The sequence below is a fragment of the Capsicum annuum genome, chromosome 4 (assembly GCF_002878395.1).
Source record: "Capsicum annuum cultivar UCD-10X-F1 chromosome 4, UCD10Xv1.1, whole genome shotgun sequence".
NCBI classification, from domain to species: Eukaryota; Viridiplantae; Streptophyta; class Magnoliopsida; order Solanales; family Solanaceae; genus Capsicum; species Capsicum annuum.
The window spans coordinates 159,717,655-159,789,743 of record NC_061114.1 but is presented as its reverse complement, the minus strand read 5'-3'; the positions used below and the strand labels follow the sequence as shown (position 1 = coordinate 159,789,743).

The following is a 72,089-nucleotide window of genomic DNA, read 5'->3' as shown; positions in this document are numbered from 1 at the left end:
CAAAGACAAACCAGTAGGGCCAGAAGTTTAAGGTTAAGAAAAATTTTAATCCTAATGTGTCTTGTGATTATTGTGGTAGGTCAGGTCATGTAGATGATGATTGCTTTAGGTTATATGGTTTTCCTAAAGATTTTTAGTTCACCAACAAAGGAATCAGCCACAAGTCAGGGGAAACAATATGACAACAGTGGAAGAAAGTGAGAATGAAAACACAATTGACATGGACCTTATTAATCAACACATGACCAAGGAACAATTTAAGTAATTCATTCAGTTGGCAAAACAAAAATCCACTGAAGGAATAAGCATGAACAAATAATCTTAAAGTAATGTCAATGCAATGGCTGGTACTATTCTCAAATACGCAGGTTCTTATTTTTCAGTTCTTAATATTAGTACCTGGATAATAGATTCTGATGCTTCAGAGCACATGTATTTCAATTCTAACTCCTTTATTTCCATGACTTCTCTTAAAACTCCAATTAATATCAGTTTGCCTAATTCTTAGTCCATCCTTGTCACTCGCATAGGTAGTGTTCAAATTCCTTATGGTTTCACACTACATAATGTTCTCTATGTTCCTAGTTTCAAGTATAACCCATTCTCTGTTCATAAATTCACTATTCAATACAAAAGCACTTTGTCCTTTAAATTCAATGCTTGTTTGTTGCAGGGCCCTTTAATGAAGAGGCCACAAGCTTTTGGTGAAGTAAAGAGAGGTCTCTACATCCTCCAATTCATACTTAAGAAGTCTAGTGGTACCCAAGATGCTCACGAAGTTTCCCAAACACTTTTCAGTTTTAGTAGTTCTATGTTTAGTCTTGTTCCAGTTTCTTATCCTATGTGTTTCAATGTTATTTCTGATGTAAGGCTATGGCATGTAAGACTTGGGTATTTGCCTTATTCATTAATGAAAAATATCAGTTTTCTCAATATTCATTCTAATTGTGATTGTTATTGTGAAATCTGTCCTTTAGCTAGATAAGCTAGGCTGTTTTTTCCTCTCAGTCATATCAGTTCTAAATGCATCTTTGACTTGATTCACATAGATACATGGGGGCCTTATAAATCAGTTACTTATAATAATTATAAGTATTTTTTTACTATAGTGGATGATTATAGTATAGGGATTTGGACATACTTGTTAACCACCAAAGGCAATGCATTCTCAGTCATTCAATATTTTTTACATATGATTGAGAGACAATTTGGCAAGAATGTGAAGATTATCAGACCTGATAATGCCATGGAATTAGGGAAAAGCCTTGTTGCTTCTGATTTTTTTAGCTCTCGAGGAATTACACACCAAAATTCATGTATTGCAACCCCACAACAAAATGGAGTTGCCGAAAGAAAACATAGACACTTACTTGAAACTGCAAGAGCTCTAATATTTCAGTCCAAGGTTCCTACGATTTATTGGGATGAGTGTATCCTTACTGGCAACTACTTAATCAACAAATTACCTTCTAAGGTTCTTCTAGGTAAAACACCCTATGGAGTTTTGTTTGGAGAACCACCATCTTATCAGTTGTTAAAATGTTTTAGTTGTTTGTGCTTTGTAAATACCCTGTCACATGGGAGAGGAAAATTTGATCCTAGAGCCACTAGGTGTGTATTCTTAGCGTATCCCATTGATCAAAGGGGATAAAACTCATTGACCTATCTTCTAAGAAGTTCTTTGTGTCCAGAGATGTCCATTTCTTTGAAGATGTTTTTCCTTTTGCTGAAGATTGTTCACACGTCCCCTCTTCTGATTTTCTATTCCTACAGGGGAAGATTATTCCTTCATTCCCTCTCCTTCTAGTAATTTCACTTCATCACCTTCTAATTCTCAAGACCCATCCAGTTCTCCTGTTAGTTCATCATCTGATTCATCCACACCAACACCTTCTAGTTTTGAATCTACTGTTTTACAACCCTCACCACTTCCTAGGAGATCTCATAGGACAAACATTGGAAATTTACCTTCTCACTTAAGAGATTACATTTGCAACACTATTTATCCGAGTGATGTTACTGACTCGTGTTTTGCTATGCCTGGTGCCCCTATTTGTCAGCTCTCAATCAGGTTTTTCTCAAATCTATTCCCTTTACCCATACTGGTTGGGTACAAGAAATAAAGAATGATATTGATACCCTATTACTTAATCAAACCTGGGAAGTTGTTCATTTACCACAAGGTAGAGAAATACTACGTTGCAAATGGGTGTATAAAGTTAAACAACATGCAAATGGTACACTTGAGAGATTAAAGGCTAGATTGGTGATTCGAGGTGATATTCAAAAGGAAGGGGTTGATTTCAATGAAACCTCCCCCCAGTGGTCAAAATAACCACTATCAGATGTCTTTTAGCAATTGCAGCCAAGAAAATATGGAATATTTCCCAATTTGATATGAACAATGCCTTCTTGCAAGGAAATTTGCAAGAAGAGGTCTATATTAAGTTTCCACATGGTCTAGATCCACCTAAGCCTAACATAGTTTGTCGCCTCAAGAAGTTTCTTTATGAGTTGAAGCAATCTTCCAGGAAATGGTATGCCCGGTTTGCAGGGGCTTTGAATTTCAAAGGTTATATAGCTTCACTTAATGACTGCTCCTTATTCTTTAAACGCTCAAGGGATTCCATATCAATTGTTGCAGTATACGTTGATGACATCTTAATTACATGAGATGTTATTGACGAAATAAAAGAACTCAAAACTTTCCTTCAAACTAAGTTCAAGATTAAAAATCTAGGTCCTTTGCATTATTTTTTAGGAATAGAAGTTTTAAGAGGGGGCCAAGGAATTATTCTGAGCCAATGAAAGTATACCTTAGACTTGGTTAATGAGTTTAATGTTTCCCATCTTCCTCCAGCCTCCTCTCCGATGGATCCTACAGTGAAATTCCCTGCAAAATCAATCAATCTCATGTCAGATCCCAGTCTTTATAAACATCTCATTAGAAATATCAATTATTTAACTTATACAAGATCTGATCTATGCTTTGTTGTATTGACCCTTAGTCAGTATATGCAATAGCCTAGTCTTGACCATTACAAAGTAGGCCTGAGACTGCTCAGTTATTTGAGAACTTACCCAAATTAGGGGATATTCCTTAATGCTTCTTCATCCTTTTTCTCTTCATGCTTACTGCAATGCCTACTAGGCTACTTGCCGGACTACACGCCGATCAGTTAGTGGGTTTTTCATCAGCTTGGGTGGTTCACTAATTTCTTGGAAGTCGAAGAAGAAATCCTCTGTCTCTCTTTCATCTGCAGAAGCAAAATATCGCTCAATGGGACGATTGGTTTCTGAATTGACTTGGTTAACAAGATTACTGACTGATCTGGCAATTCCTCCACCAATTCCTATTCCAATTCACTCCGACAGTCAAGCAGCCTTACATATAGCTCGAAATTTGATTTTTCATGAGCGAACGAAGCATGTCGAACTTGACTTCCACTTTGTTCGTTAACAATATCTCTCAGGCTTGATATCTCTTTCTTTTATTCCATCTAAGGATCAACTCGCTGACATCTTCATCAAATCTCTTGCCGGACCTCCTCACCATCAGAATTTGTGCAAATTGGGTGTCACTTCTTTCCCCTCCAACTTGAGGGGGGTGTTAGATGAAATAAACATTTGGGCAGCAACAAACAAAACCATGGGCCAACTTAGAATTAGAATAGAAGGTTCTTTATTTTTTAGCTTAGAAGAGAAGTTTCTTTTATTTTAGTATATTTAGTCTTTGTTTAGCTTAGAGGAGAAGATTCTTTAGCTTGTATAAATAAAGATGATTGGCAAGAAATATATAGATGGAGAAAATTTTCATATACTGTATCTTATTTCCTAACATGTTTCGGTATTAAAATATCACGGTTGCTTAGAAATAAAGTCAGAATGACAAATTACTAGAGCATATATTATAAATTTTTGTATGTTATAAAATAAATGACATCTAATTTTTAATATTACACCCATTTTTATGTGGAGTTTCTTCGACGTGACCCAACAAAAATATCAATAACCAATGAGAAATCACATTGGTTGTTGCTGCGAGGCATCGTTTGATTTGATAAAAAAAGGTACTGCCACAATGAGAAACCTCAAAAACTAATGCGAAATCATATGTTACCTCCTACGATAATCGATATCAGGATACTTTTATCTAATTTGAATATATGAAAAAAAAATTAATAGTACACTTTTTATTTGAATTTAGGAGGCATCATTTGATTTGACCAAAAAAATTCTCTCTTTTATCAAATAAAACATGAAAATAGTCGTGTTAAAATAAAAGGTGGAAAACTTTTTGTTTACCAAATCAAACAATACCTCCTAACTTAAAAATTAAAATGAAATGAAGTAGCTACTTTCTTTTTATATGTCAAAGTCAAATACTGTATTCGAATATTTGTTATTGTGGAAGGTAACACATATCTAAAAAATAGACGTAAATCGACTTAGACATTATAATTATCCAAAAAGTAAAAGTAACAATAAGATCTAAACTATGAATTCAATTTAGTTGTAAGACTAGATCTGTGATAAGTCTAAAAATAGTTATTTTAAATTAGTTATCAAATTTATAAAATCAAAGAATCTTGTTATTTTTTTATCCTTAATATTAAATAAAATAATATTTAAATTTAAAATTTTAAAATATTATTAACAAGGTTTATTTAAGGGAAAAGGGTCAAATAAACTCCTTAACTTTGCGAAAAGGTTTAAATATACCCTCCGTTACAAGTTTGGTCCAAATATACTTTCGCTGTTAAAGTTTAGGAGCAAATATACCCTTAAACTTTGCGAAAAGATCCAAATATACCCTCCGTTACAACCCATAACCCAACCCATCAATTTGGACCAACCCATAAACCGACCCAAATTTTGTTTATCAAATTTTCAATCTCATAATGTTTTCGAAATATTCATCAGTTCAATGACTCTTCAAATATTATGTTAATGTTGCATTTTTCTTAGTATAAATAACATAAATAACAACCTTTTAAAAGTAATTACACCCTCTTCCACTTTTTAATTACTTTACTCTCTCTTCCTATTAATATACATAACATAGCCGACATATACATAGCATTCTGTGTATATGTGGGATTTTTGTAATATATTTAGGGAGTTGGGATTTTTTGTAATATTGAAAATATAAGTTGTGTATTTGTGTAATTTTTAGTTTTTCTTATTACCAGTGTGTTCTACTTCAAATATTTTTTTGTGTAATTTTTAGTTTTTCTTATTACCAGTGTGTTCTACTTCAAATATTGTGTGAATATTGCATTTTTCAAACTTTGATTTGTTTTCATGTTGTTTGATTTTATCGCGAAGGACTCTAATATACAGAAATATTTCAAAATAGTTGTAAAATATGGAAGAATCAAGGTCATGGTTTCTCCAGCTGTTTCAGCTCCTAAGAGAGAGACAGATCTCCAAAAAATGGATTGTCATATCTGAAATAGGCGTTGTTTCAATCTTTGAAAGTAATATCGATAATTTTTACAACAAACTTCTCGAGGGGCAGAGTAGAATCACTTGAATATACAAATTTGATACCTCAAGTTACACAGTTAGGTTCGCGGAACAGATTCATAATTTCTCTTCCGAAGGCTAGATAGACGGAAAGAATGATCCTCGTTTAGATGACTATTAAAAATATTGTCTTGTTGCTGGAAAAAGGGCCCTCAATGATGGAAAATAAAATTTTGGTCGGGTTATGGGTTGGTTCAAATTGGTGGGTCAGGATATAGATTGGTCCAAATTGGTTGGTCGGGTTATGGGTTAGTTCAAATTGATGGGTCGGGTTATGGATTGTAACGGAGGGTATATTTGGACCTTTTCACAAGGTTAAGGGGTATATTTGCTCTTAAACTTTAACAGTGAGGGAATATTTGGGCCAAACTTGTAACAGAGGGTATATTTGAACCTTTTCACAAAGTTTAGAGGTATATTTACTCCTAAACTTTAAAAGTAAGGGCATATTTGAACCAAACTTGTAACGGAGGATATATTTAAACCTTTTCATAAAGTTAAAGGGTATATTTGACCCTTTAACCTTTATTTAATAAAATACGTTGCTTATTAAATTTTCTTAGTAAAATGAATTGTATTGACTAGAAGGTAAAATCTTTAAATAGTACTGCTTTTGTTAGGTATTGGTGCTCTAATTAAAAGATAGTTATTTTAATTTAATTATTTAATTATGAAATTTAAAAAATTTATTATATTTTAAATATTATTTTTAAAATTAAATAATTACATAAAATATATAATATTTAAATTTATATTTTTTAAAAATAAAATAAATAAAATAAGTTTAATAAAATAAAATAATATTAAATAGTTTACTAAAAAGAGCATCAAGTTAAATAGTTAATAAGGGATTAAATAAAAAGTGGGCCCCATAATGTTTTGTCAACCTAAAAATGAAGATTTGGTCAAGCAATCCCCATATGTAACTCCACTTACGGGTGGACATTTAGTTTATTCAGTTTAATTATTGAATATTAATTTGATTTTTTAATTTTTGAATTGATAAAAATAAAATTATAATCAAATTAAAATTATTTTAATTTGGTTTAATTTTTATAAATTTGATTCGATTATTTTGAATTTTTATTTTGATTTTAAAAATTAAAGTAGTGAATATTTAAAATAAGTAATTTTTCTAGAAAAATATTCTTTTTTTCAAATCTATTTTTCATTTTCAAATATAATTAATTCAACAGGAATGAAATAACCATAAATATCGATCTCGCTGAGTCATTTTTGTTGACGTGATGGCAGTGACAAACTGAGCAAATGAACTAAGCAAACGACTGTCGTTGACGATGTTGAAATTTCAAATGAATTGACGAACTGAGGATGGTTGAGCGTCGCTGCAGCCTTCATGTTAATGTTAGGGTTTAAAGCAAAGCAGTATATTAGGATTTGGAGTTACTAAATTATTATAATTTATATATTTATATGTTATATCAGATTATATTATATTTTTAATATATTTATATATACATATATTAAATTATATTATAATATATTATTTATATAATTTTGATTTTTTAATTTATCCAAATTTATTTTTGTAAATCCAAAAATTAAATCTTTTAACTAAATTTTTAAAATTTAAAATCAAAATCAATCTAAAAAATCAAATCAAAATTAAATTTCAATTCAATTTTTTAATTTTTTAATTTAAATCTAAATATATCTAGCCCAGCGCCACTTCACTATGCTTTTTAACTCTCACTCCGGAACCAAATGCTTCTCCCTAATCACTATTTCCGCGTGCTTTCTCATTTACCGCTCCCATCCAAAACTCAATGCGTAAGCAGTGACAAAATCCTAGCCATCTTGGTTATCCGCACCACTTAATTTTTCTTACACGTGTCCACCCTCTTTATTTTCCATTTTATATTACTTCTTTTTTTCCCGTAACATTATCACCCACGTTTATTCTAGTACCCACCTTCTCCTCTAGCCACGTGTCCCTCTCACCCCCTATATATTCCCTTCTCCCTCCTGTGTTCTAGGTTTCAATTTTCAAAGCGCCTCCAATACACTTCACATCCTTACGTATATCAGAGCTATTCAAAACTGTTGCAAAAAGAAAATGGGAGCAGTGGAATTGCGATTGCCCGCCGGATTTCGATTTCACCCGACTGATGAAGAGCTTGTGACGCACTATTTATGTCGAAAATGCGCGTCACAGCCTATTGCTGTTCCTATTATAGCTGAAATTGACTTGTACAAGTTCAATCCATGGGATCTTCCTGGTAATTTTTATTCACTTTGACTTTTAATATAAAATTGAAGAATTTAAAAGCGTTGTGCAGAAATGCTCGGTAAAACTGCATATGATAGATGATAGATCTTTGTGATTTGGCATGTTGGGGGATCTTTGGTGCATCGTACTGTTATTCATTTTGATAAAATTGAAGAATTTTGGTCTCTGATATTAATTTGAATTTTGGTTTCAGATTTGGCGTTGTATGGGGAGAAAGAGTGGTATTTCTTTTCACCGCGAGATCGGAAGTATCCGAATGGTTCACGGCCGAATCGAGCTGCCGGAAATGGGTACTGGAAGGCGACGGGTGCCGATAAGGCAATTGGTCGTCCAAAGCCAATGGGAATTAAGAAAGCTTTGGTATTTTACGCAGGGAAAGCTCCCAAAGGAGAAAAAACCAATTGGATTATGCACGAGTATCGGCTTGCTCACGTTGATCGATCTGCTCGTAACAAGAACAATAGCTTAAGGGTGAGTAAATGAACCAGATTAGACTTATGATCGAGTGGATTTAACTTATGATAGGAAAAGATTGACGATTACTCTGCCTCTCATTTTATGTGATGTAGTGCAGTTTATTCCATAGAAAATGTGATCTTTATATTTTTGGAGTTCCTTTTTTACTTTTTTTGAACTACTAGTTTGCAGTCTCTTTTTTTTTTTTTTTGTCTTTATTTAACATCGTGACATCGTGTTAAGTCAATTGTTTTTAACTTAAAATGACTTTTTTCTCTGACATGGTGGCAAGTCAAATGGGTCATAAAATGGGATGGGATGAACGGAGTATTTAGATTGAAATTCTTCGACGGTTGTGATTTGATATGTTTAACTGATCGAACGGTTCTATTTTTCTTTTTTTTGGGCAGCTGGATGATTGGGTATTATGCCGAATATACAATAAGAAGAGTACAATTGAGAAGAGCCAATTGAATAGTCGAAAAATGAATGTTGCAATGTCACCCGTGGATATTAAACCAAAAATTATGGCATTTCCGGTATCGACAAGGCCATCGGTGACGTCTCAGCAAGTTAACAATGACTTCATCTACTTCGATTCATCGGATTCTCTCCCAAAACTTCATACTGATTCCAGCTGCTCCGAGCACGTGCTTTCACCGGAGTTCACGTGCGAGAGGGAAGTTCAGAGTGAGCCGAAAGTGAGTGAGTGGGAGAAAAACGCCCTTGATTTTCCTTTTAATTACAGTGATGATGCCACGACGACGATGGGGGAGTTGGAGAGCTGTTATGAGATGTCGCCGCTTCAAGATATATTCATGTATCTACAAAAGCCATTTTGAATTTTGATGAGAAAGAGTGGGTTGGTCCCTCTCATTCATATGTCCTGTCGCACGTGCAAAAGAGACTGACGTCAATGACTTGGCACGTGCTGATGTTTTTGAAGTAGCAGTATCTTTTGCTTTCACATTGGCAATTTCTTTACTGGAAAGAACAACAACAAATTGGCGTTCATACTGCTCCAAGTAGTTACTAGTAGTTAGTAGTGGGACGAAAATGGTAGCGGTAAAGAAGTTTTGGATGATACAGCCAGTTTTGTCAGTGTAGAAACTAGTAAGTGTGGTCTCATTGACTAACCGAGACTGGAGTAGCTACATAGTGTTCCTTTCCAGGGTAAACTAAATTTCTGTCCAGGGCAAACTACAACAGTTTACAGCTTTAGATCGGGTGCAATATAAAATTTCAACACAATTATTTTGTTGTGTATCTCAAATAATCAGTTGAGATTGTATATCCGTACACGCCCTATACAAGAAAAAAGAATGGTACATTCTTTTTTTTCTATTAAGCGTCCTTAGGATATTCATCTTCAAATATGTGTTGTTTTTTATTTTTTTATTGTTTAATGGTCAAATATGTTCAGTCGGATCTCACTATGTAGGAATAAACTAGTATAAACTGGTATGTTGTAATCTTCAAATATGTGTTGTTTTTTAATTTTTGACAGCCCATCATATGTCTGGCAGAGCGCTTCAGAAATGGCATCATCTACACTTTAGCTCATTTGCACCAGATTTTAGCTGATTTATTTTTCTTTTCTTTGGGTTCCTCCCCGATCACTAGTATCTACATTAAAATAATAAAAATAATTAAAAATAACAAAAGTTGCTTTAGATTTCACAATTATTCTAGGTTAAAGGCCTTAAATGTGTTCGTAATTATGCACACATCAATGGACAAGGGGAAAGAAGTGACTGAAGATGTAGATGAAGTAGGGGGATTAACTCGATCTGGAAGATGTTATGCTCTAGTAGAGTTAAGAAAGAATAAACAAGGCGGTGAAGAATGAATGATAGTCAAGAAGCCTATCACTGATGAAGAAGCTGAAGAATTCTTACAGAAAATGAAATTACCAGAAATTTTGTTGTAGAACAGTTGAGGAAGACCCCAGTATAGATTTCTTTGTTGTCTTTATTGATACATTCAGAGGAACATTGTAAGGCTATAATGAAGATTCTTAATGAAGCATATGTTCCCAGTGAGATCAGAGTGAATCAGCTGAAAAAAGTTATTGGAAGGATCCTTGAAGCAAATAAAATTACTTTCTTAGATGATGAATTTGCTATGGAAGGTACTGAGCATGACAAAGGTTTGTACATTTCTGTGAAATATGAATATTTCATCGTCACTCTAGTGTTAATTGATAGAGGATCAGGCGTTAACATTTGTCCTATGTCAACTTTTCAAAAGTTGAATGTTAATGTAGAAAGGATCCGACCTAATAATGTATGCGTCAAAGGTTTTGATGGATCAAAAACTGATGCCATTGGTGAAATAGAGTTCATATTGACAATTGGACCTGTGGAGTTTGCTATGGATTTTCAAGTGCTAAACATTGAAACTTCATATAATATGTTATGGGAAGGCCATGGATTCATAGGGCTAAAGCAGTCGCATCAACATTGCATCAAATGGTCAAATTTGAACACGACAGGCAAGAAATAATTATTCATGGTGAAGGAAATTTATCCATGTTTAAAGACTACTTCATTTTCTCCATCGAAGAAGATGCTGCAGATAATGTGTTAATTCATCAAACTTATGAGGTAGTGGCTGTTGAGCATATCCTCGATGGGAATCTCATCGCAAGACCACAATTTTCCTCTGCATCTGTTATGGTAGTGAATGAAATGTTGAAGCATGATTTTGAAACAGAAAAAGGTCTAGGGATGTTTTTGCAAGGCATAGTTCATTTGGTAAACCTATATGAGAACTTTTGTAGTTTTGGTTTAGGATACGAGCCTACTGCTGAAGATATAAGGAAGGCTAAAAAGTGTAAGAAAGAGTCATGGTCACTTACCAAGCCGATACCGCCACTTCACGAGTCTTTCATCAAATTCAGTGTTGTTGGATCCTCCAAGTTACCTTCTTCAGAATCAATGAATAATGATGATACAGAGTTGATTGGCTTTTTTCAGAATATATTCATTGAAGCTGATATGGTTGAAATTAGTGAAGGTACCAGCAATGAAGATGTGCAGTTTGGCGGCCCTGATATCCAGCTTATCAATTGGGAGGCCACTCCTCTCCCTATTATAAAGAAGTCTTGGTAGTTTGTTTGTTTTTCTTACAGTCTTAGTAGTTTCTTTGTTTTTACTCCTGTAATTTGAATCATTCTAGGATTGTAATTCAAAACTTTAAACTTGATATTTTAGGTTAAAAGTTCTTTCTATCTATGTTTTTAATAAAACGTAGTTTTCCTTTTTTTTTTTTTTTTTAATTTTGAGTCTGATTTTTATTTATTTATTTTCTATCATACAGGTCTTTTTGTGCCGATTCTAATAATATGACATGCATGAAGAATTGTCAACCTGATTTAAAAACCCAATCTAATTATGAAATAATGAATAAAGAAGTTGAATGTGATAAAGGAGAAATATTTGAGGATATAAGCAAAGATTTCAAACAGTTTGAGAATAAGACAAATCCCAATTTAGAAGAAATTGAGGCGATCAATTTAGGAGATCATGAAAATATTAAGGAGACTAAGATAAGTGTACATGCTCAACCGCAATAAAAGAAAGCTATAATTGAAGTTTTGCATAAGTATAAAGATATCTTTGCATGCTCTTATGATGATACGCCTGGTTTGAGCACCGATTTTATAGTTCACAAGTTGCCAATTGACCCTGCTTTTCCTCCTGTCAAGCAAAAACTAAGAAAGCTCAAAACCGATATGAGTGTAAAAATCAATGAGGAAATCATAAAGCAACTTTAGGCTAAAGTCATTCGAGCAGCCCAATATCCTACTTGGTTGGCAAATATTATCCCTATTCTAAAGAAGGATGTCAAAGTTCGAATGTGTGTTGATTATCGTGATCTAAATAAAGAAAGTCCAAAAGATAATTTTCCACTTTCCAATATTCATATTTTGTTAGATAATTGTGTCAAACATGATCTTGCATCTATTGTAGATTGTTATGCGGGGTATCACTAGATCATTATGGATCCAGAAGATGTGGAAAAGACATCATTTATTACTCCATGGGGGACATATTGTTATTGAGTCATGCCTTTTGGACTCTAGAAAGCTGGGGCAACTTATATGAGGGCAATAACTACAATGTTTCACAATATGATGCACAAAGAGATTGAAGTTTATGTGGACGATGTAATCATTAAATCAAAAGAGCAGTCTAACCATGTCAAAGATCTGAGGAAATTCTTTGAAAGGCTTCGAAGGTATGATCTCCAACTTAACTCAACAAAGTGTGTATTCGGAGTTCCATCAGAAAAACTTTTAGCTTTTATAGTTAGTCGACGTGGCATTGAGTTAGATCCTTAAAAAATAAAAGCTGTCCAAGATTTACCTCCACTAAAGAACAAAACGGAGGTGATGAGTTTACTTTGAAGGATGAATTATATTCGTAGATTCATTGCTGAACTTACGACAACCTGCAAACCGATATTAAATTTATTAAAGAAGAATGCTAAAGTTGAATGGACTGAGGAATGTCAAGAAACATTTGACAGAATCAAGAGGTACCTATCAAGTCCACCTATTTTGATTCCTCCAGAGCTAGGCAGACCTTTGATATTGTACATGTCTGTGTTAGACAATTCTTTTGGCTGTTTATTGGGTCAACATGATGTCACGGGCAGAAATAACAAGCCATATACTACCTCAGCAAAAAGTTTACCACTTATGAGGCTAAGTACACTCTTCTTGAGAAGATGTGCTGCGCCTTAACTTGGGTAGAACAAAAGCTGAAGCATTACTTGTCATCTTATACTACTTACCTCATCTCTCGTATGGATCCTTTAAAATACATTTTTCAGAATCCCATGCCCACAGAAAGACTCGCAAAATGGCAGATGTTGCTTACAGAGTTTGATATTGTCTATGTGACACGAACTGTAGTGAAAGCTCAAGTTTTAGCGGATCATTTGGCTGAAAATCCTATTGATGAGGAGTATGAGCCATTGAAGACTTATTTTCCAGATGAAGAAGTTTTGTGTGTTGATGAGATTATTTTTGAGAATTGCTATTCAGGCTGGAAGTTATTGTTTGATGGAGCTGCTAATGTAAAAGGAGTGGGGATAGGAGCGGTTCTTATTTCTTAATCAGGACAATATTATTCTATGACAACCAAACTTCGATTTTATTGTACCAATAATATGGCAAAAGACGAAGCTTGCATTTTGGGATTGAGATTAGCCATTGACATGGGGATTCAAGAACTGTTGGTATTGGGAGATTTGATTTATTAGTCCACCAAATCCAAGGAGATTGGGAGACTCGTGATTCGAAACTCCTACCGTATAGAGGTTGTTTACAAGATCTTTGTCAACAATTTGTATCAGTCAAGTTCAAACACATTACCAGAGCTCATAATGAGATTGCTGATGCTTTAGCGATCATATATTCGATGCTTCAATATCCCGACAAAACTTATATTGATCCTTTGCATATACAGATTTATGATCAACATGTATATTGCAATATTGTTGACGAAGAACTTGATGGAGAGCCATGGTTCCATGATATCAAAGAATATATTTAGACTGGGAAATATTTTATACATACCGATGGTAATCAAAAGAGAACTATTAGACGTTTGTCTAGTGGATTTTTCCTAAGTGGAGGAATCTTGTATAAGAGGACTCCTGATTTGGGACTTTTGAGATGTGTAGATGCTAAAGAAGCTTCAAAAATTATGACTGAAATACATTCTGGGATTTATGAACCACACATGAGTGGGTATGTTTTGGCAAAGAAAATACTCCGAGCAGGCTATTATTGGCTCACCATGGAGTGAGATTCCATCAGTTTCATTCGGAAATATCATGAATGCTAGGTACACAGAGACTTGATACATTCTCCTCCATTTGAGTTGCATACATTGACTGCTCCATGGCTTTTTGTGGCTTGGGGAATGGACGTAATTGGACCAATTGAACCGAAGGCCTTGAATGGACATAGGTTCATCTTGGTAGCCATTGATTATTTCACGAAGTGGGTGGAAGAAATGACTTTCAAGTCAGTGATCAACAAAGTGGTGGTTGATTTTATTCACTCCAACATAATTTGTCGGTTTGGCATTTTGAAAATAATTATCACCGATAATGCTGCAAATCTCAACAGTCATTTGATGCAAAAAGTTTGCCAACAATTTAAGATTATGCATCAAAATTCTACTCCTTATCGCCCAAAGGCAAATGGGGCTGTAGAAGCTGCCAACAAGAACTTAAAGAAAATACTTCGCAAGATGGTGCAGGGTTCCCGACAATCACATGAAAAGTTACCTTTTTCTTTATTGGGTTATCGTACTATAATTTGGACTTCAATTGGTGCAACTCCTTACTTATTAGTGTATGGAACTGAAGTAGTTATACCTACAGAGATTGAGATTCCATCTTTTCGAGTAGTTGTGGAAGCTGAAATTGATGACGACCAATGGGTCAAGATTTGTTTGGAGCAATTAAGCTTGATTGATGAAAAAATATTGATGTCAGTATGTCATAAACAACTATACCAGAAGAGAATGGCATGAGCATATAACAAAAAGGTGCATCACAGACATTTTGAAGTTGGTCAGTTGGTACTAAGACACATTCTACCTCATCTGATTGAAGCCAAAGGCAAATTTTCTTTTAATTGGCATGGGCCATTCATAGTGAAGAAAGTGTTACCTAATGGAGAGTTATATCTGACTGATGTAGAAGGAAAAATGGAAGGAATACCGGTCAATGCTGATGAGTTAAAAGATATTACGTATGATATTCATGTACAATTATGTTATGTATGTTTTGTACTTACATTTTTAAAGATTTGAAATGATGAAGACATTTTGTTCTACTATCTGAATAATATATCAACCTTTGCTTATCCCTTTGATCTTTTATTTTTTTTCACACCCCTCTTTTGGAATCAAATTGAAGTCAGAAAATTAAAAAAGAAGAAGAAAAAGAAATCAATCAAAATTTCAAAATCAAATAAAAGAATGATGTTGCATGAATTATGTTTGACCTGATTCCTTCTATGATAAGATACGTAGGCAACCCTACTCCGGGGTTTGGTCTAACCAGAAGATAATTCAAATTAGCCAGAATGAAATAAAACTGGGGCAAAAATTTATTTTCTTAAAAGAATCGATTCCAAAAGTTGTATGTTTCACCCAATGTTATATAAATTTTTGAGCTTCATGCCGAACTTTCTTTCTAACCCTATCCAAAAGCCAAGTTACAACCAAAGAAAGACCTTCGGATCAATCTTTGAGAATGTCAAGGCTAAACATGTTATGAGTGCATGATATTTCATATTTTGGGTGTTTATTTAAAAAAATGATGAAAAATGAAAATGAGAGAGTCTTATTGGTCAAAAACCCTTTCGGGCACCATAAGACAACTGTGAGCTGAGGCAGAAATAAAAAAGAAATAGGCTCGTTGGCAAAAACCCATTGAGGTGCCACTAGCCAAAGAAAGGTTGTTATCAAGAAGGAACAAGTTCAAGATTGACTTAATTTCAAACTCAATAAGTGGACAAAAGTTGTAATGATTGGTGTGGGTAGATCTGGTTGTTTGATTTAAAATGCATGTCATGATCACCAGAATCGGTTTCTATATTCAGATAAGTTTTCTCTTTGTTTTGAAAGACAAGATATCTATTGTCTTTTTTTTATTCAATTTTAATTTTTTGTGTCCTTGTCATCAAATGAAAATTTTTTATTGTCTTTTGAGTCAAACTCACGTCAGGTCGAGTGAGAAAGAACTCCAAAATCACTACCAACTCCTGTAAGGGTACAAAGCAAGACAAATGTTTGATGCACAGAGATAACGTTTCAAAGTAAAAGTAAGGTACTCAAGATGATTGTGACTTGACCATTTTAAACTCATGAAAATCTAAGGGATGTATTGGAAGCTAAACTCAGAAGCATCATACCACAGAAATATGATTTGAGTTGAGCATATCAGTAGTCAGAATTCTGAGTCTAAAGTATGACAATTCAATGAATATTATCATGGATTGGAAAAGAGTTGAGCATGGCAAGTGCGAGAGTGACCACTTCAAAAGCTAAACGCGACAAACCAACCACCACATGTTTTAAAACTCATAATTTTTCTTTGTTTGGAACAGAGATGAAATAATTGTTTTAAGATAAAAGATGCAATTTCACGCTTCTCTCAATGGAAGAAGCATGGTTACAACATCCGATGCTGGATCTAGGTCATGAACCCTCTTGAAGAATAGGACAGGACCCTCCTGAAGAATAGGAATTTATTTTATGTTTAGGCCCCTCCTGAAGAATGGAAATTTATTTTTATGGTCTGGACCCTTGTGAAGAATGAAAATTTATTTTATATCCAGGACCCTCCTGAAGAACGGGATTTTACTTTTCTGTTTCACTATTTGCTTTGAGTTTAGGAGCCCACCTGAAGAATAGGGTGAATAAGTTGGAAATCTAGGAGCCCGTCTGAAGAACAGGGTGAAGAAGTTGTAAGTCCAGGAGCCCGCCTAAAGAACAGGGTGAAGAAAAAGAAAGTCCAAGAGCCCGCCTGAAGAACAAGGTGAAAAAGTTGTAAGTCCAGGAGCCCGCCTGAAGAATAGAGTGAGAAGTTGTAAGTCTAGGAGCCCGCCTGAAGAACAGGGTAAAAAAGTTGTAAGTCCAGGAGCCCTCCTAAAGAACAGGGTGAAGAAGTTGTAAGTTCAGGAGCCCGCCTAAAGAACAGGGTGAAGAAAAAGAAAGTCCAGGAGCACGCCTGAATAATAGGGTGAATTTTCAAATTCAAGTCACGAAGGCTTGAATCAAGATTCTAGATATTGTAATTTTTACTTGTATTTTTCATTTTTGATTTTTATTAGTCAGTTGAATGTAAAGGCAGAAGTTTTTAACCAGAAATTCGATGGAATCTCACTCGACTTTAACTTTTTCTCTCACCAAATTACCTTTGAACTACTCGTGACCTGATTTCCTTATAACCCAGGATAGGTAGGATGTCCAAAAATAGGACTCAGTCATATTTTTATTTTTATTTTTACGTTTCAAATAATTGGAGGGTCAAAAATCATATCTTGTCTACTTCTTTGTATGAAAACTCTTCAAGATTTCACATAAAGAGGGGCAAAAATGTAGACACGTGATTTTTTATCCTCTCTAAATTTTAACTTGGCTATCAATATTAAGTATTTATATTTATATTTATATTTAATCATATATATATATATAAATATTTTTTTTTAAATTTTATATATAATATAAAATTTAAAAATACATGTTTTCTTTTATAAATTTTAATAAATAAATTAATAGTTTTAATATTATTTTATTATATTTGTTTTGTCTGTTTATAAATTGTTATTTTTTTTTGTTAAATATAAAATTAATTAATTATTGTTTTATTTATATTTATTATATTATTTATTGATTGGTTCATTATTAGTATTATATTTTATTAAAATAAATAAAAATAAATTAATTTGAATTTTAAATATCCCTCCCCCTTGTCTGTCTGTCGAGGGAGCTACTTAGGAAATAGAAGCAGACATCTGTACCAAGTGTCCTCACCTCTTCTCTACTGACTCAGATCAAGCTCAAGGTAACAGTTCTCCTTAAGCTTACCCAGTTTCATGTTCAGTGTTCGTCACAAACTTGATATTAAATACCATTTCATATTCAGTCATGCATTCATGTATCAGCTCAGTTATATAATTATGCATCAGTTATGCATTCTCATCGTGAGAAACTTAGTTCATCAGAACACCCAGTCATGCATTCATTAATCAGTTTCACATGTATCAAATATGCATGTTCAGTATGATATATTCAGTTATCAGTCATGTCAGTCATGAGATCATGTTTCAGTATTCATTTTTAGTATGTACGTTGGTTATCTTCTCTCTTCACTCTCAGTTTCATTCAAGGATGAATGTTCTCAAGGGAGAGATATTGAAATACCCCATACTTTTCCCTAGATTGAAATCGTCTCAACAATATTAGAAACTTAAACTTTGAAAGATGAATACACTTTTGTACATGTGGTGTTTTAAATATTTTCACTTTGTTTCATGTGGGAAATTGAATTATCTTTCCAACGATACCAATTTAATCAAAATCCGACATTGGAGGAGAAAGTTATAGCCAAAATACAAAAGGTAGTAAAAATTGCTAGGTGCGACGGTGAGGCCGACGGACCGTTGGACTAGCAACGGACCGTTGCCCACAATCATTTCAAGGGAAATAGTGAGGCCACCTTCTGGATAAGGTGCGATGGGCAAGGTGACGGACCATCGAACTTGCGATGGACCGTCACCCAGACCGTCGCTACTTAGGTAGTAATCCCTTTTCTTTGTCCACATATAATGGTGGAAATGAAGGACCGTTGCCCTTGCGATGGACCATCGCACGAGCCATTGCAGGTCCCGATTCAGCAAATTAAAGCTATTTTAAAAGGGTATTTTGGTCATTTACCATCCCCCTATATATATACCTAATTATATCCAATTTCAACCATGTGGTTCATTATTACTTCACAACCAATATTAGGGTTTCTTTGTAACATTAATCTCCAAGAACAAAATCCAATCTTCTTCAAGAACTAAGGGATTTCCAATTCTTCAAGTTCTAGAACATCAAGAATCTTACCGCAGGTATGCATAGTATTCATTCTTGGACTCCTTTCATCCATAAAGTCCAAGAATTCCTTTTCCAACTTCAAGTTATGGATTTTCTTTATGATTTCATGATTGGGCTATTTTTGTTCATGTTGATAAATGAGAAATTAAATTCTACTCCATGTTGGGTGATAATTTCTATGTAGGTTTAATTATTATAGATATAGATTCATGCAAACCTATGACTAAACCCTTGAATGATGAAATTAGAATTTGACCATGATGTTTAATTGTTGTACAATGATGTTTACATGTACTATGCCTACAATATGTTTGATTTAATGCCTAAATGAAGGAAAAGTTCCTAACTAGCATGTTGTCATGAAATCCCCATGTATGTACAAGCTTATGCCTATCACATGTTTGATGAAATGATTCAGTAAATGCATTATGGTGATTATTATGTATTCAAGCAAGTCATGCTTTGTGATTTTCCTTCTATCGAGTCCTGGGGGTACTTGTACCCAAAATATTAGCTGTGTGCCTAGAGCCATGTCATATTTTCATGATACTCTCAGTCAAGCTATGATCCTTAGACTTCAGACAGTCTTATGACTCAGGAAATCTCCATGATCTCATGAACTCAGTCAGTTGTTAGATATCAGTAGCATTCCGTCAGTCAATGGAAGTCAGTAACTCTGTCCATATTTAGTTTCAAAAAATCATATTCAGTGTCTATTCAGATAGGAGTAGAAATTAGCACTGAGCGAACCCAAGGGTTTATATGAGGGTGTGATTCTTAGATGCAATCCTTGCATTCTAGAACTATGTAGCAAGCATAGGTTGAGACATCATAGCCTTCTATATGAGGGTAGATAAGGTGGCTTAACCTACTTTATGAGGGTTCCCACCGTTCTTATTAGAGTTACCTTTTAAATTAGGGTCACTCACTTGTTGTCCTTACCAGTGGCGGGTATTAACACCCTTCCAATCAGGGCACAGATTGGACCCCAATTCAGCTATAATGCATTATTTGGGGCATGTTGGTTAGATGACTACTTTTCACAGTTTCAGTATCAGTATCAGTAAAGAACTCAGATAGTTCTTCAAATTTTAGAACTATCAGATACAGTCAATTTAGATACAACACCAAACTTAGCTAGTTCCATTAGATTCAAAATTGTTAGATACAGTCACTTATGTTATCAGTTATATTAGTTATTAGTATGTAATATTATCAATATTCAGATTTAGTAATCATGTAATCACGGTATCAGTGTCAGTTTTTATATCTCATGCATGTACTCTCATGCTTATGATAGTCATTCTGCTATTGTTATTGTTCATGCATATGCACCTATGTATTGAGCCTACCTCACATGCATACGAGTACATTCAAAGTACTGATTCATTTATGCTATGGTGTCTTATACTATAGGTTAAGAGATACGAGCTCTAGAGATATCAGTAGTTTCTAGATATCAGCAGTCAGAGGTAGCAGTGAGTCCTCATCCTTCGAGGACATAATTATTTCTCTATTATCTCATTAATTAGTTTATTAGTTGGAGTTAGTTGGGGACTCCCATCAACTCCTTATACAAATAGTCATGTTTAAAGGCTTTTCAGACTACAGTATGTTCAGATAGTTTATTTTAGTTTTGTTTTGGGTATTTCATACCCCATCCATATGTTATGATTTATCAGATCTTATGTTATAGGTTTGAACCTTATGGCCTTTCAGTTCATGTTTCTATATTATATAGTATATATATAATATACAGGTACATATATCAATTATGGGTTAGCTTATGGTCCTTCAGGGTCATGAGCACCGTGTAACATTCTAAGTACCAGATTCGGGGTGTTACAACTGATTAGATGGGTGTTGCTGCTATAATAATTTGACTTTGAAGTCAAATATATGAAGGGCTGTGAAAACCAAGTTGTGGATTATCTTTCTAGAATGGAAGGTGAGCAGGCATTTAGTGATGAAATGGAGATAAATGATGCATTTACTAATGAGAACATCTTAGCTTCTACTATACAAAAAATGCCTTGGTACGTTGATTTTGCAAATTATGTTGTGAGTGAAGTCATTCTAGAAAATCTTTCCTTCCATCAAAGAAAGAAATTCCTTCATGATGTAACACACTACTTTTGGGATGAGCCATATCTTTTTCGGTGATGTGCTGACAATATTATAAGGAGATATGTGCCAAAAGTTGATGTATTATGTATATTGGAAGTATGTCATGCTTCCCAGTTAGAGGTCACCATGCAGGTGACTGAACGGCTAGAAAGGTATTACAGAGTGGCTACTATTGGCCAACATTGTTCAAGGATACTCATGAGTTCGTGTTGAAGTGCGGCCAATGTCAGAGGGATGGGTCGATCACCAAAAGTCATAAGATGGCTTTGGCTAAGATGCTTGAAGTGGAATTATTTGACGTCTGGAGCATCGATTTCATGGGTCCTTTTATAAGCTCGTATGGGATAAAGTATATTCTAGTTTCTGTTGATTATGTCTCGAAATGGGTCAAAGCTGTTTCCTTGTCTGATAATGAAAGAAAGTGGGTTGTTTATTTTCTCAAGAAGAACATCTTCTCTCGCTTTGGAGTACCACGTACTATTATAAGCGATGGAGGATCTTATTTTTGCAACAAAGTGTTTTTATCTACCTTAGTGAAATATGGGGTGAAATAGCATAGAGTAGCCACTCCATATCACCCACAAACTAGTGGGCAAGTGAAGGTGTCAAATTGAGAGATTAAAGCCATCCTAGCTAAAACGGTGAACACTAGTCGGCAAGACTGGTCTCAAAACCTTGATAATGCCTTGTGGGCATATCGGACTACTTTCAAGACACCCATTGGCTTGTCAGCATTCCAGTTAGTCTATGGAAAAGTATTCCACTTACCAATAGAGATGGAGCACAAGGCTTTTGTGGGCACTCAAAAGGTTAAATTTGAATTGGAAGGAGGCAACAGAGCTAAGACTGGGGCAACTGAATGAGATGGATGAATTTCGTCTCAGGGCATATGAAAGAGCAGACCTATACAAAGAAAGGATGAAGAAGTATCATGATTGAAGGATAGAGAAATGAGATTTCTAAAAAGGTAACTTGGTGCTTTTGTTCAATTCTACACTCAAACTGTTCCTAGGTAAGCTTAAATCTAAGTGGTCAGGCCCATTTAGAGTTAGTCAAGTCTACTCATCTGGAGTAGTAGAACTTAAAAATGAAGATGGCAGCATCTTCAAACTTTATATCGGTCCAAAAGACTCAATGAAAAATATTGCTGCTATCTGTCTTGATGAAGTCTGAAGTAATCGAGATACCTTAGTATTGCCATGATGTTAAATTAGGTGCTATATGGGAGGCAGCATGATCCCCGTGCTTGATCTACTCTAGGTATACCCTAACCCTTAGTTCAATTTTTCTTTGATTTTAAGTTGAGGTTATAGGGTGAGTTGTTGTTGTAATATTTTGTAGTTGACTAGGAGAAATACAAGTACCTGAGGCAGTTAACATGGTTTTGTTATTTTGTGAACACCTCTCAAATGATCTAATTGTTTAACTGTGTGATTTGCATCTAATTGTGACCATTGTGCTTCTTGTTATGGTATTTGTTCTAATGACTTGATAATCATTGCTAAACAATTACATGAAGTGGATAAGTAGTAACTTGTGATACACTTGTGTGTGTGAGATCTTACTTAGTTCCCTTTGTATGTTAAATCCACAACTTGTCCTATTAGTCTTACCTAGGTTGAAGGATAGGGGTTAGGAAAGGATCATAGGCCGTTTTGATATTAGCCCACTTTTAGCCTAAATGACTTTCCCTGGATACATAGTATCCCTTGATCCCTATTTTGGGCCTGAATAGCTTATTCTTTTTGATACCTATCACCATCCTATTTATATCATAATGAACCTATTTTGGCCCTGGTCCTCCTTGGACACTGTGCACCTTGACTTAGGCAAATGGCCTAAGTTGAGGGTGGCTATCATAGGGGTGCGTGATGTAAAATAAGTATGGAGAAATGTAGAATAAAAAAAAAGAATAAAAAGTTGGGTGTGGTGGAAAAGAATAAGAAAAAATATTGTGAAAAAGAAAGTGATTGTAGAAAAGACCACACCCATCCTAAATATGTGAGATCAAGAAAAGAGAAGAATAGAAAAAGGTTAATAAGTGAGACCCCAGAAGCTAGTGTAGTGTCAAGGAGGCTTAGTCGCTTTAAATATCATCAAGTATCATACCAGCCCCTAGCCTACATTACAAGCTAAAGAGATGACCTATAGTGATCCTAGCTGACCTATCTGAAAATCTTGGTAATGAAAATAAGGGCAAGCCTATGGTATTTGGCATATATTGATTGGAACTTCATTCTAAGACTGGGCGTCTTTTGATTGCCCCAATGGTTACATATATGATGTCTGATATAAGGGATGTGGGACTTCTTTGTAGTGAGGGCACACTAGTTACGTTACTAGTTGCTAACTTGTTTGGATAGTGTAATCTTGGTACATGCATGGCTGTTGTTGCTGAATTGATGCCATATCTTGATTCCTATGTGTCACATTATTATTCTTCAATAATATGCAAAGTTGTTTTTTTAAATTAATTGACCTTAGAGATGGTGAAGATATTTTAAGATAATATGGATGGTTGTCTGCCGAATGTTCTTTGTATCCTATTGGTTGTGTTTTAGTTGCTTGAGGACAAACAATTATTTTAAGTTAAGGGTGTTGATCTGTGAGTAGATGCTAACACATTTGAGTTTTTTAACTGAGAATAATTGCAAAGTCTTAAACAGCTTTTATCGTTTTTTATTGTTTTCTCTTTGATATTGCAGCAAAAGTCAAGATACAAGAGAACCAACAATAATGAAAGTAAAAGAGTTAATTTTTGAGTAGTATTCAAGCGGAAGGTATGTGTTTTTCATCATACTTTTGTTTTCAAATTTATTTAAAGGAAAGATTGACTTCATTGCATTTTTTTCTAACTTAGTTAAAGGTTAGAGTCTAGTTGTTGGGGTGTAAATCATACTTGTACTGCCCTGCTCCATCATTTAGGGATAAATAATCCAAGTGGGGGAGAATTGGAATACCTTTGGTTTTGATCCCTAGAAATTTCTTGAGTTTTTGATTCTAGACATCATACGACTAGGGTGTATAATTCATATGAAATGGTACAGTTTGGTGGGTCTTGGTCGTATGTTAACGAATGTAGGCTGGTTGTTTTCTGTCAAGGTACGAATGGATCATACTAGTCATATGTTAGGGTACTAGTAGTATGATGCCAATCGTATGTTGCCCTATGTCTAAGCTAAAGGAGTCTATTCTGCCTAAGGTACGGATTTAGGGTATTAATCATATGGTTGGACACGAAATTGGCCTTGGTGGTCGTATGTTGGATAGTGTTGGGGTCTAAATAGAGGCCTAGAGTATGAGATAAGGGTACTACTTGTACCCTAGGGTATAGTTTTGGGGGGTAGTCGTACTCGACCGCGAGAGTTTTATACAGTTTATGTTGGGGGCAATCTGGATATTTCCCCTCTTAACCTCTTAAGGCCCCATGACTTATAGCACTTTTGGGACATCATTTACCCAATTAGTCTAAACTTAAAAACTTAGAAACTCTCTCAAGGATCTTGGGTCAAAGAAGGCTAGGGTTTCTTCAATAAGGTTAATTTAGGGCTTATAAGGGTGGTTTCTCTCTATCATCTTTGTAATCTAAGGCATGTTACTCCTCCCTCATTGATAGTTCCAACTAAAGGCATGTTTTAGGTATGGTTTTCATGGCATAATTGTGGTATGGTTTTGGGTTTTGAATATATATTGGGGGGTTTTGGTTATAAATGGTTTGGTTATGGTTTTTCCAAGTTTTGATTATAGTTGTCATGTTTTAATGGTGGTTTGAACATGTGGATGCATGACAATATTTAATTGGTACTTGGTTTTGATTTTGAAAACTATATGCCCTCAACATGTTTGATAAAATACCTATGAGAATATTTTTCCTATACTATTGTGTTTTTCCTATACTGTTGAACTTTCATTGAAAGCTTTGCATGGTATAAAAGTGGTAGTAAAATACTAACTGGTTTGGATGGTCTCTAATGGTTAAGTGGTAAGGTTTTGGTGGTCATGGTTATGGATTAATTGAATAGACTTGTGGGGTACATGGGAATCCCCCAAGCAAACTTAATAATGATCATCTTATGGGGTACATGGGAATCCCCCAAGCAACTTAATAATGTAATCTATAGCTACATGGGAATTCCCTTTTTAAAGAGGATGGATAAGGACATTGCTTTCAAGCTATGATCGGTATGAAGATACCACTACTTATAGCCTTGGTTAATAATAAATGAAATTGGTGGTTTGGTTGTGTACTAATGGTTTTAATTGGGCAATAATGACAGGGTGTGATAGCTAACCGTGAAGGTGTGAGTCCAATGGACAGACACTGGAAACTCATGTTTGCTGACATAAGGATTGGTCATGGTGACCATATATATAATACTTATGGGGTACACAGGAATCCCCTAAGTTATCATTCTATATTTGTATCATTGAAAGCAAAGGGTATGTGACAATCCTTTACTCCTATGGTATCTCCGGTTCGTACAGCTACTCACATCAGTGCCCGTTCAGGGGGTAACACTAGACCCATATATTCCGTGAGTGGTTCTATGATGGTTAAGCTACATATACCCAGGTTAATGGTTTTATGGTATGCTAAACCCGATTCCTTCTCCCGGCATGGATATATATATATATGCATGGTTGTGTATGCATATGGTTGTTTACTTGATTTTAAAGTTGGCATTATTTATCCTTATATCGAGTGCATGATAGCGTTCACCTGCTAAGCCGTCTTAGGCCGCTGTATCCCCACACAATGCAGGAATCGATCATTCTACTACTCCTGCTCAGTGATCGAATTTGGGATCAGCTTGTGTTGGATTGAAGTGGTGAGCTTCCATATTCCGAAAGGTTCCATTTCATGTCATGGATGTCCTTACATACTTTGGTCATTTCATAGACTATGGTTTTGGATATGGTTGGGGGCATGTCCCTACCAAAAATTGTTTTACTTTCGGTTAGACGCTTTGTGGGACTACTATGGGTTGGTATGGGCAGTATCGGTAATGGTGTCAGCCGTCGCATTGGCATTGGTATTGGGGCTGACATCGGTAGACTATATTTGATTTATGATTGTTTCATTTTGTTTTTGATTATATATATAATTACATTGGGTTATTATCTTGGTTTGGTTGGTTATTGGGTGGATTGACTTGGTTGGGTTGGTCTAGGAGATTGACTTATCCCAAAGTTAGTGTATCTACAAATACGCTATCTTGTTATATGTTCAAAATTCATCTGACTCAGGGTATGTGTTTGGAGGTTGGGTTGGTAATCAGGGGTGGTCCTCGTTCCTGGTTGAACTTGGGATGCCCATCACGAAAAGGCCCCAATTCGGGTCGTGCTAGTATATCATACATATTTACTATTCTTATTTTTTAAAATTTTTTCATAATTAATAGGTCACAAATATCTCTAGGCCCCTAAACTTGGAACGATTTTTTATTTTAGCACCTGTCCGCAATATATTTTGGTAGTGTTGAAAATTAACTACAAGAAAAAATAAATAATAAATTTTCTATTTATTTATATAAATCTTGTGAGTACAATTTCGTTGTTCTCTTAAATCTTCTCTCCTTAGCATTTTCCGTGATTCGAGGGCCTACCATAGCGTGTTTTATGAATATAGGATGATTTGAACCTCCTAGAAATGCGTTTGGATTTGCGGAATATCCAACAATAATTCATCTTATCGAGTTGATCTCCTGGAAGGACTCCGTTGACAACTCCTTTGAAGAACTATGTAGTTGATGTAGATGCTTTCTATAATGCTTGCAAAATAATCCCCCTAGAAAAATTATGTAACCCTCCTATTTATAGTTGTAGGTGGTGGCCTCGTCATGATTGATCACACTTGTTGACATCAAAAGTAGACTTGCAGATCAACATCACATGTGAAAACCACCATCAGAGAACTTCTATATTTTCTCAGGTATTTTTTTAAGTTATAGCCTAAATACTCCTTTTTTATCAGATTTACCATTTAATTTAATTTCTTTGGAAGGTTTTCAAACACAGAGTGTATAACTTCAGTACTTATGGTGAACTTCCTTGATCATACAACACCGCATTATCAACTTGAAATAGCAAACGATGAACGATACTCACCTGCTAGAGTCCTTACCTTGAAAGTTCACCCTCCGATAATCGGCACCTTCCCACTTGATAGAGGATCACCTGACATATTCCTTCATCTAGATAAATGGTTAACAAAAGAAGAAATTGATGTCCTTGACTTCAATCAGGTCGTTAACACTACTGGTTTTGCGCTGCAATCACCTACAAATGACAAAAAATCTATTGCTACATATCACAAAGGCTCGAATAAGGGTCTTGCCATATGGATTATCCCCAATCAGGCTTCGATGAGTTTAGTTAGGTTACTTATTTTTCAAAATGGGTAGAGGATGTCCTTAGCCGTAGCAAGAAGATGATGGAACAAACCAAGATTTATGACTCTTTCTTCTTTGTTTACGTATGATGTCAACGAGAATGTTTTGTAGGCTTTTTGTGAACTTTGATATTCCTAGACTAATACAATGAGTGTTGGCATTGGTGAGATCTCTATTTCATTTTGGGAAATGCGTTTGATTTGGGGACTTCTAGTGCATGGAGATTTCTTTGATGAAGTCATCCCTTCGGCCTAAGAATTCACACAAGAAGATCAGCAAAGGAAGCCGTTTTTGCCTGAAACTTCTGCTTACTTATTTTCAGTATACTATCAGCTTTCACATGGTACATCTAGGGATGTTTCTACCCGTGATTGGGTGAATTTTTGGTTAAAAGGACTGGAGCATTACAAGGATCCTTCTCCATGTGGCTCTAAACAACAAGCTAAACCAAAGTCACATCCTAGTCCCAGCAGCTACATTGATATGTCATTTTTACCGCGAGCTGAAGAAGAGAACGCCCCTTTCATTGAGTTAGGCATGGAAGGGTCTCTTAGAGAAGAGATGAACTTGGCTGCTTTTCTTGCTTGCTGGATCTGTAAGTTCATTCTTCCATTTAAGAAATTTGACTATATTTGTCCTAGCGTCTTTAAGATTCTAATGGCTCATGGGGAGGGTTTTGCACTAGCAATCCCCATTTTGGCTAGTATCTAAAGGCAAATTTGGTGCAGGAGATATAATTTTCCCCATATAATATGTCTATAGTTGGATTGGTGCATATTTTAACACTTACTATCAAGCACGTCATTATAATGGTGCACATATTTGTAAGATTGCTGGGAAAAGAAGGCTAAAACCTTTGATCTTTTCGGCGAAAGATGGTTATTTCATAACGTTAATATCTACAAGCTCCCCCACTTGGACATGCTACAACCCAAGGAATTGTTTATAATAAACAATGGAGAATTTTCTAATTCTTAGAGCAATTATTTCATTAGCCTTCATTTGAGCTACGTCATCCTTATGTGTGATGATCACTTTATTATGGAGCGTTATAATCCCCATAATTTGATAACACCCAAACAACCCCTCCTTAGAAGGATAAAGTGTTCACTGTCAAAATATAGTAACCCAAGTAGGTTGGGGTCGGTCCCACAGGGAATACGTCAGAAATATTTCTCAAACTTATTGAAATCACTAGGAAGTGCGAAAAAGTAAATAAAGGGAATGTGCTGAAATAGTGAAAAGTAATAAGAATTGGGTGCTTTTAGTTGTGAACAATATAAGATGAACACAAGGCTTGTGTTTCCCCTGGCTTCTCACTTCGTAGAATTATCGTGCACTATTGAACTATTTCGATACCTTGCATATAGAATATGCAAGTTATGTATTACCAACCACCTCTCAGCATACTTTAGTGAATTTCACTCATCTTCTGTCGGTCTTAGAGTTTTGAATTATTAACTCTATCCTTAGACCCCAGTTTTAACTATCTCTTCTCGGTCTCCAATTTATTAGATTAAAGTTAATCGTCTTAAGAAGATGGTGCAGGTAAGCTTATTTTGGCAATTAGCTCCAAATTATTGTTGTGATATCCTTTTCCCAATCTGTACCTCCCTCTCGGATTCATAGTAAATATAGGCAAGATCCTAATGTTGGCCACTCGTTAAGAAATCAATCAAATTGAAGGAAACCATAACATACACAAGAATCTTTATCTAGAATGACTTTTCACTTCCTCTACTTCATTAATCCACCCATGTTCCCATAATTGTAGCTAAGGGAATTAGCCACTCATAGTTATTATGAGATCAATTATGGAATCCACAGATAAAATTACATAATCAATCTCTCAATAATGAAAGAAGAAAATCCAAAGTCTCAAATTTAATAACGAACCAAAAACACTAAGAACAATAGGATCCCAAGATCACAAGTCAATCATAGAATCAAACGATATTTCTAAATGATGTAAACTTAGCCGCAAAGGGCCTCTGTTGAAACACCCTCTCAATATGTAAATTCATGAATGAAAAAACTAAACAAAGCCTAAAGGGTATTTATAGATTACAAGAAATGCTAGAAATCAAATCCTAAATAAAATAGGAAAACTTACCTAAACGTACATGATAAGACTTAAAAACATCATAAGAGTGTATATAGGATACATGAAAACCCCAGGAAATAATTTCAGAAAGATCCAGAAAAGTTATGGTTGGTGGCCACTTACAAAGGCAACATACGGACCATATGTAGCACATACAAAGCATATATGACCTATGTATGTGCTAGAATTTTTGTTTAACTTCTGCACTCTCTGGACTTTGCATTCTTGCACATAAAAAGGTCACATACTGACTATATATCACACTTTGTATGTGCCAAGGCTCAAGAACTAAACTTGCAACTCTCTGGACTTTTTAGATCAAGACATACATTAGCCACACATGGACCATATGTGGGTTTAGTAAGTAGAAGAGTTTAGTTTATCCTGCAGCGTAGCCTCTGGACTTTCAGTTCTTCAACATACTTTGCTCACATATTCCTAAAATAGCCTCGGTAAGTAGCCAAGAACTTCAATTTTTATCTTTTCTTCACTTTAGCATCCAAAACCTAGTTTCTTGCAAAACAATCCAAAAACACATCAAATCCAACAAAATAGCCTTAAGTATATGCATATTATCGAAATTTAAGTATTCCAAGTGCTATAAATTCATATCACATCAAGACCCTCAACTTAGAATATTTTTTTGGTCAAACTATCGATCTTTTCATTTCACGCCAAAAAAGTTTGAATTACAAGTTCATATAGATGCAGACCATCTATTTCTCTCATATTTGCTAATCTAGCTACTGTCTACTAACAAGAAACAATCTAAGTGTAGACAAAATATAAGCTTATACTACGTCAGCTTCTCCCTTCACCTCCACAGTTAAGGCCCTTTATCCAGCTTGCTGAGAGCAGCTGTCCATGAAGATAGTGCTTGTCCTTTGATATGAATGTGGATGGAAATTTCCCTACATAGTTAATCCTACTTAAAAATTCCTTTCTGAAATCTGATCAGGTTCTTTTCTCTCCATATGAGTGCTACTGCCATTGCAAATGTATAGCTGATCATAGCATACTGTCCAAATTTACTTTTTGCATGCCCTTAGGAAACAATTCATAACACAATATACAATGATGCTTAACCAAGAGAAACCTACAACACCTATAGCAGTTAACCATCAAATTCATCTCAAGATCATTAACCTCTTTAAGTTTAATATTTTATAACCAATATATACATGTTACACTACCAAGACAAGCAAGAAACTAGAAATAAAACCTATGTGACCTCACAATAAGGAAGTCCCTACTCATTCATATGAAATTATGCATGTCAATATGGGGACAGATAAGAGACACTCATACTCACAAGAGAAGTTCTAATCAATGTGCATCAAATACCATAGGCTTACCCTTATTTTCTCTACCTTAATTTTTAGACAGTTATGTTAGGATCACTGTAGGACTTTATTTGTCTTGTAATGTAGGCTTGGGGATAATATGGTACATATGGATATATCAAGTGACTAAGCCTCCTTGGGACTACACTTACTTTGGGGTCCACACTTTAACCAATTTATTTTTATTCCACTCTTATTTATCCTTATTATTCTTCTATGCACATTCAGGTTGGGTGTGGTTTCTTTTATACATTTTTTTCTTTTTCTTTTCTTGTTCACATTTTTGTTTTCTTTCTCTACCGCACCCATCCCTACTATCACTTTTTTCTTATTTTTACCCTTCTTCATACCCACTTTATATCACACACCCCTATGATAGCCACTCTTAATTTAGGTGATTTTCCTAAGTTAAGGTGTACGATGTTCGAGGAGGACCAGGCCCAAAACATATTCATTCTAACACAAATAGAAAGGTGAAAACAAAGAAATAGGCTACAAGGTGGGATCAAAGTGGACTATATCAAAAATATCCTAGGATCCTTTCCTAATCAACTATCCTACAACCTAGGCAAGACTAACCAAAATTTTTTGGATTTATCACACAGAGAAAACTAAGTAGTACCTCATACACACATTGGCACAGGACTACATCATAAGGTATTACCTATTTGGTTCATACAATTGTTAGCAAGGATTATCATATTTGTAATCCTAATGCCATAACAAGATTCACAATAGTCACATATGTATACATATCACAAAACTCAATAATAAGTTATTGATGGGGTATCATTTTCTAAAAAATCATCAAAAACATGTAAACTGCGAAATTGGAGATGAACCTCCGAATGAAAGCCAAATTTCCTTGTAGACTGTAGAGGTCTCTCAAGTTCTTCAGCTCTGATATTTTTTAAATGGAATCAATCTTTGTGGGATCAACTTCAATTCCGTGTTGACACACAATAAATCCAAGAAACTTTTCTAAAATAATTATGAATGTGCAATTGAGTTGGTTCATTTTCAAGTCAAATTTTCTTAACCTCTCAAAAACAGTACGAAGAACTTCAAGATGGATGTCCCTGCACTTTGTCTTTACCACTAAGTCATCGACGTATCATTCCACTCTTTTATGCAACATGTCATAAAAAATGATTTGCATTGCACGTTGGTATACGATACTCATATTATTTAGACCAAAAGGCATCACCTTGCAACAATATATCCCTTTTGGAGTTTTGAAGGCAGTGTATTCTTTGCCTTTTAGAGATAGTCTAATTTGATTATATCTGGAAGACCCATCCATATATGTCATGGATTCATGTCCAGTGGTTGCATTAACTATGAGCTCTATGATTGTTGTCGAGAAATCATGTTTCTAGCATGCCTTGTTCATGTCTTGAAAATCAACGCAGACACATATTTGACCATTCTTCCTCTTGATAGGTACAATATTTGAGATCCATGATGGGTATTTTGTTTCTTGAATAAATTCAGCTTTGGTGAGATTATTGACCTCTAATTCAGTTTGTGCTACTAACTCAAGTCAAAACACTTATTGTGACTGCTTTATAGGATGTGCCACCTTTTTGATCCCTAAATGATGAATAGATACCTTAGGACTAAGGCCTAAAATTTATTTGTATAACTAGGCAAAGACATCTTTGTACTCGAGTAATAACTTAAAGTAGTCCCTCTTTTCTTATGGTATAAGAAGTGCACTAACAAAGGTTAGGTGCGGATTCTCCAATGTACCTAGGTTTATCTCCTTGAGTTCATCTACAGTTGATTGTAACCCATTCTCTAGTTGAAGGGGCGCTTCTTGAACATCATCATCCATTTCATCATGGCACAAGTTTTTCTCCACCATTATGTGATATGATGCATTGACTTCCCCTGACTCCTATTTTATTTTGCCAAGAGGTTGGTTGGTAAAAAAAATAGTTCTTTTTCTTACCTTTAGTGGATCATCAGTAGTTAATGATAAAAAATACTTTCTTTTCATACGTAATAAGAAAACATTATGAATTTACATGTCATCATTGTCCTCAGAAAAAAATTGTTCTTCATGTTCCAATAATATCTTTCTAGATAATGCCTCCCTTATGGTTCCCAAGTAAAGAAAGACAGAGGCATTCACAATGGTGATATCTCCTTCTCCACGGTCAGAAGCTCTACTTACATCTTTGTTTCTTAATCTATAAAATACAAAGACACGAGGTGTTGATTTTTGTATGCGGTCAAACATTGATGTCCATTGTGGTGTTTTCTCATCCTCACCCTTTTTTTTCCTTTTGGCTAAGATGTGGTGTGATAAAATTATCTCCTTACCCTTCTTAGTTGAAATTCAAAGAGGCTCCAACAATTTGAATCCCAGCCCAAACTTAGGAGTGGCAACGTAATATCCTTACTTTCTCAACTTTATTTGGGATATTGTAAGGCCATGTATTTTTTTACTAGTGACTTCATCTTTGAGCTCTCCTAGTCTAGCAAGATTATCAAAGTCATAACCTGATTTTTTAAGTACTGTGAAAGACTTTTAACCAAAGTGCCTTTTTATCTTTTCAACTAAGGCATCATTTATTGAGGACTTGGGAGTAATAGGTTAGATTTGTATGACTAGGACAGTCATATTATCCTTCAAATAATGAAATATTTTGTGGATTATTTATTTCCTTGGAGGGTGGACTTGTTGAGTACACACCTCTAGCAAAGGTTATTCCTCCCTTTACGCTCATATGGAATATCACAAAAGACTAAAAACTCCTTTTCTGTCTTTGTTTTTATGTCTTCTTCAGAAGATGAGAGCTTAATAGTGATTTTTCAACTCTTTCTTTAGATATCTCAATGACACCCGATTTTTCTCCTATCTCTTCTCTTGAATCGACCCCGGTTGGGTTAGAGGGTGTTGGTTTCTTCATATCTAACTCACAAAACTCTAAGTAGAATTTTGCATATGTAAAGTACAACTCTATCTTACTGAAAGAAATGATATCCCCGTCAACATTGATGACCTCACCATCCTTCATATACTTTATGCATTGATGAAAAGTAGATGACACCACTCCATTTTCATGCAACTAGAGGCGTCCAAGAAGTAAGTAATATGATGTCTTGGCGTCGATAGCATGAATTAAAATGTTTGATTTCACGTTTCCAATGATAATCTTACAAAAATCATTCCCATGGCTTGTTGCCCTCCTTGATTGAAATTTTGGATTGTTATATTACTTTTAGATAGTTCATCAATAGAGATTCCAACCCTTTTGAGCACTGTCTTTGGCATGATATTAACCATTGAACCATCATCGATCGATATGCGATTGAGATATTATTCTCGAATAAATCCTATGAAAAACAAAGGCATGTTATTCAATTTATACCCTAACAACAAGTCATCATCTGTGAAGGAAATTACAATAAAATACGATGCGATTTCTGGCTTTACATGACATTCTTATGTTGTTGTTGGATAATGCACTTGTTTGCTTTTCTTGGGTTCCTCTTTGTTGGAAGCTACATGTGTCGCATTGAATTGGCTATATTAAAGGATTTTTTCAAGAAAAAAATTAGGCAATGTGATAGGTCTTCGGGCCCTATGTGACAACAAACCATTAATCCTCTTGCTAGTGTTAAACTTAATCTTTTTTTATCATCGTAGCTGATCCATATTATTCCCCATTACTTTCGGCTTAGGAAGTTGTATTCTTGGGACCGCTTGATGTGTTCTTTTCTTATGAGATACCAGAGTCCAATCGTTATCCTTATCATCTTCAAAATTTTTGTCTACTTCTGTTGGACCTTCAAAAGTTCTTATTAGGGCATCGATTTCAATCGGCCTGAAACTCCCAAATTGCACTAAGATGTTGCTTGGCATAATCCGTGGCATGGAGCATTTTCGTTGATCGACAACAATATAATTATTTGTATCCATGGTTTCATCCATGTCATGATTATTTTTCCTTCACTTACTAGTGTCATGATTTTATCCTTCAAGACGAAGTATTTTCCCATTGGGTGTCCAATGACGTGATGAAACTTGCAGTACTTGGGATCGTTAAACCTATTAATTTCCTCTGGCCTCTTTGATTTAGGAAGATCAAAGATTTTCCTTGCTAACAATTTATCAAAGATCGTAGGTATGTCTGAATATGGAAATGGGTAAGCCTTTTCTTCTAACTCTTTAAAAGTTGGGCGATGCTTTTCCTCCTCCTTCTATTTCTGAGGGGTTTCCTCTTCTTTTATTTTTTACTTCGTGGTGACCTTCAAAAAAGTTGCTTTCACCATCATAGATTCTTTAGTCTGGATCTTTGAGGTCGTACCTTTCTTAATTCCTTCTTTTCTTTCGTAAGATAAGAAAAAAGAGATGTCTTTCCATGACTTATGATGCTTAACTCTATGTCATGTTCTCGTATAGCAAGTTTTTCAAATTTTTACGGTTTGATTCCTTGTAGTATATATAGAAGTCCCCAATTCATTTCTTGAATACACATTTCTACTATAGATATTTCAAAAGGGTAGTCTTTTAGTCCAAAATCAACGATCTCCATCAAATGATGTAATTCACAACAGTCTTATCCTTTCTTTTCATAGTGCCAGTCAACTTAATCATGCTCACAGTTCATTGAGTTCTATAAAATCAATTGAGAAATTTCTTCTCGAGCTACTCCCAACTATCAATTGACTTATACTCCAGGTCGATATACTAGTCGAATGTTTTCTCTTTTAATGAACAGACAGATGATTTTACCATAAGGTTGCCACGTGTTCCAATGTCGCTATAAGTTTTGACAAAGTGGGCAATGTTTTGCCTCGGGCTTCCCTTGCCATTAAATTGCTGCAACTTTAGTGGTTGATAGTTCGTTGGCATGGGTAGACAATCAATTCTCCTTGTGTAAGATTTGGAGTAATACAATGAATTTTATGCTGCTCCACCATATTGAGCCCTGATAGAGTTAGTTATCATGTCTTGTAATTGTTGAACAGACAAAGCTTCAAACGAAGTAGACTATTTCTTTTTTGCAATTTGGATTTGAAAGGTTACTGATCAATATTTTATTTTACAGAGTAACATCAAGTGGACAAGCATGATCGTGGCTCGATTATCTAGGGATAAAGGACTCCAACTTTTTCATAATTTGAGTGATTTGAAGATCTTTATCCTTAATAGATTTCCTTAAATCTTCAATGGCTTGTTCTATCTTAGGAAACTTCTTATCCATATTAGTTGTGCCAGCCATCAAGGTGTTGACCTTTGTTAAAATTAAAGATTCCATCAAATCTTCAGATTTATTGAAATTGATGCCAATCTGAGAGAGTTCATCACATAGAAAGGATGTCAAATTTCCCCCAAGGGTTTCAGTTTCAACAATTATATGATATTTACTTTTTTTTCTTTCTCAAAAGAAGTGAAGTATTCAGATCCATCCCAACTACTAGTCTTAAATTTGCGCCGAGTAAGGGGGCCAATATAGCTGAGCTCATCAGATGTAGAAGTAGGAGAGTTCTTATATGAGACACCATTAGTCTTTTAGACGTCAATAGCAATAATTGAATTTGATTTACAGGAGAAAGAGAAAGAGAAAGAGAAAAAATGGTCCCACTAGGCGTGCCAAAATTTATTCGCAATAAATTTTTGAAGTGTTGAAAATTAACTGCAAGAAAAACTAAATAAAAAAAATAATAAATTTATTTAAATGAATCTTGTGAGTACAGTTCTGTTGTTCTCTTGATTTTTCTCTCCTAAGATTTTTCCTGATTTGAGGGTCTTTCGTAGTGTGTTTTTCAAATATAGGATGATTTGAACCTCCTAGAAATTTGTTTGGATCTCTTGGAATATCAAACAACTATTCATTTTATCAAGTTGATCTCTAGGCAGGACTCTGTTGACAACTTCTTTAAAGAATTGTGTAGTTAATGTAGATTCTTTCTCCAATACTTGTAGAATAATCCCTCTAAATTATGTGATCCTCCTATTTATAGTTGTAGGGGTTAGACAGTCCAAGTGTAAATAACCTCTTCTGCCTATTTTTGATTGTTCCATTTAGTTATTAATCTTATCACAAATGTTGTGTGATAAGGTTGCTTGTGATTGGCCACAAACATATCATTTGGGATACTTGGTGATATTTCACTAGCTGTTGAACTTGACTTGACTTTCCACATTCTTTTAACGGGTCTTTAAATTGACTGGGATGCCACATCACTTGACACGAGGCGTGAGTTTGGGTTTCAAGGTGAGATGGATCTTAATGAATAATAAAATGGACTTATTATTTTTACAGCCCAAAATAATTTTTGACCCAAGAAAATATGGATCAAAATCAAATTTTATATGAGTATGATCCAATAAATTATATGTGTATACAACACCTAAATTGGATGTTGTTCATTTTAAATACCTAAACTAAGCTCCAACTATGTCATTTCGATATCTTTTTTGTAATGAACAAAACAAACAAAGAGAGTGTAATGCACTTTTTAGTGACTTAGCAGGCAACAAATAAAATAATTACATGCGACATTTTAAATTTTTTAAGAACTTTGATTTAAATAGAATTGAAAAAAAATAATTTTAGACACCATCTCCACCCTCCCTTGCCCCCACCTCCAATCTTCTTCTCCAACACACTTTTTTTTCCCGCAAAACAACCCTACCCCACCCCACCTCTTTTGGCTTTCGGCATTGTCACTTCTACACAAAAAATTCTTATTTGAACCCAACTGTTGAATCTAATGCTTCCTTATGCAAACTAGGCTGGTAAGATAAAAATTCATCCTTAAAAATAAAGGTCCGTAATACGGTTATACTACTTTTCGTAATTCTTTCAATCTCACCAATTGATAAATTAAAGCTTCCACATATATCTACCGGATCTTCTCCAAATATTCCATCTAAACTTAAACCCATCCAACAACTAAATTGCCTACGACGTTCACTAACACTTCTAAGAGTCTTAATCCACTCATCATAGAAAACACCATTGTTAATCCTAGAGCTGGATTCGGGCATCAGGGTGTTCTCTTCATCTTCAATCCCTTCTTTATTCAAATGTGAAATAATCTTTCACCATTTCCTCAAAAACTCCTTCAATGGAGGTCAGACGTCATTTCAAATCTATTCTTTAATTGATTTTTTATTTTTGAATCTTCTTCTTCATTGTATTATTTTCCAACTCTACCATCATATTCTCCGCCATTCTTGATGAAAAAAATGAATGCCAAAGTGTAATATATCAAAGTGAACATGTTGGTTCTATACCTCTCCCCTTCACATTTCTTTGTCAATTTGTTAGAGTTTTCAATTTTTCTTTTTACATTAATTAGAATATACCAATTTGTTTTTAGAGAATTGTTGAAGAAAAATAGATGAAGAAGAAGAGAAGAAAAAAATGATCTTTGAAGAATTTGAGAAACTAGGGCTGAATTAGAGAGTCGGAAATAAGGAAGAACATAAAGGTAGGTGGATATGAATCAATATTATTATTGGTAGACCAATCAGAATGCTATATAAAAAAGACCTTCAACGCCCATCTGAAGCGTGGGTTTTACGCGACGTGCCAACTAGACAAAAGGTACCAAAATAACACATTTGGAGGCTGGTTTAGTTGTTTGAAATGAACAACGTCCACTTTAGGTGTTACAGTGGAAGTTTGTGTCAAGTTTAGAGGCCTAAGATGTGTTAGGCATTATTAATATGATGATCACTCAATTTTAATATCTTATTCATGATAACGATTTTATTAACTTTAATGATATATAATATTTTAAAGTACAATAATCGTGTTAATCCTTTTTTTTAATGAAAATAAATATGACAATCACTTAATTAATTTAATTATTTATGATTTGAACATAATAAAATTAATAAAAAGCTTATTTGTATGTAAAATTTCTAAATTCTATTTTATATAACTCAACCAAATAAAAAAATTAAAAATTATTTTAGTGCAAGGTAAGGCTGCGTACAATACACCCTTGTGATGGGGCCCTACCTCAGACACCGCACATACCGGTAGCTTTCTCTTTTTAACATAACCAAATGAAAAAAAAACTATTATAATTTAGAAAAAGAGTAAAAAATATAACAAAATTCAAGAATTAGTAATAGTTCTATAATGGGTATAAACTATTCATGATTAGAATAAACTTGTATTTTAAACTTGTTAAAAATTAGAATAATTTATTAGGTAGAATGTATGTTTGTAATGAAAGATAATAATTATCTTAAGGAAAATAGGGGAGGGGGTGTTAGGGATAGGTAAGGTGGAGGTTGTGGGTGATGATTAGGAGGGAAAAGTTAAGAAAGAGGGAAAATTTTTGGAGTGAAAATAAATAGCTTTGCATCAAAGAACAATTAAAATGAGGTTATTTATGGAAAAAATGAAATTTCTTTATGAATAAAAAAAGTTAAAATAGAGTCTTGGCTGTTTTTTAAATTTTGAATAAAACTTCAATTAATATTTGAAATTTTTATGGGCAAATGGTGTTGTTCAAATTAAGTGAAAAAAAAATCAAAAAGTAGAATGAAAGTATTGTTCTCATATTATAAGATTTAAGATACACAAGCAATCCTTTTTTTGGTAGAAATGTAAGACAAAATTTTAAAAAAATATTATTTTTTCACATTAAAATCAATCTTATAATACTTAGAGTTATATAACTTAAATCAATTCAATCTTTATGTAAAGTTAAAATATTTGTGTTGACTAATTATTATATTTACAAGTTGAATCCCAATTTTAATTTTATAAATATTTAAAGTTATATAAATGCAGTTCAATTTGTTTTAATCAAAGTCAAACATAGGGATATATGATTCACCAATTGTTATATCCACAGATTGATACTCAATTTAATCTTGTAACACTTGGAGTTATACAAATTGAATCAACTCATTTTTTCAACTGAAGTCAAACACATTATTGAATTATTGTTCAACATGCAAATTAAGTCTCAATGCAATCTTATAATAGTTAGAGTTATATAAATTGAAACAATTTAATTTTTTTTCATTAAAGGTAAACATAAAATTGACTAACTGTTGTATCAACAAATTGAGTCTCGTTCAATCTTATAGTATTTAGAGTTATATAAATTGAAGTAATAAAATCTTTCACTTAAAGTAAACTTAGGATTGACTAATGCTACATCCAAAAATTGAGTCTCAGTTTAATAGTTCAATATAAGCTGTGGTACTCGGGTAGCGTGAGATATAGAAATGGGGTAGGTATCTTAGTAGATCAAAAACTTAGGGAGCAGGGGTAGAGGTAAAGAGAGTTAGTGATAGGTTGATGTATATTAAGTTGGTCATTGGAATGTCTATGGTGGACGTTATTAGTGCCTACGCTCCGCAAGTAGGTTTGGACAAAGAGGAGAAGAAGGAATTATGAGAGGTTTTGGATGAGGTGGTGGGGAGCATCCCGAGCACTGAGAAGCTTTTTGTGGGAGGGAATTTCAATAGGTATATTGGGTCTTTGTTGAGAGGTTATGATAATGTGCTTGGAGGTTTCAGTTTTGGGCAGCGAAATGAATGAGAAGCTTCTCTTTTGGATTTTTATAGGATTTTTGGATTGTGGATAGCGAATTTGAGCTTTCCAAAGAAGGAGTAACACCTTATTATATTTCATAGTTCAGTGGTCAAAACTCAGATAGATTTTTTTCTTCTTAGAAAAGGGGATAGAGAGCTTTGTAAAGACTGTTAAGTCATACCTAGCGAGAATCTTTCGTCTTAGCATAGGTTGTTGGTGATGGACTTCGTTATCAATAAGGGCAAAAAGAAGAGAAGTATGAAGGCTCGGCCCAGGATTCAGTGGGGTAGCTTGAGTTTGGGTAGTGCTTTGGAAATAGAGGAGAAGTTAAAGAGTAGGTGGGGCTTGGGAGAGTAGAGCGGGTGTGGATAGTATGCAGGTAATGACTACCAGTTGCATTAGGGAGACTGCTAGAGAGATGTTGGGTGTCTCGAGATGTCAATCTGGTAAACATCGAGAAGACTAGTGGTGGAACAAAAAGGTTAAGAGAAATGTGGAGTCTAAGAAGGTGTCTTATGCTAAGTTGGTTGAGAGCAAGGATGATAAGGAAAGAAAGTTGAATAAAAAGAATTATAAGGTTGCTAGGAGAGAGGCTACGTTAGCAGTTATGGCAGCTAAGACAACAGCTTTTAAGAGCCTGCATATGGCTTTAGAGGAGATAGGCGAAGATAGAAAGTGGTATAGGCTAGCCAAGGCTAGGGATAGGAGGGCTTGTGACCTTAACCAAGTAAAGTGCATCAAAGGAGAGGATGGTGCAGTGTTGGTTAAGGATGTCCTCACTTGGGAGAGGTAGCAGTCTTATTTCTATACACTTTTGAACAAAGAAGGGGATAAAGGTTTCATGTTGGGTGACTTTGAGAAATCTGAGGAGTGTCATGATTACGGTTATTGTAGGAATATCAAGGTTGAGAAAGTCAAGGAAGTTATTTGCAGGATGCGGCAGGGTAGGGCAACGAGGCCAAACGAGATTCCAGTGAATTTTTGGAAGAGCATTAGCGAGGTAGTTTGGAGAGGTTGACAAGGTTGTTTAACATTATTTTTAGGGTAATAAAGATGCCTGAAGCGTGAAAGTTGAGTACGATAATTCCAATGTAGAATAACAAGGAAGACATCGAGAGTTGCACCAAATATAAAGGTATTAAGTTATTGAGTCATACTATGAAGGTTTGGGAAAGAGTGGTAGAGTTAAGGATGAGAAATACCATGACTATCTCTAAGAATCAGTTTGGTTTCATGCTGGGTCACTCGACTACTAAGGCCATTCACCTTGTGAGGAGATTAGTGAAGCAATTTTGGGAAAGGAAGAAAGATTTGAGCATGGTGTTTATTAATCTTGAGAAGGTATATGTCAGAGTTCCCAGGAAGATTTTGTGGAGGTGCTTGAAGGCTAGCAGGGTGCCTGTGGCTTACACTAGGTCGATTCAGGATATGTATAATAGTGAAAAGACTATGTGAGGATGATAGGGGGAAATTTGGGTCACTTTCCATTTTTGATAGGGTTACACTAGGGATCGACTCTTAGCCTATTTTTATTTTCCTTGGTGATGGATATTTTGATGCGACATATTCAAGGAGAGGTGCCTTGGTGTATGCTATTTGCAGATGATGTGGTACTGATTGATGAGACTCAGGGTGGAGTTAATGAAAAGTTAGAGATTCGGAGACAGACGCTTGAGTCTAAAGGATTTTGATTAAGTAGAACCAAGATAGAGTACTTAGAGTATAAGTTTAGTGATGTGTCGCAGGAGGCTAGAGTGGTTGTAAAGTTGGACTCTCAGGTCATTCAGAAGAGGGAGATTTTCAAGTATCTGGGGTCTATGATTCAAGGCAATGATGATATTGACAAGGATGTCACGCATTGTATTGGGACAGGGTGGTTGAAATGAAGGTTCCCCTAAAGCTTAAAGATAACTTCTACAAAGTGGTAGTCCAGCCAGCTATGTTTTATGGAGATCAGTGTTGGCCAGTTAAGAACTCCCACATCCAAAAGTTAAAGGTGGCGGAGATGAAAATGTGGCGATGGATGTGTGGACATACTAGGAAAGATAGGGTGAGGAATCATATTATTTGGGAGAAGGTGGGAATTTTCTTAGTGGAGGACAAGATCTAAGAAGTGAGGTTATGTTGTTTCAAGCATGTGATGATGAAGGGATCTGATTCTCCAGTACGGAGGTGTGAGACATTGGCTATTAATGGTTTTAGCTAAGGTAGAGGTAGACCGAAGAAATATTAAAGGGAGGTGATTCGGCATGATGTAGAGTAGTTAAAGCTTACGGAGGACATGACCCTTGACAGGAAGGTGTGGAGGATGTAGATTAGGGTAAAGAGTTTGGGGGTGGGAGTGCATCGGTAATAGTAGGGGAGCACTCCTCTATGTTTGGAGTTTCTTATTTGTGGCTAGTGATGTTAGTTTATTTTACATACAGTACTACTTTATGTGAACTTATCTTTTGTGTTTGTTATACTATTAGTTTGTCTTGCATACCATACTAGTTTATATGCACTTATCTTTTGTGTTTGTTATACTGTTATCGATTCTAAGCCTGGGGTTTATCGAAAACAACCTCTCTACTTCTCCTGAGGTAGTGGTATGGTTTGCGTACACTCTACCCTCCCCATACCCCACTAGGTGGGAATACATTGGGTATGTTATTGTTATTATTGTTGAATTGATAAAAAAAAGTACATAAGCCAAGCTGCGTAAATATAATAACAAAACAACCTACCCTACCGACCCCAATCTGTTCAAGCCCATTACCTTTTATTACATATAAACTTGAGATAGGGTTTTGATGTACAAGATTTTTGTAGCATATTTAACACTTTTTAACTTTAAATAATTGTAAGCTCTTAAGTAATTATTGGTGTTTTTGATGTTATTTCTTAAGATTTTGTAGGAAAGTCAAGGATGGGAAAAAAAATATAGGAAAGATGAACAAAATAAGTAAAATCTGGTACAAATGAGCTGATATGAGTCTGACGGCATTTCTTGCAAGCCATCAGAGATGTGGTAAGCTACCAGAAAAAGGCATTAGGAAGATCAGTGAAGGAAAGTTGCTGGATGAAGGTGACGACATTCTCAATATGTCGTTACAAGTGTGGTAAGCCATCAAAAAATGCCGTCAAGTGGGACAGAACATGGTGAAATAAGTTGAAGGTCTGACAACATTTGCTACACGCCGTCACTTCTCTGGTAAGCCATCAGAGTTCATCGTCAGAGTGAGGAAGAACAGGTTAAGAAGGCACGACTTATGACGACATATCTGAGACTCCGTCAGAAGCCTGACGATCAACACCAATATGTCGTCACCTAAATCCGAGCCCATCTGTGATTTTGTTATTTTATTACCTTAATTAGGTTTTAGTATAAATAGCAATTTTGATGGTTTTTAAAGAAAGAAAAAAAGTTTTCATTATTCAGAACAAGAACTTTGGAGAGAGAAGCACGTACATTGTTCTCTTTCGCCAATTATTCTTAGTTTTCTTTCTTATCAACTATTCTTGGGTTTTTAACTTGGGATTTAATTGAAGAAATTGCTTGTTGTTTTCCATCTATACGTAAGTTGATTATTATCATCATGAATTCAACTTATGATTTCTTTCATCAAATCATGAGCGGCTAATTCCATTAGCCGGGGTTCTGGGATCCAAGAATTAGGGTGTGATATGATACTAGGTGTTTAACGAATTTAATGAGTAGTAGAACATCTTGAAATTTTGTGGTTTTAACTGAAATCTAGTGGTTGAAAACATTAGATTATGCCTTAGGTTTTATTTGCTTCTAACGGAGAAATAGACTAGAGGACGGAAATTATAAACAGGGACTCAAAAGCTACCAACCTTCTGTTTAATGATTAATTTCGTAACTGGATTAATCTACCTGAGATAACATCCGTTTAGATATAGATAAATTATCTAAGTTTGAGAGAATTAGATAATAAATTGTCTGGTGTGGTTGAGAGATAAGTCAGATAGTATAGTCGTCAGAGATATTCTGTTGTTCCTACTTACTTCAAGAGTCTTAAGCAGTACCTAGTATCTATCAATTCCAAAAACCCACAGTGAACATAACTCTGGTTTCCCATTTATATTGATTACAAACATTAATACTAAAACCATATTTTATATTTTTGTATCATTTGTTTGAATTTAACTTGTAGCTATAATTTCAAACTAGTTTAATCTCTCCACTCACATTGTTCCCTGTGCATTTGACCCCAACTCCAAAGTTGGGTAAATATATTGACAACAACCACCTTACACTAATTTGAGGTGTAAGTTGAGTGTTATCAAAAATAACGCCGTTGTCGGGGAACAATTTGGTGTATTGAGTTGGTTTGGAATTTTACCTTACTTGCTTGAATTCGAACATGTAAATATTTATTTGTGATTTTCGTTGTTTCTTCTGTTAGGTAGATTTTCTTTATTTTTGCTTATTTCTTACTATGGCATCATGAAATGAATGTGAGTTTGATGGTTGGAAATCTTATCTGGATGATCCATGTCCATATTGTGATGGACCCCACTTTTGGCATGACTGTAGATATGCTCCCTGGAGAAAGATGTGTGCACCATCTCCATCCTACAAGGAGTATAATTGTTCTTTATGTTGTGGTCAAGATGGACATTGGAGTGATTTCTCAAATGCCCCCTCCCCCTATTGCACTAACCTAAGTTCTAGTTCTTCTTATTAGTAGGACAGGTCTTATGGTCAAGAAAGGAAGAACATAACACTGGAAAGAGTGACATTGAAGCTATGCTTCAACTAATGTTGGATCGTATAGATACAACGAATGATACCATATGTGACATATGTCAAGACATTAGGGCATTTAATGAGGGAAGAGAAAGGATAGAAAAAATGGATATCGAGGTCAATCATCCAAAACACTTTTCTACATTATGTTTAGATGATATCTTGTCTGTGGAATTATTTAAAATAATGAAAGAGTGTGACGATGAAGAGAAAGATTCCTATACTGATGATGAGCTTGATGTTGATAAACCCTTGGAGATTTCCCAACCAACCGAGCCGACCATGAGGGATGATGCCAAGATTGAGGGAATGGTGCTAGAGGCAAAAGAAGAAGCCAAGCCAAACTCTTGTGAAGACTCTAGCCTAATTCAAAGAAAAAATATTGAGAAGATGAATAAAAGTGAGTGTGCAGAGGATAGTGTAAATTTTGAAGGAGGATTTATTTGGCCACACTCGAAACATTTTTCCATATTATGTTTAGATGATATCTTGTTTGTGGAATCATCTAAAATAGTGGAAGACTGTGAAGATGAGGAACAAGAATCCTATATTCTTTATTTTACACTTGATAAGCAACACAAAAACACACCTCACTTTAAAGCTGATTTGTTTACAATGCATCATCCATTACTTGGCTTCTTAATCTTTGTACCACCTCCCTATGAGTGAGGCAAGAAGATGGACTCTAAGTTAGGGGTGAAGTTCATATCCTCAAGATGGAGGAAAAAGCTGAGTTAGGTCATGCCGCGATACTAAATTGGGCGCTTCTTGGGAGGCAACCTAAGGTATTTTATTATTTGTATTTGTATTGTGTGATTGACATCAGATCTTCGCACCCATGGTGCCACAGGTATGTTTCTAACTCTCTTGTTTTAGATTGACGCGTTGGGAACACTGCATGATAGTAATTTGAGGGTGGGGCTACTTGTGGGTGTGATGTCCTCCTGGGATTTTTGTTGCCGTACCTCTTTTCCCTGGAGTCTTGTTCCTAGTAGAGCTGACATATTTAGGCGTATTGTGTTTGTTTTGTGATGCGTTGTGGTTAATTGGAGAAAAATAAGTATCTAGAGTAGTTGACATATTTTTGTTGATTTTTAAGACTGATAAACACCTCTCCGTTGGTTTATTTTATAACTATGTGATATGCATTTATATGTGGCTACTGTGAATCTTTTTATTGCATTAGTACTACGGACATGATAATCACTGCTAATAATTGCATGAACCGAATAGGTAGTAGACTGTGATGTACCATTGTGCCATGTGTGTGTGAGGTCTTACTCAATTCCCTGTGTGTGCTGAATCTAGAACTTGCCCAATTAGTCTTACCTTGGTTGAAAGATAGGGGTTAGGAAAGGATCATAGGCCGTTTTGATTTTTAAGTCACTTTTTTTGCCTAAATGACCTTCCCTGTATGCATGATATCTCTTGATCCCTATTTTGAGCCTGAATTGACCATTTCTTTCTATGACACCTATCACCTTCTCGTTTAGATCATAATGAACCTGTTTTGGCCTCGGTCCTCCTTGGACACTTTACACCTTGACTTAGGAAAACAACCTAAGTTGAGGGTGGCCATCATAGGGGTGCGTGATGTAAACTGGGTATTAAGAAAAGTAGAATAAAAGGAAAAGAATAAGTGAAAAAGACTAAAAAGATGAGTAGTGTGGAAGAAGAATAAGAAAAGAAAAAGATTGAAAAAGAAAAGCCACATCCATCCTGAATAATGTGTGATCAAGAAATGGAGAAAAAGAAGAAAAAGGTTAATAAGTGAACCCCAAAAGTTAAGGTAGAGCCAAGGAGTCTTAGTCACTCTAAATACCATTGAATATTATACTAGCCCTTAGCCTACATTACAAGCCGAAGAAAAGACCTATAGTGATCCTAACTTACCTGTTTGGACACCTTGGTAATGAAAATAAGGGAAAGCATATGGTATTTGACATACATTGATTGGAGTTTCTTTCTGAGAATGAGTGTCTCTTAACCGCCCCCGCATTGACATGCTTGCTTGAGTTCATATATGAGTGAGGAGGGACTTCTTTATTGTAAGGGCACATCGGTTGCATTTCTAGCTGTTTACTTATTTGGGGGTAGTGTAACTTGTACATATGCATGGTTATTGTTGTTGAATTGATGCCATATCTTGATTCCTTTGGGTCACATTGTTAATCTTCATTGATATGCACAATTAAATTTATCAGTAATTGAACGCAGAGAGTGGCATGAGTGTTAAGCTAAACTGGATAATCAACTGTGATAGGTATTTTATGTACCTCTTGGTTAAGCATCGTAGTATGATGTTATGTAGTTGCTTGAGGACAAGCAATTGTTTTAAGTTGAGGGTGTTGATGTGCTAGATTTTTGTAGCACATTTAATACTTTTTAACTTGAAATAATTGTAAGTTCTTAAGTAATTATTGGTGTTTTTGATGTTATTTCTTAAGATTTTGTAGGAACGTCAAGGATGGGAGAAAAACATTGGAAAGATGAACAAAACAAGTAAAATTTGGTACAAGTGAGCTGATATGAGTCTGACGGCATTTCTTGCAAACCGTTAGAGATATGGTAAGCTGCCAAAAAAAGGCATCAGGAAGAATAGTAAAGAAGAGTTGCTGGATGAAGGTGACGACATTCTCAATATGTCGTTACAAGTGTGGTAAGCTATCAGAAGATGCCGTCAAGTGGGAAAGAACATGGTGAAATAAGCTGAAGGTTTGACGATATTTGCTACACGCCGTCACTCCTCTGGTAATCCATCGGAGGACATCATCAGAGTGAGACAGAGCAGGTTAATAAGGCACGACTTCTGACGACATATCTGAGACGTCGTCAGAAGCCTGATGATCAACACCAATATGCCGTCACCTAAATTCGAACCCAGTTGTGATTTTGTTATTTTATTACCTTAATTTTGATTTAGTATAACTAACAATTTTGAGGGTTTTTAAAGAAAGAAAAAAAGTTTTCATTATTCAGAACAAGAACTTTGGAGAGACAAACACGTACATTGTTCTCTTTCGCCAATTATTCTTAGTTTTCTTTTTTATCAACTATTCTTGGGTTTTTAACTTGTAATTTAATTGAAGAAATTACTTGTTGTTTACCATCTTTACGTAAGTTGATTATTATCATCATGAATTCAACTTGTGATTTCTTTCATCAAATCATGAGCGGCTAATTCCATTAGCCGGGGTTATGCGATCCAAGGATTAGGGTTTGATATGATGCTAGGTGTTTAACGGATTTAAGGAGTAGTAGAACATCTTGAAATTCTGTAGTTTTAACTGAAATCTAGTGCTTGCAAACATTAGATTATGCCTTAGGTTTTATTTGCTTCTAACGGAGAAATAGACTAGAGGGCGGGAATTATCAACAGGGACTCGGAAGCTACCAACCTTCTGTTTAATGAGTAATTCCGTAACTGGATCAATCTACCTGAGATAACATCCGTTTAGATATAGATAAATTATCTAAGTTTGAGAGAATTAGATAATAAATTATCTGGTGAGGTCGAGAGATAAGTCAGTTAGTATAGTCGTTAGGGATATTCTGTTGTTCCTACTTACTTCAAGAGTCTTAAGCAGTACCTAGTGTCTGTCAATTCCCACAACCCACAGTGAACATAACTCTGGTTTTCCATTTATATTGATTACAAATATTAATAATAAAACCCCATTTTATATTTTTGTATCATTTTGTTTGAATTTAACTTGTAGCTATAATTTCAAACTAGTTTAATCGCCACTCACATTATTTCCTGTCGACTCGACCCTGACTCCAAAGTTGGGTAAATATATTGACGAAGACTGCCTTACACTAATTTAAGGTGTAATTTGAGCGTTATCAGGTTTCCTAACACTTCACCAGCCTCCTCCTATTTTCTTAACCCTTTAATACTTGAAAATGTTATCGTCGTGGATCAACTTTGGCCATCGCCTCCTCCATATGTGGATCATTAATGGTTTTCCTTCATTCTCATTATTTGTTGATAGATCATGTAATGACCCTTTAGGTTATTTTCCATATTTTCACTTATTTTTGTCATTAAAGATTTCCTATAGTTGCTCTACATCATTTTTGACTTATTGGGACTAGCAGTTTGATTATCGGATAGTTCGTTTGGTTTTTAGAGTCAATTCTCAATTTTAAAGTCTTCTCTGGTTCAAATTGGCTATCGGGCAAAAACTTCAGCTAAATTACCTTTATGACAATTCTGATTTTTCAAAAGTTATCGGGCTCATTTTGAGCTATTGGTCAAAAGTTAAGAAAAATAATGAATAGACAACCTCGGATAAAATTTTGACTATGTCATTGAATCCAAAATATTTAATTTAATAGGGTAGCATTATCCGTTTGCGTATATCGGATTTCGGATGAATCTCGAGGGGTTAGCGGAGACTTGAAATTTCCAAGTCTTTGGTGGTGCTGGTACACTCGCATTCATGAGTCACCAATTACGTTAGTGATTTTTTCACCAGCAGCAAGTATCGAGAACACAACACTCATGTTGGGAAAGTGACTCTCTTTGGCAGCGGACAGGTCACGTAAGCGACATCCCTTTTTGTGAATGCAACTTCTGCTCTTTTTAGCCAAGTATTGCAATTGTGATTGAAAGATCGGGTACACGATTCTCATGTACCTGAAAAAGGTATAAAGACCCTCTTTTAGACCGTTTACTCTATTATCATCCATCTCCAAGATATTTCAGACCCTAAAAAGAGGTAAAGCTTGGGGATAACATTTATGGGTAATTTTAGGGCTTGGGAAAGGACTAATTACGCTATTCTCTTTCAAATTTGTGGTAAGATTCTTTTATTTTCATGATTGATTTTTTGCATTTTCATCTAACAATCCCAAAATCTTGGTGAATTGATTTTACCACTAATATAGCTCAAAATTCACCCATTTTAGGATAATTACTCCTTGAGCATATAGGGACGATGAGTTGGTTTTGAAAATGCAATTTTCATAAATGGGACCCACATGAGATTTTTACATAATGTTAAACCCAAATCACAATAGTACAATATGAGTATCATTGTTCTAATTTTGATGAGTAAATTGTGATTTTGATAGCATGGCACCTTGTGAAAATTTCTCGAGAGGGAAAATTAGTGATTTAATGAATTCTTCGAGCTTTCTTTGGCATTCAGGTAGGCTAGGTTTTTCATATTCATAGATTGATCTATGTCATAGTATGATTATGATATTATGTTAGACTTGGAATGGTTTTAGGTGTTGGTTAAAAGAATGATATTACTTGGGTTAGTTGGACCGTTTAGGCTATCTGGGAATCGTAATTTATGCATAGTTGGTTTAGTTTCTTTGTTACTTAGTAGAATTTCTATCTTAGGGCTAGTTAAGAATTTCTTAACATCTAAAAATGTATTTAGATACCTTAATCTAGTCTGGGGTAGAGTTGTGTTATAATAGATCTCGGGGATTAGAAGTGGTCCTCTTTCGGCTTTGCCTTCGGCCAAGACATGAACTAGTTTTGCTAGACCCTTATACGCTTGTTATTTATTTTGAAATGCTTAGTATAAGGCTTGATGGGACTAGATACTTAACATTCATGATTGTTCGATATTGCGAGTTTATGCTAATTACGGTAAAGCCCATTAATTATGACATTGATAATATATATACTAATTTAAGTCTGGCAATTGATTATTACATTGATGACATACATACCGATTCATGTCCAGCTATTGATTATGATATTGAGGATGTAAATATCGATTTGATTCTGGTAGGGGCAAGTAGTTCTTAATGTGACATATTATGGATGGATTCTCGGTGATATCATGAAGGTGGGCAAATTTTTGTTGCTCGAATATATATGTGATATTCTTCCTTGATTGTACCCTCCAAGCTTATGGGGGCATGCGTTCGTTATTTATTTTTTTCATATTTATTGGCATATGGGGGTCAATTTTGTAGTTATAATCGCTTGATCTTTAGATTTGTTCTAGTTTATGTATGTAATTATGTACAACAAGGTTGGAGTTACTTCCAGATTTGCCCCTTTATTTAGACTTAGTTATGTTATCTTGCATCTTATCATATTGATATTATGATTTAACTCAGTTGATCGATAATGCCTACTGAGTACTCATAGTTTTGGTACTGATACTATACTTATATACCTTTTTGGTCTATATTCGAGTACTAGTTTTCGTCATTGATTCACTGACCATGCAGAGTTGATTTTAGAGATTAGGTGAGCTATTAGAGTCAGAGTGACTCCTTTTCTCCTGTTTATCTATGTCGAGTCTTTTATTTTGAGAAAGATTGTATTGACAATTCTAGAACTGATATTATATTATAGTATCTCTTTTACTGATTCTATCAGGTCGTGGGATGGTTTTCTATGTTATGCCTATCTTTCAGGTTATTCCTATGGCCTTGATTTTTTTGATTGGTATTGTCTATTTCACCTTTTTAGGGTATTTCTCACAAAGTTAGCCCATTGCAAATAGCTCCAGGCTATGGTTCAGCTTAACTACTGGCGGGATAGAGAAGGTGCCATCATGACTCATAAATCAGGTCATGATAAATTGATATCAGAGGCTAGATTTCACCGGTATTTTTGGCATAAGAACAAATATCTAGTAGAGTCTGCAGATCAAAATGATGACATCCGTTTCTTATCTTTAGGAGGCTATAGGACATTCTTAGAAGTTCTTTGCTTCTTTACTCATTTCATGCAAAGTGTTTGAGTTGGTTTCTAAAGCATTCCTTTGGTTTCACTCTTTCACAGATGGGTAGGACACGTGATGAGAGTCCCAAAACCGAGCCTAGGGATTCTATTACTTTTTCTAGATGACCTAGAAGTTATGGATAGCCTCGAGATATGTCCCAGCTAGGGCTAGGATAGGAGGCCTTCACCAGACTCTATTCTCTCTCCTGAACCAGAGGTTCTTTCACCCCAATCAGTGGTGGACATGGGACCATCCCAGGCTCTAATGATATTTAATCTTCTTTAAAGGTCAATGATGCTTTGATTAAGCTTTTAGTATTTATTAATGGTGCACTGTCTGATGGTGCACAATCTACAAATTAGAGCAGTACTGAGGCGGGGGTATAACATGTAGCTGCGGCTCCCAGAGTTGAGGTCATTCCTACACTGGCGGTTGCTTAGCCGATAGTTACTCAGCCATTGGTTGCCCAGCCTGCTATGTCTACTAAGGAGCAGAAGATATTGGGTAGATTTTTTAGATTGTCTCCGCTTAGTTTTTCTGGTGCACAAGGTGAGGATGCATATGAGTTTCTTATTGCTTGTGAGCATAAGCTCTATAATTTGGTCTTATTCAAGACTCTTTGTATGGATTACACTACTTTTCAGTTGGACTTTGAAACTCTACATTGGTGGAGAGGTCATCTTGGTTTTAGACCAGCTGGATATTTTCCTTTGACAAGAGCTTAGTTCTCCGAGATCTTCTTAGAGAAGTACATGTCTTATAGTCTTAGAGATCATTTTAGGGATTGGTTCTTGAGGTTTGAGCAGGGATCTATGATGGTTATAGAGTATGAGTGTCATTTTCATGAGTTGGCTAGGTAAGTACATCCATTCTGACTACTGAGTTTGAGATGGTTTGTTGCTTTGTTCGAGGATTGAAAAATCCTCTTTGTATTTCCACTCAGAGTTTGGTTTTTGTGGATAGGCATTTTGTAGAGATGTCTGACCATGCTCAAGTGATAGAGGAGATAGATCACGATGCCAAGGGATTAATGATAAATAGCCTCGATATCAGCGTAGTTTTAGAAGGATTTATAGTAGCTCCCAATTGAGAGGTAGCAGTTCTCATTGTAGATACCCTCCACACCAATCGTATCAGCCTCAAAGTCAACTTATAGACCCATTTAGGCACCGATCCATATTGCTGACGGAAGTCAGTCTTGTGTTAGTGATCACCCTAGTATGGGTAACAGTCAGTCTTTGAGGGGATCGTCTTCTGGTTACTTGAGTTAAGGTGATTATTTCAGGTTAACCGAATCTTCTAGTTCTGGGTCAACTCAGAGGGTATGTTATGGGGTTGGGTCTTTTGGTCATTACTTATGTGTGTTCCCTAGTTGTTGGGAGATTATTATCGTAGCTCAGAGTTTTTCCCCTATAAGAGCAGTTCATCACTAAGCCAGAGGTGGTATCTATGGTCGTAGGGGTGGTCCCCAGGGTACTTGTGGTAGTTCTAAGGTAGGTAATGCAGGAGATCGTTCAGGAGACCAGCCAAATAGTAGGCATGGTCAGTTGTACGTAGTACCTGCTAGACCCAAGGCTAAGTCTTCAGATGCTATTATTACAGGTATGATTTTGGTATGTTGTCAGCTGGCCTTTGCTTTATTTGATATGAGATCCTCTTATTCTTATGTATCTACTTATTTTTCTCCATGGTTAGAGTTATCTTATGATTTATTATCTATGTCATTACATGTATCTACTCCTGTGAGCAATTCTTTAGTAGTGGATTGGGTTTTTAGATCATGTGTTGTGACTGTTAGAGATGTTGATACTCAGGCTGATCTCATTATATTGGACATGGTGGATTTTGATGTGATTATAGGCATGGACAAGTTATCCCACTATTATGCGGTCATGGACTATTTTGCCAAGACTGTTACCATAGTTATACCCAACATACCCCCCATCATATGGCAGAGAGTTGTTAGTCACGAGACGACAGGCTTTATTTTATATGTTAATGATAGGAGACTTGTCTCTGTGGGTTGTGAGTCTTGTCTCTCTTATATTTATAATGTTAGTATGGAGAGTTCATCGCTTGACTTTTTCACCGTAGTCTATGAGTTTCCTAATGTTTTCCCTATCGATCTGCATGGCATTCCTCCTGCTCATGAGATTGAGTTTGTTAATGATCTTGAGCGTAGCACCTGACACATTTCTATGGCACCTTACCATATGGCTCCTACTGATCTTAATGAGATAAATTTTCAACTTCAGGATCTTCTTGGCAAGGGTTTCATTAGACCGAGTGTGCCCCCTTGTTTATAAAGAAGAAAGATGGATCCATGAAAATGTGTATTGACTATAGGCAGCTCAATAAGGTAACAGTGAAGAACCATTATCCTATGCCCTACATTGATGACTTATTTGACCAGCTTCAAGGTGTAGCGATGTTTTCTAAGATTGAATTGAGGTATGGTTACCATCAATTGAGGATTCGGGCTAAGGCTATACCGAAAACAACCTTTAAGAACCATTATGGTCATTATGAGTTCTTATTGATAACTTTTGGGTTGACTAACACCCTAGCTGTATTTATGGATTTGATGAGCAGAGTGCTTAAGTCTTATTTAGATTCCTACGTGACTGTGTTTATTGATGATATGCTGGTGTATTGATGTGCCATGGAAACACGGCATATTCGATGCTTAAAATGGTGAAATTATGCATTGACTTAGGATATTTTGTCAGATATGATGGGTGTTTTATCTGTTTTGCAGGGAAACTAGGTCGGAAGTGGCTTGAACTAAATAATGGAAGAAATTTCACCTACAAAGTAAAGTACTGGACAGTCTATGACTCGTAGGGCTAGACTACAACTTGTAGTCAGAAATCATAGTGTGACCAGTGTCTGAAGCACTGAAGATTGATGCTCCAGTAGCTACGAGTGAAGGCCATGAGTTATAATATCTGAGTACGGCTCATTGCGAGGAGTCGTAAAGAAAATAGAGTCAAGTGCCTTGAAGATAAAAATCTACTCGAGTGATCACCACTAATGACATGACACAAACAGGGGACTTATCGTAATGGGCATCCCAAGTCCAACCAGGACTAGGGACTACCCCTGTTACCCAACCCAACCTGCAAATATGCATACCCTGAGTCGGATGAATTTTGAAAGTATAACAAGATAGAATTTATTGAAATTCTAGACTCTGGGATAGGTCCATGACCGTGACCAACCCAAACAAGTCCAACCATCCATTATCCAACCAATAACCAAAACCAAAACAAAACCATAAACCAATCCATACACCCCATACCAAATGAGTTCAATTATAAATATATATATATATATATATATATATATATATATAAGACAAAACATAATAGGATGAAACATTCATAAATACAATCAAATGGTATCAGCCCTAATGCCAATGCTAATACTAAGGATGACACTACTGCCGACACCGTTCATACCAACCTATAGTAGTTCAACAAAGCCTCTAACCGAAAGTAAAACAATATCGATTGGGACATGCCCCCAACCATAGCCAAAACCAATGTCTATGAATTAACCAAAGTATGTAAAAACATCTATGACTTGAAATGGGATCTTCCAGAATATGAAAGCTCACCACTTCAATCCAACCAAGATGATCCTTAATTCGATCACTAAGCAGGAGTAGTAAAATATTTGGTTCCTACATTGCGGGGGGATACAGCTTCCCAAAGATAGGTTAGCGGGTGAACGCTAGTATCTACTAAGGATAAGGATAAAATAATGCCAATATTTAAAACCAAGTAAGCCAACCATTTGCATTCACAACCATACATACACATATATAACCACGATGGGAAAGGGAACCAGGTTTAGCATGCGTTTAAAACCATAACCTAGGTATGTGTAGCTTAACCATCCTAGAAGTACACACAGGCTATATGGATCTAGAGTAACCCCCTGAATGGGCCCCGATGTGTGTATCCGCATGAACTGGAGATACCATAGGAGTAGGGGATTTCTGAGTACCCTTCGCTCTCCATGATACATATGTACAAGTGTACTTAGGGGATTCCCGTGTACCCTATAAGTATCATATACGGTCGCCATGACCAATCCTCATGTCTGCAAACATAAGTTTCTATTGTCCATCCATTGGACTCACACCTTCACGATTAGCTATCACACCCCACCATTATTGCCCAATCAAAACCATTACCACACAACCATACATCTATTTCATTAGTTATTAACCATGGCTATAAGTAGTGGTATCGTCATACCGACTGTAGCTTGAAAGAAATGTCCTTAGCCATCCTTTTAAAGATTAAGGGACTCCTATGTACCCATATATTACATCATTAAGTTAACTTAGAGGATTCACTTGCACCTCACAAGTTGTTTCATTATTATGCTTGCTTGAGGGATTTCCTTGTACCCCACAAGGCTTTCAATTAGACCAACCATAACCACCAAGTCCTTACCATTTAACCATTCAAAACCATTTAAACCATTTAGGGTTCCATTATAAAGTTATACTATGCAATAGTTCAATGAAAGTCCAATAATTTAACCACAAACATTCTCATTGGCATTTTATGAAACATGTTGGGGGCATTAATACAACCAAATTACACCTCTCTTATGAGAGCGTAAGCGGTCGCTGTCAAATATAGAACACAACTAGGTTAGAGTTGAATCCCACAGGGAATATGGTGCTAATTAAGTTGTATGCAGATTAGTTGACTTTTAATCATTCATTTCTGTAAAACAAAAAGGGGAATTTGATTCAGTTTACTAATTAATGGTTCAGTTTAACAAGATGAAATATGGATAGTAGTATTCAAATTCAGAGAAATAGCAAGCTAGGGTTATGTCCACCTTGTAGTTTTCAATATTTTCTAACTATGGGCTTTACGAATTCATTATGCATCATGCTTACAGAGAAACATATTGTATTTAATAACATAATCCTAGTGTTTTTCAACCATCAAGGACTAATTCACTTTAGTTCTCTTGAATCAAAAGTGTTTACAAAAACAATTCTAAATCTCTAAGTAGTTAATCCTATTAAGGCATTAACATATGAAATAGGGGTTGGAAATCTTATTTTCTTTTCACTACTCTCTTTTCTGAACAACAATCTTTCTCTCGAACAAGTTGTGTTTTAAGGAAGATCCTCTATGTTTGCAACCACGAGAATTCAAGATAAATGAAGAGAGTATGATGTAAACAAATCAATGCATAATGAATTCAAAACCCAATGTAATAGATTGTATGCTACAAGGCTTCCACAACCCTAACTAATAAACTTAGCTATTCATGAATAAAACGGGAATCAAAATAGAAATATTCATCATACCAAAAACTAGAAGATGATCTTGGTGTGTGAATAGTGAAAACAAAAGAAAAAACATTTTTCTCTCTATCCCAAGCTAAGCCGCCACTCTCCTTGTTCAAAAATTAATACAGAATAATGAATAATGAATAAAAATTCAGCATCAAGTCTTTTAATAATCTCTTCTCTCATAATTGCTTTCTAAGTCCCTAAACTAATTATCAATGACAAATTAGTATTGGACAGAGTTTCTAGGCGCCACATTTGGTCCAACAAGGTACTTTTCTCTTGTGTGATTTGTCATCCGCAATCCGTAGTCCTATCATGTCTCTATCTACCTCATCAACACCTGAAATCATGCTAATCACATAGGTTAGCTCAATTACATCAAAGTAGAGTAAAAATATAAGAAACTAGACACTTTGTTATCAAAACTTAGCTAAAATATGGGTAAGTTATGGTGCTTAGGCGTATAAATACACCCAAGATCAGGCATACTATTTCCAAAGCCGAGATCGAATACCAATTAACCATTACCATCTAACCAATTATTCAAACCACTATAATAATACGAAAACTATAAGTAAAAGACATGGGAAAACCATAACCAACCATTATAACAAAAAAACCCAACATATAATTGAAAACCCAAAACCATAAAACATTTATGCCATGAAAAACAATTCATAAAATATGTCTTTAGTTTGAACTAACAATGAGGGAGGAGTAAAATGCCTTAGATTAAGAAGATAATGGAGACAAATCACCTTTCTAAGCCCCAAATTGATCCTATTGATGAAACCCTAGCCTTCATTAACCCAAGAGCCTTAGAGAGAATTTTAGAGTGTTTAAGAGAGTTTGGGTGATTACAAATAGGTTAAATGAAGACAATAGTGATATAAGTCATGGGCCCTTAAGAGGCTACGAGGGGAAATGTCCAGATTATCCCCAACTTAAACTGTTTTAAATTCCCACAGGGTGGTACGACCACCCTATACCAGTGGTACCCTACCATAGGAGTGGTAGCCACCACTCATACCCTAGGCCTCCCCCTGGACCCCAACACTATCCAACATACGACTATCTAAGCCAAACCATACCCTACCATACGACTAGTACCATATTGTCATACCTTAGGAAGAATAGAATTACCTAGATTAAACTTAGGGAAATATACGATTGATACCCTACCATTCGTACCATAACATACGACTAGTATGTTCCAATCATACCTAGGACAGAAACCAACCAACCCATACTGGTCACTAAACGACCAAGCTTACCCTAGCCATACCCTAGCATACGAGAAGTATCCCAACTCCTATGATGTCTAGAAGCCAAAACTTAGTAAATTTTCTAAGGGTCAAAACCCAGGGTATTTCAGTCTCTCCCACTAGGTTCATTTATCCTCGAATGATAGACAAGGTAGTACATGCATGAATTATACCCCAACATAACTATTCCAACCTTTAACCAAGTTAGAAAACAAAGATGCAAGGAAATCAACCTTCCTTTAACCAAGTTAGAAAACAAAGATGTGATCAAGAACGGTTACTTTCCGTGTGAATATCCAAGGCAAAAAACAAATGCGGATACTTGGGCTTCATGACCTCTTTTGCTTTCCAAGTAGCTTCTTCTACCTTATGGTTCTGCCATAGAACCTTAATCGAAGCTATATCATTGGTCTGCAACCGACGAACTTGCCGATCCAAGATTTTACCGGGATCACTTCGTAAGATATGAAATTTGAGATGCCCAATCCTTACAAAGGAACAACCGATGAAGGATCACCTATACACTTTCTCAACAAAGAGAAATGGAAAATCGGATGAATGGTGCCCAAACTAAAAGGCAACTAGAATTCATATGCCACATTACTAACCCTCCTCAAAAACATATAAGGACTAACATACCGGGGATTAAGCTTTCCCTTTTTCCCAAACTGCATTACTCCCTTTATGAGAGACACCTTTAGGAGCACCCTATCCTCAACCTCTAACTACAAGTCCCTTTGACTTATATCCGGATAGGACTTTTGGTCACTTTGGGCAGCCTTAAGCCTATCTCAAATCACCTTTACCTTCTTCATCACCTGATAAACCAAATTCGAGCCAAATATATCCATTTTACCAAGCTCAAACCACCTAATAGAAGATCTACACCTCCTACCATACAATGCCTCAAAAGGGGTTATCCTAATGCTAGAATGATAGCTATTGTAGTAAGCAAACTCTACAAGAGGTAGATGCCCAATCCAATTACCACCATAATTAATCACACTTGTACAGAATACATCCTCCAATGTCTGGATAGTTATTTCTACTTGACAATGCTTCTATGGGTGAAAAGCAGTACTCAGACTAACCTTAGTCCCCAACCCTTTCTGATACGATCGCCAAAAGTGAGATAAAAACTGCTTACCACAATTAGAGATGATCAAAACAGGTACCTCATGCAGCTTCACAATCTCATGATGATACAACCTCACATAATCCTCATCCGAAAAGTTAGTCCTCAATGACAGAAAGTGAGCCGACTTTGTCATTCTATCCACAATGACCCAAACTGAATCAAATTAGTTCTGAGATCGAGGAAGATCGGTAACAAAATCCATATTGATCACCTCCTATTTCTATTCCAGCAATTCAATCTCCTGATACAAACTTCCAGGCCTCATGTGCTCAACTTTCACCTGTTGACACACCATACATTAGTCCATAAAATTAGCCTAATCCTTCTTCATACCACTCCACTGATACATCTCTTTGAGATCATGATACATTTTTGTTAAACTGGAGTGAACAACATAGCTTGATTTATGTGCCCCAGCCAATACCTTTACTCGCAAACCATCAACATCAGGAACACACAGCCTCCTTTGGTACCATTACTACTGATCTTAAATACCAGTACCTTTTGCACACCTCCATCACCCTTGATTTTCATTAAGGCAAGATCCAGCATTTGCTTCTCTTTGATCTATGCACTAAGAGACGACCGAACTAATTCTTGTATCAACATAGCACCACTCTCAAATTTAAAAAGGTGAACTCCAAGATTAGCCAAATGGTGAATATCTTTCACCAAATACCGCCTCTCCTTATCCAGATAAGCTAAACTCTCTATGGACTACTATCTAAGAGCATCAGCAATAATATTATCCTTACCTAGATGGTAGTGAAGACTTATATCATAATCCTTGAGAAGCTCATGTCTTCTTTTCTACCTGAGATTAAGCTCTTTTTGAGTGAACACATACTATAGACTCTTATGATCTGAGAAGATGTCCACGTGTACTTCATATAAATAGTGCTGTAATACAAATACCACAACTAATAATTTTAGATCATCAGTTAGATAATTTCTCTCATGAACCTTCAACTGCCTAGATGCATAGGGAATCACCTTACCATGCTACATCAGAGCACAACCAACTCTCACCCGAGATGTATCACAGTAAATAACAAACCATTCATTGTCTTTCGACGAAGTCAAACCAGAGCTGAAGTTAGATTATCCTTGAGCTTCTCAAAACTACCCTCACAAGCATCCAATCAAGAGAACTTTACCTTCTTCCAAGTCTACTTAGTCAATGGAGCAGCTATCATCGAAAAACTCTTCACAAACCTCTTATAGTATTGACAAACCCAAGAAGCTTGAATATCAGTTGGAGTCATGGGTCTAGGCCACTTCTTAACCATTGCCATATTTTGTGGATCCATATGATCCCCTCTTTAGAAATAACATGACCCATAAAAGTGACAGCGTTCAACCAAAATTCACATTTCAAGAATTTGACATACAACTGCTGCTCTTTTAAGGTCTGCAATGCCATACAATAGTGATTATCATGATCCATCTTACTCTTAGAGTACACCAAAATGTAATCAATGAACAAAATGATAAACAAATCCAGAAACTAACAAAATACCATATTCATCAAATCCATGAATGCCATCGAGGCATCGTCAAACCACATGACAAAACCAAGAACTCAAAGTACCCATACTTGGTACGGAATATTGTTTTAGGGATATCCACCTCCTTAATCTTAAGTTTATGATACCCAGACCGAAGATCTATCTTTGAAAAAAATTTGACACCTTACAGATGATCAAATAATTCATCTATCCTTAGAAAAGGATACTTGTTCTTCATCATCACCTTATTCAACTATCGATAGTCATCATACATCAAAAGGGAACCAACCTTCTTATGCACGAATAACACCAATGCACCCATGGGGACACACCAGGATGGATGAAACCCTTATAATAAAGATCCTTAAGTTGCTGCTTGAGTTCCCTCAACTCAGCTGGAGCAATTCTGTAAGGAGGAATAGATATTGGACGAGTGTCCGAAACCAAATCAATACCAAACTCAATCTCCCTATCTAGAGGAACACCAAGAAGATCATCTGGAAAGACCTCAAAAACTCATTCACCATCGGGACCAAATACAAAGAAGTACCTTCCGAGTTAGGGTCTTTCACCAGGACCAAATGATAGAGACACCCTTTAGATATTAACCTCTAAGCTCTGATATATGATATAAACCTCTCCTTAGGATCTAGGGAACCACTCTCTCATTCAATAATAGGTTCACCAGGGAACTTAAAGACAACCTTACGGGTCTAACAATCTAAGGATGCGTAGCACGAGTGTAACCTATCCATCCCTAGAATGACTTTAAAATCCACTATATCTAATTCAATCAAATCTACTAAAGTCTCCTTACTACCAATAGATACCACACACACCCTATAGACTCTTTTAGCAACTATAAAGTCACCTACTGGGGTAGAAATAAAAAAAGATCTGAAATAACCTCAGGATCTCAACTACTTTGTTATTGTCCACCCTACTTAGAGAACCTAAACTTGTTACCCTGCTTTTTCCCTACCTCAGCCTATTTTCTCTTTTACTCCTCCACCTATTTCATATGAATAACCAACCTAGATATATCTATGTCCTTGATCAACAATGCAGTTTTGCTTTCAAGGATCAATGCATGAGACAGTTCTGAAGCAAACTTTCTCATTCGGGCCCCCATATCAGACACTAATTTTGGAGTATACCTAGATAACTAATGAAAATTCAAGGCATACTCCTTGATCGATATCTTCTCCTATTTCAAATTAACAAATTCCTCCACCTTTGCTTCCCTCAACTCCTGAGGAATGAAGCGATCCAAAAATGCATTAGAGAAAGTCTCCCACAGAGAAGACTCATTAACCTCACCTCTTGTCCTATACCATTTCTCGTACCATTAGTAAGCTATATTCTTTAGTTGATAGGCAACAAAGTTCACTCCTTCCATAATTGTAGCCTGCATGACCCTGAAGAATTTTTCTATCTTATCTAGAAAACCCTGAGATCCTCATCCACCCCAACACCACTAAAAATTGGAGGATTCAACCTCATAATATGTGTTACCAGATACACCACACTCTGCCTAAGAAGTTACCAATTGAGCAATCACATGAATCAACTGATAAAACTCTGTATTTATTATATCTGCCTAAGGAGGACTAGAAGGAACTAGTGAAACTTAAGAAATATCAGGGACTGGACCCCTAGACTGAGTATGGATCCCTTGAGGAGGACTAGAAAGAACCATTGGAACTCAAAATATATTAGGGGCTGGACCTCTAAACTGAGTATGGATCCCCTGAGTAGACCGTGTCCCATCAATATTGTTCCTAGTTTGGATAGAGAAGTTTTTGTGTACTTTAAATCATTGAGTCATGATCTGAAAAGCGAAGAAATGAAATTAGAGAAGATTCCAGGACTTGGACTCCAAGCTTTAAAATATAACACAAAGAAGAGAAATATCTCCTAAATTCCTTGTACCTCTCTCTTATGAATGTGGCACACTACACAACCTTAAAAGAGACTCTACTCCATATGACTTTGTGAACTCTCAATTGACAATGAACCTAAAACTCTCATACCAACTTGACATGACCAGAATCGAGGCCTTATCGTAATGGGCATACCAAGTCCAATCAGGATCGACAACCACCCCCATTACCCAACCTAACCTCTAAATATTTATACCCCGAGTCAGATAAATTTTGAACGTATAAGAGACAACATTTATTAAAATTCCAGATGCTAGGATAGGTCCATGAACATGACCAACCCAAATAAGTCTAACTATCCATTATCCAACCAATAAGCAAAACTAAAACAAAACCATAAGACAATCCATACATCCCATACCAAATAAGTTCTAAAATAAATATATATAATCCAAAACATAATAGGATTGAACAATCATAAATATAGTCAAATGACGTCATCCTAAATACCAATGCCAATACTAAGGCTAACACCACTGCTGACACCGATCATACCAACCCATAGTAGTTCCACAAAGCCTCTAACCGAAAGTAAAATAATATCCAGTTGGGACATGGCCCCAACCATAGCCAAAACTAATGTCTACAAAATAACCAAAGTATGTAAAAACATCAATGACTTAAAATGAAGCTTTTCAAAATATGGAAGCTTACCAGTTCAATCCAGCCGAGCTGATTCCAAATCCATTCACTAAGAAGGAGGAGTAAAATAGCCAGTTCCTATATCACGTGGGGATACAGTCGCCCGAAGATAGGTTAGCGGGTGAATGATATCATGCACTCAGGATAAGTATAAAATAATGCCAATCTTTAAAACCAAGTAAACCAATCATATGCATTCACAACCATACATACATATAAATAACCATGACGAGATAGGGAATCGGATTTAGTATGTCTTTAAAACCATTAACCTGGGTATGTGTAGCTTAAATGTACAAGAACTAATCATGGACTATATGGGTCCAGTTTAACCCCCAAAACGAGCCCCGATATGTGTAGCTGCATAAACCGGAGATACCATAGGAGTGGGGTATTCCCGAGTACCCTTTGTTCCCCATGAAACATATGTACAAATGTACTTAGAAGATTCTCGTGTACCCCGTAAGTTTTATATATGGTAGCCATGAACAATCCTTATGTCAACAAATATGAGTTTCCAGTATTCGTCCATTAGAGTCACACCTTCACAATTAGCTATCACACCCCACCACTATTACCCAATAAAAACCATTACCACATAACCATACCACCATTCCACTTATTATTAACTAAGGCTATATATATTGGTATCATCATACCGATTATATCTTGCATGAAATGTCCTTAGCCATCCTTTTATAGATTAAGTGATTCTCATGTACCCATAGATTACATCATTAAGTTAACTTGGAGGATTCCCATGTACCCCACTAGTAGTTTCATTATTATGCTTGCTTGAGGGATTTCTTTGTACCCTACATAAATTTCAATAAGACCAACCACAACCACCAAGACCTTACCATTTAACCATTCCAAACCATTTAAACTATTTATACCATTTAAGGTTCCATTACCAATTTATACCATGCAATAGTTGAATGAAAGTCCACTAATTTAACCAAAAACATTCTAATAGGCATTTTATCAAACATGTTAGGGGCATAATGTCTCCAAAGCCCAAAATAAATACCAATTAACCATACCATGCAACCAATTGTTCAAACCACTATAATAATATGAAAACAAAAAGTAAAAAACATAGGAAAACTATAACAAACCATTGTAACCAAAACCCCCAACATATAATTAAAAATCCAAAACATACAACATTTGTACCATGAAAAATAATTCATAAAATATTCCTTTAGTTGGAACTAATAATGAGAGAGGAGTAACATGCCTTATATTAAGAAGATGATGGAGACAAATCACTCTTATAAGCCCCAAATTGATCCTATTAATGAAACCTTAGCCTTCCTTAACCCAAGAGCTTTAGAGAGAATTTGAGAGTGTTTAAGAGAGTTCGAGTGATTGAAAATAGGTTAAATAATCTACCAATTATGATATAAGTCATGGTTCCTTAAAAAGTTAAGAGGGTAAACATCCAGAATAACCCAACTCAAACTGCTTAAAATTCTCATAGGATGGTATGACCACCCCATTCCAATCATACCCTACCACACGAGTGGTACCCACCACTCGTACCCTTAGACTTCCCCTGGACCCCAACACTATCCAGCATATGACCATCCAAGCCAATCTGTACCCTACTATATGACTAGTACCATAGAGTCATACCCTAGGTAGAATAGAATCACCTATACTAAACTTAGGGTAGCATACGATTGATACCCTACCATTCGTTCCATAACATATGACTAGTATGTTTCAATATTACCTTGGACCAAAGCAAACTAACCTATACTGGTCACCATATGACCAAGATCACCTGAGTCGTACCCTATCATATGAGAGTACCCCAACTCGTACAATATCCAGAAGCCGAAACTCAAGAAATTTTCTAAGAGTCAAAATCCAAGGTGTTTTAGCTAAGCAGCCAATAAATCGTAAGGTAACAATACAAGTCATAACCACTGAAGATAAAAGAGAGCTACGATAGTAAAAAGCAAGTCCTATGGAAGCCTGACGACTCGTGGCTAAAGGTGCAATGACTGTCGCCTTAATTTTCCTTAATGTTGTAATTAGGATTCCTTTGTTATTTTGAGATACTATAAATAACCTAGGATCATTCCTTTATTATGTTACAATCATTTTATATTATTTTGGATACTTTCACATGCTTTGATCATTGATACAAATGTTCTTAAGCTTTTGGTTTCATATTCCGGTGAATCTTTTGGATTTTAGTCTTTTATTATTATGGAATAAATTACATGTCTTCTTCATTGATATTCATATATTGTTTCATAAGCATGAGTTCCTAATTTCCATGACGAGGGTTGTGGAAACCCTAGTGGATTAAATATATAAGGATAGTGGGAGATTTATCTATCCTATTATAGCTGCATGTATTGCAATCTTATTTATATTAATTGTACCCTAAGCTACTACAAAAATTTAGCAATTACATATATTTGATAATGTCCTTACAAGGGAGTTTGAGATTGGGAAAAAAAGGTTATGATAGTGATTTGAGGCTATCAACCCTCATCTAATCAACTCGGGACTCAAAACGTGAGAGTTGTACTGAAGTTGAACACAAGGGATAACAAGGCAATGCTCTGAGACTCACAAGGTGGAGGGTGAGATTTATCTATATATCCATAAGAAGGTGATAACACATAGCTTGTCAACTTTGCTCGTAAAGCAATGGGGTAGGTGAATCAAATATGAGAAGCTTACAGAGTTAAGAAGCCAGGTAGTTAACAATGTAATGATCCAGCTGTTGAATTTAAAGGGTGTATTTTTGGTATTATCGACCGATGATACAAATATGAATCTTGCCAATTTTATTGAGATCTGTACTTTTTATACTATCCAGGGGTTGATAAAGAAGCATTGAGATTGAAGTTATTCCCATTCTCGTTAACAGGAAAAGCATCATTATAATTGCGGAAACTTTCTTGAGGTTCAATCACGACTTGGAATGAGTTGCATAAATAGTTTTTTAATTGATTCTTCCCTTCTTCTAGGATGATACAGCTAAAAGATGAAATATAGTATTTCTAAAAGTTGCCTACAGAGTCCATGTATGAGGCGTGGTTTTGGTTCAAAAAAATTAAGCATGGTACCTAATCACCGGATTCTAGGGTCAAATTTGCTAGAGATATTTTATAGATCCCTGAATATCAGCTCTAGGGAAATGGCAGACATTATATCTAGAGGTGCATTTATTCATCCGTGTTTGGGAAATGGCACAGAAAATGCTAGATGAGATCTTTGTCAGTAATTGAGGATCAAACACTTAGTAGGCTAATAGGTGTGCTGGTACGCATGATATTAGATTCGCTAGTAACTATAGAGCTGGTGATAATAGGGAGCACAAGAAGTTTCACATCTCAAAACTGATATTGGGCTGCTTTCAAAATACTTTGCGATCATAGTGGAGGCATAATAAACTACTTCCAGGGCATATTAGTCCGATGTAGTCTAGGAAACAAAGTATTTGGATTGAGAAATAGTGGGTTTTTTAGCCAAAAGGCAAGGAAACTAAGATCAAAACTACTATGGTAAAAGGTACCAAGATAGAAGGTATGAGCGAGATAGTGATTGGTAGTGCAAAGATGATTTTAAAGATAAGAGTAACAGATATGTTCTACTAGGTAGCCAAGATACATAGTCTAGAATAGAGGCAATATAGACAAAGTTAGTAAAAGGCCAAAAGAGTGAGGAAATCTATCTTAAGGAGATTAAGCTGGACATAGCAGGGCTAAATCAGAAAGCTGAGTCGCCCTCCACCGCGATGAAATAACTAAAGCAGTAATTTATCTAAATATCGATCATATTAAATAAAGGCAACCTAACACTCTTCCTAAGAATAAGTGTAAAATCCAAAAAAATAATAGTCATTGTCATGCCACTACCCCTCAGAGTGGTAATACCACCATGGTTATCCTCTCATGTCCACTGTAGTTGAGCTAATGAATGATGATATAATTTTGATATGGAGGAAGAACCTAAATTTAAAGCTGGAAAATCATCAAGTGTTGAGCCTAGTGCTACGATAAATAAGGGTAAGGTTGATGAACCTATTTTAAAGACTATTCCCAAACCCTACCTTATTTTTCTTAGAGGATAAAGAAGAAGTAGGATGAAGGTAAATATCAGAAGTTTTTATTAATGTTGAAGGAGTTATCTGTAAATATACCACTTGTAGAGGTATTGGAGAAGATGCCTGGATATGCAAAATCCATGAAAGATCTAGTCACTAGGAAGTGGACAGTGAGTTATGAGCCTGCAAACAATGTGCATCATTATAGTGTTATTGCCTCTAGAGCATTGGTTGAGAAGAAGAAAGACCTAGATCCTTTACCATTCCATGTACCATTGGGTCCTTTAACTTCATTCAGGTTTTATATGATCTAGGATCCATTATTAATCTTATGCCATTGGTTATGTTTAAGCAGTTGGGCTGGGGGCACCCAAACCTATATCGATGAGATTGTTGATGACTAACTGGACCATGAGAAAAATAATCGGTATTCTTTATGATGTGTTGGTGAAGGTGGCATCCTTGATCTTTCTATCCAATTTCATGATACTTTATCGTGAAGTGGACTTCTAAGCCTCTATCATCTTGAGCAGACCCTTCCTAGCTATGGGTAAGGCGTTAGTGCAAATAGAATTAGGAAAGATAAAGTTCAAACTCAACGGTGAACAAGTAATCTTCACTTTATGCCAGTCAATGCGGAAGCCGAATGATATGACAGTTGTGTTGGTGTTAGACACCATTGATGACGAGGTTGATGTAGTGACTATTCCAATTAAGGAGAAGCTGGATGTTGAAGCATTAACAATAGTGATTATAAATTTTGATAGTGATTGGATCGATAAATAAGATGAGATGGTTGTTTCTCTATAAGGGAGAGGTTATTACACTTATGCTTTAAAGAATCTTGATCTAGATTTGACAAATAGAACCACTCCTTTCACTCTTCTGTTGATTAAGGAGCCACCAATTTTGAAGTTAAAGGCTCTCCTATCTTATTTTCTCTATGAATTTTAAGGGGATGACAACACCTTGCCAGTGATTATTGCAATTAACTTGGTTGAGATAGAGGTAGAGGCATTACTATTAGTGTTGCAAAGGTTCAAGAGAGCTACAGGGTGGACCATTATAGATATTGTGGGTATTTCACCAGGCATTTGTACCCATAAAATCCACTTAGTGTAGTTTACCTCATTTTTTAGAGCAAGTAGGTCAGTCAAATTCAGTGCATCCGAACGAAAGGTGGAATTACTGTCGTGCCAAATGAGAAGAATGAGCTTATTCCAATGAAACCAGTCATAGATTGGAGAGTGTGCCTAGACTATAGAAAGCTAAATTTTTGAACCCAAAATGATCACTTCCCAATGCCCTTCATGGACCAAATGCTCAATAAACTTATGGGAAGGGGCTGGTATTGTTTTCTTGATGGTTATTTGGGTTACAATTAGATCATTATTACTGTCAAAGATTAAGAGAAGATAACCTTTACCTGCCTTTATGGGACTTTTGCATTCAAGATGATGACATTTAGTTGTGTAATGCTTCCATTACCTTCCAAATGTGCATAATGTTGATATTCTCTGATATTGTGGAAGACACCATTGAGGTGTTTATGGATGATTTTTTTGTGGTTGGTGATTCTTTTGATAACTGTTTGGTCCATTTGGGCAATGCTCTACGTCAATGTGAGGAATACAAATTGTTGCTAAGCTGGGACAAGTTTTATTTCATGGGAAAAGAAGGAATTATGCTTGGGCACAAGATATCAAAATAGGGAATAGAGGTTGACAAGGCAAAAATTAAAGTGACCGAAAAGTTACCTCCTCCAATCTCGGTGAAGGGTATTCAGAGTTTTTAGGCCATGCTAGTTTTTAAAGGCGATTCATCATGGATTTCTCAAAGATGGAAAATCCCCGTTGTAAGCTTCTTGAGAAAGAGGTGAAGTTTGATTTTGATGAGGCATGTCTAAAAGCTTTTAAATGTTTAAAAGAGCGGTTGGTGTCAACCCGTATCATAGTGTCTCCTAACTGGTCCCTTCCATTTGAGATCACATGTGATGCAAGAGGTGTGGCTCTAGGTTATGTCTTAGGTCAAAGGCGAGAAAAGGTACTTCACTTTGTATACTATGCTAATAAGGCACTAAACCTTGCTCAAAAGAATTATACTATTACTGAGCAAGAGTTATTATTTGTGGTTTTTTCCTTTTAATATTTTTGGTCCTATCTGATTGAAACTAAGGTTATTGTTCACACAGACCATGCAATATCGAGATACCTAATGGCAAAGAAATATGCAAAGTCAAGATTGATTTGGTGGGTTCTCTTGCTATAAGAGTTTGACTTTAAAGTGAAGGATCATAAAGGCTCAAAATCTAGATTATAGATCACTTGTCCATACTTGAGGAAAAAGCAATGCAGAAAATAAGGAATGGGCTTGAAATTGATGATACTTTTCCAGACAATAAAATTTTGGCAGCATCTTAAGACCTGATTTCCTGGTTTGCTGACTTTGCCAACTACATAGCGAGTGATCTTATCCCAGAAGACTTATTCTTTTAGCAGCGAAAGAGATTTATGCATAAGGTAAGGAAATTCTTCTAGGATGAACCATATCTATTAAGAATTTTTGTGGATGGTATGATTCGTAGATGCATTCCAGAGTTGGAGATGATGAGTATTTTTTATGCTTTTCATGCTTCACCTGTTAGGGGTCACCATGGAGAAACTTTCACAACCCATAAAATCTTGCAATGTTGGGTACTACTGGCTGATAATATACAGATATGGTCATGACTTTGCTGCTACCTATGACCAATCCCAATGTTAAGGCAATCTTTCAAGATGCCGTGAACTCCCTATGACCCCTATTTTAGAGTTGGAGTTGTTTGATATGTTGGATGTAGATTTCACGAGGCCATTTGTGATCTCCTATGGAATTTGGTATATCTTGGTTACAATTGATTATGTTTCCAAATAAGTGGAAGTGGTAACGCTACCCAATAATGAAGGTAGAAGTGTCACCGCATTACTAAAAAGGCATATCATTTCTCGATTTGGCACTGCACATTCAATAATTAGTGACGGTGGGTCTCACTTCTGAAATCTCTTGTTCAAGAGTCTTCTTGAGAAATATGGAGTAAAGCATAAGGTGGCCATACCTTATCATCCTCAGACAAGCGGACAGGTTAAAGTCTCCAATAGAGAGACTAAATTCATTTGGTAAAGATTGTGAATGCCAACAAGATTGATTGGTCTAGAAAGTTGGACCACGTGTTGTGGGCCTACCGAATAGCTTATAGAACCCCTATAGGTGCCTACCCGCATTAGCTTGTGTATAGCAAGGCATGCCACTTTCTTGTCCAACTTGAGCACAGGGCACTATAGGTATTGAAAAAACTGAATTTTGAGTGGCGTGATACAATAAAACTACGATTGAGTAAGGTAAATAAGTTAGATGAGTTCCGACTCTGGGCTTATGAAAGTTCTACACCATAAAAGAAGAAGATTAAGCTGCATCATGATCGAAAAATTGAGAAAAAAGTATTTGAGCTAGGTGACTACGTGTTGCTGTATAATTCGAGACTTTGCTTGTTTCCAGATAAGTTGAAGTCTAGGTGGTATGGGCCATTAACTATGATAAGGGTGTTCTCATATGGTCCTATAGAATTGAAGCGTGATGGTGAATCCCCATTCAAAGTAAATAGGCAAAGGGTAAAAACACTATATAGGCTCCACGGAGTAAGTAAAGGTGGTTGATGATGTAAGCCTTGGTGAAGTATAAGTAGCCAAAGAAACTGAGTTGTGCTGCGACATTAAATCAGGCACTGCATGGAGGCAACCCATGGGGCTGGTTGGTGAAATCTGAGTATCCAACCTAGCCACATCGTGTTGTGATGTTAAATCAAGCATTTCATGGGAGGCAACCCATGTGTTTGTACTTATTTGATTATACGGTAACTTAGGTGTTCAATGTGTAGGGCTGGAGATTACAGAAAAAGCCCAGAAATTTTTTTGGTGCCATGCCTTACGACTCTCTTAATGAGTCATAGAATTAACAAATCATAAGAGGAGTTACAAGGTGATGGAACTAATACCACTCTTAGGAATTTGGTTTTAGGAGTCATTACGACTCTTAAAACAAGCCGTATTAAATGACTACAAGTTGTCACCTTGAATCGCAATGACTAGAGACCCAGGTAAGATTCCAATCCTTATGGAGGGAGTCTAAGACTTGTAGTCACTAGTTATAAGTTGTTATGACAACTCATAACCAGGCTCGACATCATCGACCCAGCAAGTCGACCCAGCCCAAATAAAATAATTAAAATTAAATGAAGCAAAAGGGTCAAAAAATTGGTATTCCAATCATTCAATTTAGCAGCACCCTCCATTCTTTTTAGCTATCAACTCTACTCAACCATACTGTAACTTCA

The 72,089-nt window shown here is 35.7% G+C and overlaps 3 protein-coding genes across 3 annotated transcripts; all 3 read left to right on the top strand.

The window, feature by feature from the left end:
* Nucleotides 1–7,432: 7,432 nt before the first annotated feature.
* LOC107867776 (NAC domain-containing protein 2) lies at nucleotides 7,433–9,716 on the top strand. Its single transcript, XM_016714178.2, has 3 exons — nucleotides 7,433–7,769; nucleotides 7,974–8,251; nucleotides 8,647–9,716. The coding sequence occupies exons 1-3, from the start codon at nucleotides 7,607–7,609 to the stop codon at nucleotides 9,076–9,078; spliced, it is 873 nt and encodes a 290-aa protein (XP_016569664.2). The 5' UTR covers nucleotides 7,433–7,606; the 3' UTR covers nucleotides 9,079–9,716.
* Nucleotides 9,717–12,359: 2,643 nt separating this feature from the next.
* On the top strand, nucleotides 12,360–14,790 carry LOC107868847. The gene is made up of 4 exons (XM_016715471.2): nucleotides 12,360–12,478; nucleotides 12,668–12,867; nucleotides 13,290–13,345; nucleotides 14,095–14,790. Exons 1-4 carry the CDS (start codon nucleotides 12,360–12,362, stop codon nucleotides 14,788–14,790), a joined length of 1,071 nt encoding a protein of 356 aa, XP_016570957.2.
* Nucleotides 14,791–40,970: 26,180 nt separating this feature from the next.
* LOC107868846 lies at nucleotides 40,971–41,818 on the top strand. Its single transcript, XM_016715470.1, has 3 exons — nucleotides 40,971–41,152; nucleotides 41,258–41,363; nucleotides 41,459–41,818. The coding sequence occupies exons 1-3, from the start codon at nucleotides 40,971–40,973 to the stop codon at nucleotides 41,816–41,818; spliced, it is 648 nt and encodes a 215-aa protein (XP_016570956.1).
* Nucleotides 41,819–72,089: the final 30,271 nt, after the last annotated feature.

Excerpts from the sequence above, each read along its gene's own strand:
- LOC107867776 (XM_016714178.2), top strand. The coding sequence starts at position 7,607 with ATGGGAGCAGTGGAATTGCGATTGCCCGCCGGATTTCGATTTCACCCG. Across the intron at positions 7,770-7,973 it reads CAATCCATGGGATCTTCCTG|ATTTGGCGTTGTATGGGGAG; the intron begins GTAATTTTTATT and ends TTTTGGTTTCAG. Across the intron at positions 8,252-8,646 it reads ACAAGAACAATAGCTTAAGG|CTGGATGATTGGGTATTATG; the intron begins GTGAGTAAATGA and ends TTTTTTGGGCAG.
- LOC107868847 (XM_016715471.2), top strand. The coding sequence starts at position 12,360 with ATGTTTCACAATATGATGCACAAAGAGATTGAAGTTTATGTGGACGAT. Across the intron at positions 12,479-12,667 it reads TTCTTTGAAAGGCTTCGAAG|ATTCATTGCTGAACTTACGA; the intron begins GTATGATCTCCA and ends TTATATTCGTAG. Across the intron at positions 12,868-13,289 it reads GTTAGACAATTCTTTTGGCT|GCTGGAAGTTATTGTTTGAT; the intron begins GTTTATTGGGTC and ends ATTGCTATTCAG.
- LOC107868846 (XM_016715470.1), top strand. The coding sequence starts at position 40,971 with ATGGCAGCTAAGACAACAGCTTTTAAGAGCCTGCATATGGCTTTAGAG. Across the intron at positions 41,153-41,257 it reads GATGTCCTCACTTGGGAGAG|GAATATCAAGGTTGAGAAAG; the intron begins GTAGCAGTCTTA and ends CGGTTATTGTAG. Across the intron at positions 41,364-41,458 it reads TTTGGAAGAGCATTAGCGAG|AATAACAAGGAAGACATCGA; the intron begins GTAGTTTGGAGA and ends ATTCCAATGTAG.